Consider the following 72,089-nt stretch of genomic DNA (forward strand, 5'->3'; position numbering starts at 1 on the left):
GCCCTATAAATAGAGAGCTGAGGAATGTAATATGAACAAGAGAGACACAAGAGAAGCTCAGAGAGCAGAGAGGAGAAAGAGAGGAGGAAGAGAGGGAGAGAAAGTGTGAGAATTGTAATTTTCCAACGAATAGTGAATTTGTGGTGTGTGTTCTGTGGACGTAGATCAATTTTGACCGAACCACATTAAATTTCTGGTGTCATATCTTTCTGATTGCTCACAGGGTCCTAACACTAGCACACTCTAAATTATCTCTCAATCAAACTCTTGATTTTCCTCACAATTGTTTGTGCTTGAATGTGTGAATGTATGTCTATGTGTCCATCTCACTTTCAAAGCCTGTGCTTAAAGGCTTGAAGGATTAATTTAAATTGAATTTGATTGACCAACCAATTTTTGATTGCTCAATCGAACTTTAAAACAAATTATCAATTTAATCAATGAACTTAATTGTCAATTTATGAGGAGGAGGGGCAAGTCAAATTTCTTAATTTGGCCAACTCGACCTAGGTCAAGTCCACTATCTGCATAAGAAACTAGCAATTGTACTCGGTTGTTGCCTTCATGTAACATTTACAATTGAGACAAAATAGAATCCCACTCACAAAAGCATGAAAACGATAACCTGTACCTAATTTTAGGTATGCACAACACAACAATCTATACGTATCACGATGATGTATATCTAAACCTAAGCACGCGCAAGACATTGATTTACGTATGGACTTCTTACAAGACTTAAACATTAGGCACCAGAAGCAGCTACTCGTGCCTATTCTTTCTATAATGATGTGAAAGTGATACTTTATTCTAACTTATAAAATGAATTGCTTGCATGGTCTTTCCTCCTCGTGGACGTAAGTATGTCAATCTGTCTTTCTCCTTCGATTGCTTTTGTAAATTTGTACTTTCCTTCTCCTGTTTCTGCACATGCGGGAGTCGCCATGGAAACTCATCCAGCGAGTCTAACCAGCTAAAAAAGAGAGAGCCTACCCATTTGTTCTACATAATTAGGCAAACGCCAGACACAGCTCAACCATCCATTGAAGGAGACTTCAAAGGAGGACATCTCAGTTAGAATTCGTCATTTTTTTTTTCTTTCCCAAAAAACCTTCTTGGAAAGCTGATGGGGTTAGCAGGGACTTGGGTGATGCGTGTGTGAAGCTTCATGTATGAGTGTAACCCAGAATACATTCCTCGAGTCCTCAAGTAGACCCAGCTTCTTGGTTTTAGTCAATGGGGGGACTGAAAATCCTGATCAGGCCAGGGCTTGACGAGCCATTAGTTGGTAAGTAAACAAGCCCGCCATTGTTGAACCTGACGGCCCATCTAAGTTGAAGTTAGCCTTTTGTTGGATACTGCATACTTTCCAGCCTTATCCGAAAACCTTCATGGTGAATTCTATGGTCAGTTGTTGTCTTTATTATTTGTTTATATTTATTTTTCTTAGCACGGCACGAAGAGAAAAATCAAGGTCATCCCACAAGGCTTGATGCAGAGCCATACAATGTGTTGCAGCCTGCCGGGGAGCACAGGAAGTTCCCAAGGCTATCAGGGTGTCAGTGAACTCACTGTGAGCTGTGGTCCGACCTGCCGCATAGATGTTTGCCTCCAGACCCTGGATGGGTATATTATGGACTCTTCTGGACAGAATTCGCATCAAAATTTCAGGGAAATAGTAAAGCCAAGATGCAAAGAACTTCAGAGCACTGTTTGATGGGCAAATCTACACCATGGAACAAACTTAATGATGGAGTTTTAACTGAAAAAAATTAAAAAGCACCATGCAACAAAAAAGTTATAAAACTGAAATTCTTATATTAGCAAGAACTCCTTACATAAACGGATGGACACGAAAAAACAAAAAAAAAAAAAAAGAGAAAAAGAGACTCTAGCACTTTACAATGCCTAAAATGCCCGATTATTAGTACATCGAACAAAAGTAATTACAAAACTGAAATTCTTCCGTTAACAATAACTCCTGCACTTACAGATGCCTTATTATTTCTAGGAGAGATGTGTAAGTGCCAGCGATTACAATTGAAATACCCATTAACATAATGCCGCATATAATCATTGATTCAAGACCAAAACTTCGATAATTGCCTGAAATCTTCAAGTACCATAAGCATGGCAGTAACATTGAAGCTGTGACACTTAAAAAGGCTCCAACCAAAGACATGAGATACCCGAAAAATGGCACAGCCAAGGCAACAATAACTGTGCTGATCACCAAGGCAGTTCTGATGAAGTAGCTAAAGGACCTTTTCTTGTCAAAACGTGGAAAATATCTTTCAACTGCGTTTACAATTGGCGTGCCCATCAATGCATATTTAGATATGGGATTGACAAGGGTGGTAAATATTGCTACCTTCGAGCTAAGCTTCTCAGTTGGGAGGTTGAGAGTTACCTGTGATTCTACCTTCGACCCAAACATTAAGTAGCCTAAAACTGCCATTGATGCATAGCAAATGGTACAGAAGACAAAGCAGAAGAGCAAGACCTGCAATGAGGATCAACTAAGCAATTCAAAATCCCAGCAACCCACAAAAGAGAAGCTAATGAAACAACATATGAACCTAGCTTTGTATTTTCACCTCTTCCAATTGAGAAAAAAAATTATTTTTATTTCACTTAAAAGGAGAAACAACAATCCAGAAAGGGATTATGTCAAAGAAACAGAACGAATTCTTGTAAACACACTTGAGGAGAAAAGAGAAATAAAAACACATGCTTGCTTTACCGAGTTTAAAAACTTGGGGGGTGCAGGGACCTTTCTTTACCTTAGAGAATTGACGCTTGTTTCGCATGGAAGTGTATAGGGTGGGGAAAACAGGATGGGCACAATAGCAAAATGCATATAAGCTAGCAGCTGTAGAAATTCCATTCAAATTCAGAAGAGTTCCCTTTCCATGGAATCCAATTCCATCAAATGTACCAGCCCACAAAATTGACCCAAGGATGATAATAGAAGCCAAGACTCCACTAGCAGATATATAAGATAGAAGGCTGAGGCTATATAACCAAACTGTAGGCAAAATAATAAGGGCCACAAATATCACAAAACTTTGTCTTCCACCAATTCTTATCCCTGCAATCTCAAATCCCATGTCTGGAAATAGATTATATAAATTATCCCCTTCTAATATCAGGAAACCGGTCACAACTAAGTAGAGCTCTGTATTCATAAAGAATGATGCCACCATCCTTCCTTTCTTCCCAAATGCAAATTCACCAATATCAGGATATGTCTTGATATTTGTGTCTGCATCCATGCATCTTGTAATTAGCAAGCCTGAGTAGAAGGCCGAAACAGCAATTAACAAAAGTAGAATCAAGCTCAACCACCCTCCTGATGATAAAGCATACGGAACTGACAGTATCCCAACTCCTGAGAATCAAACAAGATGAAGTTTAGTTCTCCAGTTCTTCCACGATTCAGTAGGCGGCTAAAGAATAACATGCTTGGATTATCTCTAACGAGCAATGAAAAGAAAATGAACAAATACACACTGGCACTGCAAAATTAAAATTTCCAATCAGTGTTTTGAAACGAACTCCCTCTAAGCTTGAGTTTGTTGCCCAAACAATGATGCCCTGATTTTGGTAAAACAAAAAACTGAAGAACTTTATGACCCAACACAATGAGGGACAACTTGTTTTTTTTTTTCTTTTCTTGAAATTGTTCTTCCAAAAAGCAGGATGGCTACACAGTGAGCTATATGGAGCACACAATCATCGCCATCAGTGAGTTCAAGGTATCATGTAATGTTGTTAATACATTGCTCTCTAATTTTATTTCCTCAGATTTTACTTCAGATTCTTCTTTTCCAGGAAAGAGGCGCATCAGTGTGAAAATGTAAAGAATCTGCATTCAATTAGTGAAAAAGCACAACCCAAAAAAGCTCTCTTTTTTTTTTTTTATCTAATGGAACAGGAGATGCAACAGATATCTGATAGCATACTCCTTGCACACAATGAACCCAGACTTTTGCGCAAAACAAAAACGAAAAAGAAAAAAGAAAAACAATCACCTTCCGCAACGCATTAGATCAAATAGCAATTTGTGTTCTCCCTGAGTTCTGCTAATCTATATTTAAGAAGAACTAAACCCATCTTCTTCTTTTTTATGTAAAGTGAATAAGATGAGACAGTTTAGAGTTATTTAGGAACAAGAATCCAGAATTGCATATGCCATAAGGGTAAGCTCACGGTTCAGGCCTTTTTTGAGACAAACCCAGATTAATTTAGCCAAACTAGAACGAAAGGGCCGGGGGAAGAGAGAGAAAGGAGGCAATGAGCGAAGAAAACATCTGCCGGCAAACCCTAAATCAACAACAAAAGGGTCCGCCGGGTTCTTGCAAAGCAGATAAGAGTGAACCAAAGTACACAATATAATGAATATATTGACATATAGAAGAACATGAAACATAAGTATGGGGAACCTGACAAAGCATTGAGTCCATTGAAGCAAGTTTTAAAGAAAGAGGTGGTGCCCGTATCACGGTAATCGCCATTGGACTCCAAATCCTCGAGGCTGCGTTGCTTTTCATGGTGCACAAGAGGCGCAGCCAGGGAATACTCATGACCCAGTTTGCCTTCCATTGCAGAAATTACAGAGACAGAGAAACAAAGAGATCTTGCTAAGAGAAAATAGATCAGAATATAAGATTCGGTATAGACAGACGCTTCCAAACGAGAGAAGTGGAAGCTGAACAAGAGGCCTTGTTCGAGTCACCTTGCTGGAGGGGAACTCTATGTATATAGATAAGAGGGTGGGGGGAGAGGTTTAATAGGGGCTATATAGCTGCTATACTCTGTAGTGCACCCCAACGTGCAACTATAGATTTCATGAATTTTTTTAATGTTGTAAACGTGAAAACTGTTGACTACGGCACTTCACGGAGCCGCGGAGTCCCCGACCACTCCTCCTCCTCTCTCTGATCCGCATCTCAGCCAACCAAACCCACGCGTTGGATTTGTGGCGGCACCACGCGGTCCAGAAAGAGGAAATTTTGGGTTTTAATTTTAAGGGAATTTTGTCAAAAGAAAATATTTAATGAAAAATTTTAAAATTAGTTGAATATCATATTCAATGTGTTGTAAAGTTTCACACCATATTTTTTTCTTATTTTTAGCAATGCTATATTATTAGTATTTGTAGCCGCTATTTATTATCATCTCCACCATTAATTTAAAATATATATATATATATATCATAATTTTTAACCATATTTTTTTTGTGTTTATAGTTTTTATTAAGGAAAAATTCTTTGTTTTTTGTGTGTTGAAAATTAAATAATCGAAATAAATCTATATGGTTATTATAAAAAAATAAATATCCACTCAAAATTACATAAAACCTTTGTAAGTTTTCCAATTTTAGAGATCCAATAATGTGTAATATTGGCAAAAACACGCATAATCTATGATCACTTGTTATTTCCATTCAAAATATTGACATGTGATTGAGCACTCAATATATTTTTTAAAAAATATTAATACAAATTATGTGTAAAGATTTGTATTTCACCCTATAAGATAGTAGTCTCAACAAGGGTTTTAAAAGGAGTAAAAACTTATTTTCATTAATTTTTTTCCTTTCTAGTGCCATTTATATTTCTTTTTTGTTTTTTTTTCTTCCCTCCTATTTTATCTTTGGTAAGTACAACATTAAAGGAAACACGCCCTTAAAGCATGTTAGTGTCAGAAGAGTCTATAAGTAAACTTAACACACATAAGTTAAGTACGCAAGTACCAACTTGATCCAAAAATTTAAAACTACTGAGTCTTAAGTCCAACCATATATGTAAACACCCATCATTCACTATAATTTTTTCAATATAAAATAAACTCACGAGGTGCAATTTATTATATTACTTTACAAGTTGAGTTGTACATTGTTTCATTACCCAGTCACAAATAAGTGTCAAAATAAAGTTAAAAGTCACAATTTACTCAATCAAAATGGATTCTGAAAAAATAGATTTTGTAAAATATATATATATATAATATTTTAAATATATTTTTTATATTCTTAAAGTATATTGAGTATTTTATAATAAGATACGACTCATTTCTCACATCATATATTTTTTTTATTCTTTGTGGGATTTAAATTCAAGAGGCCTATAATAAAAGTCTCAATGAAGACACTACTTAAAGTACTAATAGTTATTCAAGTTGCTTGATAATATATATCATGCCTCAAATTTTCAACTTTGAATATGATTTTTCTCACCTTTTTTTATTAAAAAAAATTATAGTGATAAACTTGACTTGTGTCAGCTGTTGTCATTCGGACCATGGGCACAAAATGGTCAAGAAGCAAAATGATTACGCCTCACATTGTAGCTTGTATCTCTGGCTTTGTAGGGATGACTATCCTTCTATCGAGAAAAAAAGGGAAAAGAACAAAAACTAAAATAAAATAAGCGAGGGAGTAAAAAAATCAGAAAGGAGATGAATTTGACTGCCACTGGTCTCCACCTCTGCCTGACTACGGTGGACTTTTTCTATTTCAACTTGTCAAGATGCATTCTCTAGTTCACTAAAAATGGGAAATTGAATGCATTATGGAAATTAGGTGACATATTGTGGTCTTACTGGTGAATTATGTCTCCTTCGCTATGCATTGGTCTAAAATACTATTATTTTATGTTGAGTTGGTAATGGAGAGATTTTATATTTATAAGGATGAATTGGGTAGGTTTTAATATTTGTCGTGACGTCCTAAGAGTGGGGGTTTAAAAAATTTAATTTGAAGTCGCCACTAACATATTATTTACCTAGGCGTGACTAGAACACCTAATTACTACTCATTTGATTAGTCATTATAATAAATCTAGGTCAATGAACCAATAATCTCGTTCTGCTTATACCAGAGTTGAGATCAATAGTACAGTTATGCGAGGAAAAGATATTCACACCCCCTAAACACTCGTTCGATGAACAGTACCCAATTAATTATGAATTATCCTCAAATTAAATTGAATAACTTTTAATTAGTTCCTTTAAAATAATTAAATCAATCAATCAATCAATAATTGAATAAAATTAAAACGAGATTAGAATTCTTGGTACGATTTAGGAATGTCTAATATGACCTCCAAACGAAGAAATCTTGTTAGATAAACCTCTCTCAGAGCTAATACAGATGAGTTGCAAAACACCTCATTGTCCTTTTTTTAAATCATAGGGAAGCACCCCACAAAAAATCAAGAAAATCATCACAAAGTATCTTTACAAAACTCTCATATTTTTCAAAATCTTTGTAGAATTTTTCTAAACATTTTTAACATTTTTCCAAAAATTTCTAGGATTTTTTTAAAGATTTTTCCTCATTTTTTTAGTATTTTATTTTAAATTTTTTTTTTATTCCGAGTCAAAATAACTCAAAATATTTTTCCTCACTTCAAAAATTTGTTACAATTTTTTTCCTATTTTTTCTATTTTTTAATGATTTTTCTGCTATTTTTTTCTCTAATTTAAAAAGTTAAGAACTAATTAAAAATTTAAATAAAATAATAAATAGCATAAATAAAATTATATATAATAACGTAAAATCGTCCCAAACTACATCCTCAATGGTCCGACTTAGGATTGGCTTTTTGTCCAACCGATAAGATCGAATTGGTAAGAATTTTACGCCTAACCTGATCCGTGAACATCTCAAATTTAAATTCCTATTATGTCATGATTTGTTACAATGCCTCAACTACCCCTTAAAAAAATTGTTTTGATTCCACATGAAAGAGATTCAATGAATAAAAACAACCTATATGATTGTTATTCATAAAAGAAGCACACCATTTTTCACATGATAATGTATCCTTCCCATTTCTATGATGATTGTGCTTATGGTGTGATAATGAGAAAGGATTTATCCTTGAATGAACCTAAAGGAAAGAATTCTTGGCAGATATGTCATACATGCATTGGAGGACTCTCCTTCGCTAGCTATGCATCCGTCTAAAATACTATTATTTTATGCTAAGCATGTAATGGAGAGATTTTAGATTTATGAGGATGAATTGGTTAGGTTTTAATCCTTATCACGACATCCCGAGAGTGCGGCCTCGAAGAGATGAGGAAATATTGTCCTAGAATCATGTTTGTCCGATTATTGACACCTAAAAGGGAAAGTGAATTGAATATTAAATCTTTTTGTCTATTATTAAATACAGACAATTAGTGAACAAAATAAATGTGCAAAGTTTAAATTATAAAAGTTCATCAAACCAAACAACAACAAACAAACATGCGGCAAAGAAAATATGAAAAACATCATGTCTTACAACTTAAGGAAAATAACATTTGGTTAGTTGAGTTGGTTTTTTTCTATTTAGTTATGCTATTTAATTAATTTGTTATAATGTTCATAAGTTTAGAGTTGAATACTCTCCATCTCCTATCTCTCTCTTTCTCTATTTGGTCTTCTATTACTCCTCCCCTAATCTTCTTCTACTATAATTGTCCTCTTTTCTCATTGATTTTTATTTCCACAATCCTTCTTCTCTTTCATATTTTTCTTATATGAATTACATTCTTCGAGGCCGAAATATTACCCTCTAAATTGAATAATAATAATATCACGTAAACCTAGATCATACATAAAATATTAGGAAGAATGAAGCAAAAAATATAAAAGGTGAAAATTTTTTTTTGAAATGAAACTCAATGAGGGAGAGGGACAATGCATGTGACTGACTATACATCAGATATGACCAGGGCAATTAGGAAGACAACAAAAGTATAAAGCGGTGAAGAACGTGATCAGAAATAGATACATAAAGATCATGTTTATGTGGTGGGTACTTCCCGTACATACTCGTCAATAAGATCCATAGCCCACTGCCCCTACATGTATAATTTTGCATCTCTTGCCCTTCCTTTGACGCGTAAACAATCGACATTGGGAGTGATAAATATGTTGTTGGGAGAGGTATCAATAAACAACCACGACAGAATAATTCTTCTCCCTATATGCAAATAAATATGGTGTATCTCTACTCTTATACGTACTGAAAATAATAAAAAAAATAATTAATCACACCAAGTCACAAGAACATAGGTAATTTTTTACGTGGAAAACTTCTCTAGTGTGAGAAAGAAAAATCACGAGATCTAATCCAGTTGAAACCTCCACTATCAATCAAATAATGAATACACCAAGTCTTCTCTAATTTTAATTAGAGGTTACAAATATATCTCATCAAAATATTAACAATCTTGACAAATACAAAGAGAATTGAAGAGAATATGCCAAATTCGCGGTTACTGTTCACGGGCAAAAATCTCAACTCCAGAGCTCCAAATCTAATCTCCACCGTTCATATTATAGCTCCTTGAGTCGTGAACCTCTCCTCCGAATTTCAGGTCGATTGAACCACAGATGAAGTGGGATCGAAGTTTTGATGAAATTTGGGCAGCATGAGAAAAATTACGTTTTTTCTCTTTCTTTTGAGAAGTGACCACTCCTCCCTTCTCCCCTCTCTTTTTATAACTTTCTTTAGGTTTTCATACTAAAAAATTAAATTTTGGATTTTTAATAAAGCCCACTTGGACTTTTCTCCACATGAAAGGAAATAACCCAGCATATGTTTGGTCTTCATATTCCCCATATGCCTTATTTATCTAGGGACCTGTCCTACCCAAACCTCAATTGATCCCTCCTATAAAAACTCTTCTACCTCGCTGGGTAGGGTTAATTATTCCCTGGCAACCCCAATAAGGCGCATGCCTTCTCAAAAGCTAAATTTTAAAGAGAGAAAAAAAACTTGTACTTAGGATAAATTCAATTAATTTGAATACTAAAATATAGAAGGTAGAGGGATAAACCGGTTATATGTAGTGGATATAACAAGTTCACTCAATGCCTATATACCATGAAAAAAATATATAGGAAACTAATTTTTTTCATTTTGATTTTGAATGAGTTTGTTGTTTACATAGAGACATCCAACAAATGAGTCACAATCCTTATATGTATTGAACTTGAAATTGATCACATGTTTAAAATATAAGTATAGACACGTGAAGAAGTACGATCTTTGTATAATTTTTTAATACATACATGCATACACATATATTAATTAATGGCGGGAAGATGAAATAATTAAAAAGATGATGGTCATCATTAAATTTCCTACAGCGAGCAAGTTAGGGCTTGATTAATTATAAAGTTAAACCAAGGCCATAGGTGGTTTTTTGTTGTATTTTTTCTTACTAGATTAATATTAATTTGGCAAGGGTTAGGGAAATCTCTTTCTTTATGTTCATCATTATTCTTTTTTTCAATCCTTCTAATTTTCTTCCCATTATATAATAATTCCAATTGTGGTTAATTATGAATGAATTATAGAAACCAAAAAAAAAATTTTATGAAAAGCATAAAGGCGAGATACTATACATTAGTCGTTGAAATGATTTATAAAAATATTAATAAGTCATGCTTGCTTAGCTCAAAATGTATCTTATTAAGTGTATATGAGATGCATACTTGGGTTGGGTCAGGACATGCTACCTATTATTGCGTAATTTTTCAAATTCAATGTAAGCCTCCAACATATGGAGGAAGAAGAAGGAGAAGATGATGATGAAGAAGAAGAAGAAGAAGAATTAGAGTATAATGGGATTTGAGAAATGAGATAAGAATTTAAGTAGAGAAAATGAAAGCGTTACGCATATTTATATATAAAATTTTAAATTCTTCAATTATAAAAAATCAAGTTAGCGCTTAGATCGGTATATATGGTTGTGTTGCATTCTTTTGTGGTATGATTAAGAGGAATGTGATGTGTTTGTCGTGACCTTAATTATCTCTGGAAGGATAAAAGAATGCGTGGGCGTGATTCTTTACAAATAATTCACCACAAATCAATAATAATAGTACTCGAGAAAAATGAGTGAACTACAGGCCACACAATCCTTGTTTGTACTCTGGAGGCCCCCGCAGTGCAACAAGCACCTCCACCCACCCCTATACCCTAAAAAATTATTATTATTATTATTATAATAAAGCCAAAAATATTTAAAAGAATAAAACTACTCTCTCCCTTCTCCTTAATTAAGCTATAAAGGCCTTCGGTCGAGCTGCCCATATTGCTTTCAGTGATTTTGCAAAGGATACAGACCAGGAATTAAGTAACTCTATCAGATCCAGAAGTATACATCTGTAGATTAATGGCCACAACTACTGCCAACACGAACCAGGATGAGATGGAATACTCATCAGAATTCCCAGATGAACTGAAGCCATCTGCTTATCATTACGCTTTGAGGTTTATTCAACAAAACTACCCCCCCGACTTTTTCAAAAAGGTATGCGCGCGCACACATATATATATATACACATACATACATCGTTCTATATGCATCTTATCAAAGCCAGCTCTCTCTTCCTCCGTTCTTCTTCTTCTAGCTGATTTTCTTTTTGTTTCTCGGGAATTGAATCGACTAGTTTCCTTCCATGGGCGTACTAGCCATGCAATCAATCATTCATATAACCAGCACGGTGAAGTTGTGGCGTACGAACGTGGAGGAGCATGTATACATCATTGATTACGTTCTTATATAATTAATTACTTGGTTAATAGGTCGACTAATGACGAGATGATGACTAATGTTTCTACGTGGTATGTATAATAAACGTATAACTAATGCATGAGTACTGTGTGTACGAATGTAGGTGGGTGCGGAAATGATAGCGACGTATCTGCTTGTGTTTGTGACATGTGGCTCGGCAGCTTTAAGCAATGGGGGTGATGAAGAGCAAAGAGTGTCTAAACTTGGAGCCTCAATTGCGGGTGGCCTTATTGTCACCGTCATGATCTACGCCGTCGGACACATCTCCGGCGCCCACATGAACCCGGCCGTCACCCTTGCCTTCTCCGCCGTTCGACACTTCCCCTGGAAACAGGTACATGCCTCCGCCTAATTATCTGCTTTTGTGAGTGTATGAATTGAAATTTATATTTCAGTTTCACATAAATTTAAAGTAATATTCAAAATTTTATATTTTCAAACACAACTTGACTTAATAATTCTACCATAACTCTCCAAAGACTACTTGATTTTAATTAATAATCTCATTATTTTTAATTTTTGCGTCAGTTAAAAAAGCCCACACTATAAATAAGAAATGTAGTTCAAGGTCGTGTAAATTTTGTTGGGACATGGGAGGGGACACACGAGTATTGAGGGGCGCATGCAGTGATTACAAAACCCCTAGAGATATATAGCATTAGTGGTTCCCGCAAAGCACAATTTCACCTTTATCCATATATAGGACGGAATTACATATTTGTGATTCCAAGGCACCCATTGGATTTCTTTTGAGAGTTTACCTCGTTGAATTATTAGGAATGTGTCAATGGGTGAGCGGCTTCACCCCTGAATTTAGTGTCGCATCATAGTATCCAAAGTAGCGCGATAATAATTGGAGTCCCTGAGTTATCAAAAAAAAAAAGAAAAATAAAACTACTACAAATTTGTTTTTTTCTTTTTTTAATACTCCGAGGTACATGTGATACAATAGAATTAACATTTCAACCAAGAAGAAAAACAAAAAAGGAAAATAACTACGAAGACCTTGTTCGCCTTTACTTCCATTTTTTCAAATCATTCATGTTGTTAGTTTGGCGTATTATATATTTGTGCTATTCTTACACTCTGTTTATGCCCAAATGTTGAATTTCTACTTGGTGCAAATAAGATATGATTTCAAACTCAAAAATTTTATTGACAAACACAACATATACAAATATTCACTTTATGAGAATTGTGAAAGCGTAATTTTTTTATACTTATGTGTTCATATTTTTCTGAGCAAAAATTTAGGAATGATGTAAATTAACTAATGTAAAAATTCACATGTTTGGGGCGGTAGAAAAATTATTGGGACAATTTTTCAAATAAAAAATTAAAATCAATGGTATATATATATATATATATATATATATATATATATATATATTTTAGGCTTCAAAGCAGATGTCTATCATTTTACAAATGTTGTGGAATCCAATATTGAATGTTGTTTGAGAGAAGGGCCTTCATCGCGGTGGGTGTCTTGAAGGAAGGAGAAAAGCAATTTATTATTCTATATTTTTATTTTTTGAGTATTTCCATAGGATATATATAATAGAAATCACTAGTCAATACAATCATGTGATGGAGAGCCAAAGTATGAAATTTTTCATTAAAAATAAATAAAGTTACATAGAAATGTGTGAAGTCTGGAGGAGGGGCTCACAAGTGTAGGTTCTGGGTAGCAACCTAACTAATCAAAGTATACTTCTTCTTTATAATTGGAAGTTTGGGGATCCATCTTTTAGGGAGAATCAAAATATAATGCACAAGTATATACTATTAAATTTTATATTTATATAAAATATAATATTAAATTCAATCTAAATTCAAAGCAGAAATTCAAAATTCATGCCCCAAAAGCAACTTGAGGTTTAGCTGGATATAATCTCAACCTTAAAAATCTATATATGCCAAAGAAAGCATTAGTATGCCCTTTATGAGTTTGTATGGATGGTGCAGGTTCCGTTGTATGGAGCAGCTCAATTAACAGGAAGCATACTGGCTGCATTTACACTGCGGTTTCTACTGCATCCCATCACGAATAATGTCGGGACGACTTCACCCTCCGGCTCTCACCTTCAAGCTTTGGTCATGGAGGCCCTCGTTACCTTCTCCATGATGTTCATCACTTCCGCTGTCGCCACCGATACCAAAGCTGTACCATCTTTAAATTCTCTTTTAAATTTTCAACCCAACCCCAACCCCACCAATTGCATATATTCAAACACATTAATTAAAGTTGATGCTTTGCAGATAGGGGAGCTTGCAGGTATAGCAGTAGGTTCCGCTGTCTGCATTACTTCCATTTTGGCCGGGTAAGCCGACATATGAAACTAATAAAACATATATTCTTATTATACATATGGGTTTATCGTTTGCTTAGGTGAACATTATTACTATACCTAACAATGGGGAGGTAGCTAGGAGAGCACACTGACTAGGTGCATAGTTATGACTGATGAGCATGCAGACCGATATCAGGAGGATCGATGAACCCGGCGAGGAGTATAGGGCCAGCCGTAGCCAGCGGGTACTATAATGGGTTATGGGTGTATGTGGCTGGTCCCCTGCTGGGCGCACTGCTAGGGGCTTGGACCTACTCCCTCATTAGGGTTATGGACAAGGGCAATCCCGCACTCCATTCACATTCATCCTCCTTCAAACTCCGCCGACTCACCACTCAGACCGACGCTTTCGATGCCGTCTAGCTATCATTCCACATTCATATTCTTTTTCATGGATTATTGCAACAAGCAGCCTAGCTCCGCCTGCCTTAATTTGTTGGTGTTCGGTCGAGCTTCTGTACGCACCCTTGTCTGCTAGTATATGCTCTACTAGCTGTGTAAACTGCATGCTTTGTACTATGGCTGGGACAGTGATGCCACTTATATTTGCCATCCAAAATCTAATTCCAGCTTATATAAATGCCTAGGGCTAGAATTAGAATGAGTTTCTTCTGAATGCTTTATTTTCTCTTTTTTAATTTTTTTTTTCAGTGAAATGAGCAGTAGATGTTGGGCTATGGTCAAGCCAAAACAAAAAAAAAAAACTAAAACAAAAAAAAAAGTTAAAAAAAAAAAAAAAAAACTAAAATAAGGGGCCAGCCGAAAATGAGAAATTCACTGCCATAAGATATTTGCAAGCAGGTTGCACAGCAGTCGCAAGTTCACTAGAAAAACATAAAACATTAAAAAATAAGACAAATAAAATGGCTATCATTTTTGAGCTTGAAAAAATATAAAATAAAGATAGCCCTGTGTTTTTTAGCACAGATTTCAAGTTATGGATTCGAACTTGTGTGGAATTAGACAAAATGTAATACAAAATTGTATCCAACTTCATCCAAACCTACAAATTCAAATCCAAATATCAAAACCCATGCTCCCAATCATTACCTAAGGAATTGAGCAATAGTTACACATCACTATATACATGTTACCCATCCCTCCTCCAGACTACATAAGCTTATGCATATCAACTTCAACTCACATGTGTACAAAAGAACACAGGCACGATACAGGAACCAACTTGAGCTCGTATCAGAAAATCCAACAGGTGCCTCAAGCTGCCTTTTCACAAATAACAAAACTCGCCGGGTTAATGGTAATGCTCTTGGTGCAATTATCTGTTTTATAAATCCCAACAAGTCTATCTGCTAACTCAAACATGTTATTCCGCAGGCTGCATGGTTGTACAAAGCAAATAGCATCTTTAGTAAAATGAATAAATCCCATCAAAATTCATTTTGACATCAAATCTACCTTATGATAATAAATTGTGCATCCTTTGTACGATCTTTCACATAATGTCCAACAATTGAAACATTCTTGAAATCTGTTACAGTATACGTGACAGGGAACAATATGAAAACCATAAGTTAAATAAATAAACAAATCCATTTAGAAGAATTAAGCTCATTAAGCAGCGAAAGTACCCAAAGCAGCATCAATCTCATCCATTACATAAAGTGGAGTAGGTTTGTAGTGATGAAGAGCAAAAACAAGAGCCAAGGAGCTCAGAGTCTGCAAGCAATTCAAAAATCAACCACATATAAAACCTAGAATAAGACTTAAAAAAAAATGGAAGTACTAAAATTTAAGACAGGAAGGCAAGTCACAAGCAGTATTGAGATGACCTTTTCACCACCCGACAAGTTTGCAATATTTTTCCAGCTCTTCTTTGGTGGCCTAACACTGAAAACAACACCTTCAGAAAAAGGATCCAAAGAATCCACTAGTTCAAGTTCTGCATCGCCTCCAAGCGTGATCATCTGTAATAATATCATCAAAGAAAACTACAATTATTACAAAAAGAATTATTAAAAGGAACATGAGAAAACAGAAACGGCATGAGCACCATCAACTATTAAAGGTTCCAACCTCAAGCAGTTCCATGCACGAATTAATAAAAGAAAATAGAAGTTTTCCAATGAAAAGTGGGCAAATTACAAGGGGCAATGCAAAAGAAAGGGTTTTAAATGACAATAAGACCATTCCAGGCCAGCATACCAAGTGGTAGCCACAGTTCAGGCAATTTTTCACTATTCTAACAAAAATTCAAATACAGCATAAATACCACAATCCATTCAAATGCAATTCAAAGTTCAATACAAGGTGTCTACAGGCAGAGGTTCAGAATGAGGACACGAGTAAAGGAAGTGGAGAGTTTTAACACCTGATACATTTCCTTCAATTTCAATGAAATGGTGTTGAATCCTGCCATGAACTCATCCAACCTAAATAGATAACCAATTTTTAGCAACATTATAATTATCTATAGAGGAAAAAATATCCAAAAGACAAGAAATAAGATTATAAACATCAAGAGAAAATAATATAATTATTGAGTTATGGCTGATATTCAGAAGGGTTATGCACTTGAGCCAGTAGGATCATTGTATTGTTTCATGAGGGCATTTTAGGGTTATCACATGCGAGCTATATATGCATGCCTGTAGCCTAGAGTTGAAAGCCTGGGGCAGTTTTTGATTGACGATATAGTGGGAAATTGCACATGGGGGTCCATAGCCCTGGGGCATGTTTCACAACATTTACCTTTTCTTTCTCCATTCATCATACTGCTTCTTTACATCATCACGCTGTTGAGTAACATTGTTAAGTTCTTCTACTCGTTCACTGTACAAAGATACTTTTCTCCGATATCTGCAATAGTGAATACAAGAAGAAATTTGCAGAATAAAACCCACTTTCCTACTTTATAAAGCAAGACACATTAACTACAAAAAGGGGGAAAAATCATACTCTGAGATTGAATCAAGATTTGGATTCATATCTTTCAATTGTGCTTCAAGTAATGTCACCATTTCAAGGGCCCTTTGTAGGTCACAAGCCTCAGTAAGAGTTTCATTTGTCTGGGTTTCTTGAAGCTTCTCAAGATCTACTAAATCCTTCTGAATTCTGCACCATATTTATAAATTCAAACATGCTTTGAAGCCATAAAAAACCATCAATTGAAAAAATGGTTTTAAATTGCAATAGCGGTCAGCGTAATGTAATGGTAACGGGTGTAATAGGAAACAAGAGTGGCGGATGTTAAATAACAAGAAACAGGTGTAATGGCCGAAAATTTTTTTCAAGCACGCACAACTTTGTGCAGTTTTAAGCTTTTAACGCTTCTTAAAAAGAGTTTTACTGTATTTTGAATCCTTTAGTTCAACTAAGTTGTTTGGAAAGGGCAAGAAATTTACATTATTTTTAAACCACCATCAACAGAAAAATTATGCGTGTATTTATACTTTCTCATTATTCTTATGCATGATAAATTCTTATGTGTGATAAATTAATTAATAAAACAAAATACAATATACACTCCATCAATCTATTAGACACATAAGACATATTATCATACGAATAATACAAATATACAATAACGACAAAAGAAAAGAAGGTTGAAATTGAAAAACTATAGAACATAAATATCAAATTGCTAATTTTATCAAAATAAAATATTTTACTAAGAAGTTAGTATTTTCAAATTGTTAATTAATGCATTGAAAACTATAGAACATAAATATCAAATTGCTAATTTTATCAAAATAAAATATTTTCCTAACAAGTTAGTATTTCCAATTTGTTAGTTAATGCATCTCTTGTGAGTTTAAAATAGTAAATTTTGTATCATTATCCTCATTATAATCCCCCCCCCCCCCCCCTCTTCTCGCCACAGTATATTGAGAATGTTTTATGAAAGGATGGAAAAAACAAAAGTGAGAAGAAAAAGTAAAAATAAAATATCCTATAGCAGTTACGTAACAGCCGTAGCGGCCTTTACGTAGCAGTTGTAGTCTGTAACAGCCGCTATGGATGTGATTTTTCTCTTCACCGATTTCGCAGTGTGTAACGATATCGGGAACCCAAAAAACCATTACGTAACAGTCACAGTGTTATTTAAAACCATGATTCAACAATATGTTCCACAGGTCAAGCCATACTGTTCCATCTGTTCTGTAAGAGCAATTTGCAAGTCATCAAGCTTTTTCTTGAAACCCTTCCCCTTCATTTCCAATTCCTTGTAAAGCTTTTTCAGGTCTTTCAATTTGTAGTCAGCATCAACCTGTGCCATCACCAAATCATTGGCATCATGATATTTACACATGTATGCATGCGCGCACAGACAATATGGAGCAGAAAACACAAAAGATATATTTATTGGCGTCAAACCTCAGATGCTCGCAACTCATCCACAGTTCTTTTTAGTTCATTGTAGTCGGATTTTGCATTATCCAACACCTCTTTATGCTGATCAATTAGCTAGATGAAACAAAGAAAGCAAATCATACATTAAATATAAAAGCAACTCCCAAATGCAATTAATAGTGAAAAAAATTAAATTTAAAATAATAATTATCTTTTAAAAAAAAAAACCTCCTGTGTTTTCTTATAGTTCTCCTGAACCACAAAAGCCTTCTGTTCAATCTCTTTAAATCTGGAAAGTAGTTTCTCCTTCTCCTGAAGCATTCGCTCTTTCTCCTTCTTAGAATCTTCAATCCCCTTTGTCAACTTCTTTATCATTTTTTGACCCGTCTCTATTTGAACGTTGTGACGATTTATGTCAGTGTTTTTTTTATCAATATCCTAGCAAAAACGAAGAACGTATTAGTCCAAATCTTGTTTTGTATGTCTCTTCTTGCTACAAATGACACATCTACTTACTGATTGAATCTTATTGACTTTTGACTTTTGCAATTTCAATCTTTCACCACCTGCATTTTCTATTCTATTCTGAAGCTCCAAAGCCTAGGAAACAAAGGAAAATGAACAAAGGCAGATCAAATTTTGTCATCAGACCAGGTGTAAAATTCTTAATATTCTGAATTTCTCAAATGCAAATAAACCACAACCCACGCACTTGGCATAGAGAACAAGACACAAGCTCCTAGTTAGGCATAAAGCTGCATATTTGTTTTTGTAGTTTTGAGAGGGTAATGAAAGATAATCAACATATTCACACCTTCTCCTTCAGATGTTTAGACCCCTGTATAAGCCTCTCAATCTCTTTTTCTTCTGTTGAAATAATTTTCTTGAGCTCCCCCAACCTAAAAAGCTCATCCTTCCTTGGCTGTGATTCGGTCTTCAGTGAATCAAGTTGTTTTTCAAGGTAACTATGTTGTTTATTCAAACTTTCAATCTGTTTAGAAGTCAATAATATACAATAAATAAGAAAAATTTTGTGTAATATCAACTAAAGGAAGATGCAGGCAAGGTATGCACTAGGGTATTACCTCTTTCTGACTTTTAGCCAATTCCATCTCCAAATGCGCAACTGCTTTCTCTGCAGTCTGATAATGCCTCACTACTTCAGTGATTCTCTGGCGTATACTTCTCAATTTATCTTCCATTGTAGAAAGCTCCCTTTCAGCAGTTGCAACAGCTTCTGGCGAAACACTGGTGGCTCGGATAGATGTGCCCATCTTGCCACCACGTGGCTTACTTCCTCCACCACTCATGGTACCAGACCTTTCAAAAAGTGCACCATCAACTGTTACGACACGCCGAAAATCTTGGTTTCCACCATATGCAATACGAGTTGCCTGTGAAAAAAGGGGAAGCATCAGTATGTTCAGACCGCAAATAAGGTGGGCAATGGAGAAAAAAAATGAACCAAAAAAATGATAACCATTAGCACTTCCAATCTAGAAGTAATTATCAAAAGAACAAACTCTAATCACAATAACTGATTCCAGATGACTATGCTTGTGAAATTAGTACTAATTACTTCTGTTTAGAGAAAAGATTGACTGCCTCCACAAGACAGCAGACCTACATAACACCATGACAACAGAAATCTTCCCAAATCTTCTACACTCAGTCAAGCTGCTATGATCCAAATTCCAGATATTGGAGCAGGGAGGGGGAAAGAAAGGGAGAGAGTGAGAGTGGGAACTACTATGTACTCATAATAAATTCTGCATCTACAATACAAGAAAGAACAAAATATAGGGGAACTTTTATGAACTAATAATATGGCCATTAACTTAAATATCCACCAAAAAAAATTTTAAATGAAGAAAAATGCAAACACATAAGAGTAAATTACCTGATCAAGATCTTTAGCTACAACAGTATTTCCCAATGCAGCAAAGAATGCAAGTTTCATTCTTTCATCTTTAACCTTTACCAAATCAAAAAGGCGAGGAACTCCCTCTGGAGTGCTTACTTTCTCCCTCAACTTTGGTAAATGATCAACTTGCTTCTCCTGCATATAGGGGTAAAATGATCAAGATTGCAGAGATCTGTCATAAACAGTTCATAAACAAGATTTTCTGCATTGTTACAGCATACAACAACTTGTCATAAACCAGACGTCATTATGCTGAAATAATACAACTCTTAAATGCTTTAACCAACAATTGTTTTGTAGTTTTTAATGCAATCTAGAACTTCAAGCATTTAGCTGCAAAAATCTCAAATAAAAGTCCAAACTTGTGTTGCATGAACCCAAGAACCTACTTAGTATGTAAACTCTAGGTTGGGTTTCTACAATTGGCTAGTTAGAGTAGTGACAGGCTTGGTTGGTATTGTTCTATAGTAGCAGTATTTTTGTCATCAGAAATATGTTTAGGATAGGCTATCTCAAGAGGGGGTAAAAAACTATCGACTACTGCACTCTGCTTGCTGACTTTACAATTCTTCTTCCTCTCTCTTCCATTTCTTTTATCCTAACCCTTGCTCTATTATTTCTAGACTAACTAAATCACATTTGCTAGGTTTACAACATGGCCTCCTTAGGATTCTCAAGGTAAAGGGCTGTTGTACAAGTGTGATAGGATCTTTGATATTGTAGGTAAACCTGATTCTAATTGGGCAAGTACAAATCCACTACTGGATAATTACCTTTATGGGTGATGGTCATGTTCTTAGGCAGAGCAAAAAACAAACTACCTACCGTAGCAAGATCAGCTGAGTACAAGCTAATAAGACAGCAAGAGAGTTCTAAATGGGCTTTCTGGTGACCAAGCCCACGAATGTGTTTATTGGTAATCAGGCTGCAACTATATTGCAAGCATGAATTTCATGAGTACAAAATATCAAAATTGAGAGGGCATTGTGAGAAATGATGTAATGAAGAAGATTCTAGCAACCCTGTTTTTCAAGCCCAATAACCAATTAGGAGATTTTAGACCAACTTTTTGTGCATGCTGTCCCAAGCTGGGATTAGGTATTATCAATACACCTCCAACTTCAGGGGGAGAGTTAGCAGGAGGAGGTTTGCATTCTCAACATTCTCTCTATATTTTACTGAGGACCGACCAGCTACATCATTTAAGCCACCTATTTGGCGTCCCTCCCTCCCTCATTTCTTCTTCTTTTCTTTAATTCCCTCTCTCTATTTCTGTTTCTGTCCTGCATAGTTGTTAGAATCTTGTGATTCACGGTTCGATTCGTATGATTCATATCAATTCCACTCAAATCGATTTGAATCTTACTAGCAAATCTAAAATCAATTGAATCACTATCGACTCTATCAATTCACCTCATAAATCTAGCAATTCGATCCAAATCTATTGATTCACACAATTCTAGACCTATCATATCCAGACAGACCTGACCTGTTTAAAACCCAACTTTTTAAATTGCTATATTTTTTTACACAATTACTCCATTCCTCATCTATGTCAGTTTTTTGTGCCAGAAAGGAGAAAATGGAACCTTGGGTCCTGTGCTGCCTTTGAAAAAACATTCTTCACTCCTGGAGTATAGTGCTCTCCATTGAGAAGAAGAGGCAGAACACACATTGGCTTTAAAATTTTTTTTTTAGCATTTTCTTCAATTATGATCATTTTAAAGTAAATTGTTTTTTTTCTTTTTAATTCAAGAAATAATATGCATGAAATGTTTTTTTTACTCGTTGATAAACACCAAAAGTTCAGTTTTTTTTTATTATTTTTTCTTGATTACTTCCCTTAAGCAGCATAATGTTCATTTTTATAATAACATTCCTTGACTCATTCCCTTTTCATTTTTTTAGGGGAAGCATACACATGAAATATGATTTTTTTATTGCCAAAATGTAAATGTATTGTACTATCTTGCTTGTTATTTATATTTCAATATATACATGTCATTTAGAATTGATTTTGGAAATTTGTACCGAATCTTACAATTCAATTTGATTCTCAATTCACAATTCCCAAAATTGAAATTTCAATTCACAATTCGAATCTTGATTTGACAACTATGCTGTCCAGGCATCAGTTTCTTGGTGCTCTTCCCTTCTTTCTTCTTCTTCTCTTCACTCCCCTAATTCTCCCTGTCTGCTTCTATTTCTATTCGTCCTACATCACTGTATCCCCCCCCCCCAACTCACCCTCACCCTTCTTTTATTGTTTTTAGACTAACCAATATTACAGCAGACTTTTATAACCTAATCCTTCAAAAATGAGCTAAGAGACCCAACTGGCAGGGGAGAATCAAGAAAATGATTAAAAGGGTATAACAGAGTTGCAGATATCAAATAACAGGGTAGGCAGAGCTGTATGAAGGTGATCTTGGTACATTTTGCTAGTTCTTTTCAAAACCTTGAGGGACTGATTCAGTCAAATCCCAACTCAGCAAGCTTATCACTCTCTATCTCTATCTCTCTTCTTTCTTCTTCTTCTTCTTCCCTTTCACTCCCTTATTTCTCCCCCTCTGGTTCTATTTCTATTCCTGTCCTACATCACTCCCCCACCCCACTCAGCCTCACCCTTCTTTTATTGCTTTTAGACTAACCAAACAGATTTACCAATTTCATAACAAACTTTTTATAACCTAATCCTTCAATAATGAGTTAAGAGACTCATCTGCCCGGGGAGAATCAAGAAAATTATTAAAAGGGTACAACAGAGTCGCAGATATCAACTAATGGGGGAGGCAGAGCTGTATCAAGGTGATGTTGGTACATCTTGACTAGTTTCTTTCAAAACCTTGAGGAACTGATTCAATCAAATCCCAACTCAGCAAGCTTATTCTGCTATTCAAAATAACCTCTAGATATGTGCTTTAAAAAAATCCCTAGATGCATGTTGCAACAACAGTGCACAAATCTCCCATCTGATAGTGGGGGACTGGGAAGCCTAATGTATGCAGCCTTACCCCCACAATTGGAGAGACTATTTCCATTGACTTGAACCCAATGACCACCTTGTTTTACCTTGGTCCAGGCTTGCCCTCTCAAAATAACTTATTATCAACACAGATGGAGATACAGAAAGACATTTTAACACACAGTAAATACCAGTATCATGAAAGTTGCAACACCAAGATTCTTCCTTCGAAGTAGCTCAACGCATGATTGTGCAGCGCCAGTTGTTTCTACTACTATATAATCAAGTCCAGGGCATGCTGTTGATACGGCAACATCATATTTTGCTGCAAAAACTAGCCAAGTTAAGAAACTAAATATAAAAGATTATACTAAAGAAACAGAATGTACAAAACAGTTGAAAGACAAACTAATAAAATGTAGCTGGGATGTACTCAAGATCTAAGGTGTGGTCCTTTGAAGCACAAAATAAATGCAATTAACTAGCTACAAGAGTGCATTACAGGATTAACAACAGGTAACCTTAACAAACAACTATGAAAATGGATGAAAAAATCTCAGAAAAGAGTACAAATACTATATGCAATGCCACATATTAAGCCAAAGAATTCTTGACACATGCTATGCTATAATCAATAAAATTGCAATATTTGTTCACGATGAGATACTAGCCATGATACACAATCTGCTCACCATCAATAGCACCTAGATCACCCATTCGACCATAAATTCCCTCAATTTGGTTTGATTCTTTTGCTTGCAAAATTGCTTTCAAGACAGATCCTTGACTTTTCTCAGATTCCATAACAGATAAGAGCTCTGCAACCTTCTGTCTTGCTGCTTGTTCAAAAGGAATCAGTGCTTCTTGTTCTTTAATGCATTCCTACAAAGAACAGTATTTTGACCCTATCAAAATTGCTGCAAGGAACAAAAGAAGATGAAAGTTTAACAATTACAAAAACACAAACCTGCTCCAATTTACGAGCTTCCAATGCTTCACACTTGTTTTTCTCTAAATCACTTTCAATATTTGCTATGCTTGCTCTTTTTGTTTCTATTTTACTCATTATATCATTCATTTGCTTATGTGCATCCTCAAAAGCTGCACGACCAGCTTCATGCTGAAACAGCCAAGAATCACATTCAGTAAAGCACATGAAATCCCACACTACAAATCCAATAATAAAGTGATTACCGCCCTTTTTGCAAATGGTAGAGCATGGGTATCTTCCATATCAATTAAACTAATGATAATTGATCATAAAAAATTAGTATCATTGATTTTGTCAAGTGATAATATATATATATATATATAGCCATAGTTGATACATATATTAGCATAGTTACTGCAGAAGACATTAATGGCTTTTCATTTGGAAAGACGTTTTCAAAAAATTTAGACAATGTGGCAATATGGTGAGAAAAAATTTTAACACGAGGCTGTGGAGCCACCCATGACACTTGAACCTTTGAACACAATGCACATTCTTATTACTATTGATGACTACCAAAAGCTGAAAAGCACGTGCATTGTGCGTGCCTATAGCTAGTCTATATTACTAAGAAAGAGGATTCCCTAAATTTGACCTTTTTTATTTTCCAAAACACCCTCACAATTGTTACCCAAAACTAACTAATGGACTATTTTTCTTTATTAAAATGAACTACCGATATCTTTTAAACTAATTTAAAGATGTAATATTAAAATCAATAATGCAGCTATTTATTTAATTTTAAAAAAATAAATAAATCATGGAGCATGGACACATTGTGTGTCCATAACTAGTTTTAAAATATTTTTAAAAAATTATAAATTTGAGAAATCTACTATTAATGAAACAAACCTCAAGAATATCATATCATCATTTTTTTCTCATACTTTAAAATACCCTCAAAGTTAAATATCATAATGGTAATATAATTCTTGATTTATGATATCATTTTTTCATATCAAATTACATAAGTTTTGATACTGTGAAGTAGTGTAATTGACAAATTAGATGAATTCTAATTCTTTTGTCTGCATATTACCAAATATGTCAATATGATTTTGATTCAAATTCTATGTTGAAACTATGCTATTAATTAAAGACAGCATAGTTTTTAATCTGTGTGTTTCGTCCTTTATGTTCCCAAAATGTTCTATTTTTACAAAATTTATATTGAAAATAAAATATTTACTTTACAGCTATGGATAATTTAGTAAATATAAATCCTACCTACATCTACTCATGAATATACCAATAATCACCCATGACTAAATTTTGTCCACACAATACATATTCTTATTACTATTCATGACTACCAAAAGCCAAGATGCATGTTCATTGCATGTCCCATGGCTAGTGGCAAATGAAATAATGGACTAAGATACGCAACCCAAATATTATGGGAGCAATTTTTTTGCTTCAAAAGTTATGGCTCATTCAAAAATTCATGCTCAATCATGCCCACAATAAGCAATGCCCTCTGACCATTAAATATGTTTTTATTGGTAATGCAAGTATTGTACTAACTGGTCGCCGAAGGGGTGCCAAGCTCATATACACTAAAAGAAATCCAAAAATTAAAAAATCCAGCCACCCAGTAAGTTTTGGAGGAAAATTCTTGGTGCTTCAAAAGAACAGAGTACACTCAATCATCTTATTTTATCTCTACACAAACAGTTCTCTGTCTTCGAATGCCCTATTATCCCTTTCCCTGAAAATGTTCCAAAACAAACAATGAGGAATCTTCATCCAGATTTCCTTTCCTCTGCAATGGATACCCCACTCTTTTCAACAACAGAAAAAAGGATGACACAGACTTAGGCATCACCCACGCAATGTTACAGGTTGAATGAAGATGGGTGATGTTTAATCATTACCTTGAGAATGATTTGAATAAAAGGTTTTCTACTAATAGGAGGTGTCCAATACTAGGAACAGGATAATAACTAGACTCTTGACTCTCTGTACGTAGATAGCCATAGGATGACTAATCATTGAAAAAAATAAAAATAAAAGAATTCAGACAAGTCCTTTAACACTTAATTTTCCAGCTCCTATTTCTACTAGCCTTACCAAAGTGACATTTTCTTGCTGTATAACTTACTTCAAAAACTCATAATCAAAATTTTCCGATAAAATTTTCATGTATACCAACAGCAGGAAAAAAAGGGGCAAAAAAAAAAACACCAGAAGACACCACAAAAACATTTCAAGTTAATCGACCACTAAGCAGGTGGTTGTCCATTGGTTTGGGCTTCAGCCAAATATGTCCAAGTAATTTTTATTGATCACATTCTCACCTGGGCTTTTATGAATAAATTTTGTCCAATGGAACTTGTACTTCTGCTGTGAAATGTGCTTCACTGGGTACACTTGGATATAGAAACTCCAAATTTGTGAAAAATGTAAATATTTATCAGATCTCTTAACTTTCAATTCGATACACAGCAACCCATTCTTTAATATGTTGACAAGCAGTTTTCATACATGACTCGAAGGAAAATAACAGCATTTTATTTAAGAGCCTCAACCATATACTGTTCAATCAAATCACATTTTTCAGCAGAAAAAGAGATAAATTTTTATTCGATTGCACTGCATTTCACATCATTGCAACACCAGTAATTCATGAATGTTCATTGTTATAGTTTCTCCTGCTAAATAATTTGTGGGCAACTTCCAACAACACTTTATAGAAAATGGCAGAAGTGGGGATATTTCATCTTCCATAACACCAACCCAAAAAAATTTTCTCTGCACTATAAGTTAATTCTAAGAGATGACATGTTTCTCTTTATTTTTTTTCTTCTCTTTTTTTTTTTTTTTTTTCTTTGGTTTGGCTTCATAAGACATGATACAATTTCATTAATAAGACATGGTTTCAATTCCATTTGGAAGAAAAGGAAAAGTACAGCTTTGAAAATTGGTGCTATGTAAAACCGATTTGCAAATTAAACTTAATACCAACCTCACCTTCTCTTTCAAAAGCTTGCTCTCAGTACATGCAACTTCAAGCTTTCCCTTGTGCTCAATCAATTGTTTCTCCCATGGTTCTAGTTCAACTCGAACATTTGCAAGCTCAGAGCGGTAGTTCTCAGTTTCAGCTGTTTATTAATAGATAAAATACCAGTGTCACTGTTTGTCAACAAATTAACAGTCAATAACAATTAAGAACTTGGATATACATCCACTCAAAAAATGACATCAATAATTTAGAAAGGGAGTGAATGCATAATTCCTCAATCAATTCATGATCCAATAAAGCAAAGGTAACAAGAGCGTAAAAACTAGGGGGGATAGCATGGATGTCAGGTTGTCAAGGCAATATATTCAGGTTAGACTATGTCATACTTGTAGTAGAATTATCACTGGAAAAAAAGAACAACCTGCAAATCAGCAGAATATATTGTGCATGGTACTAAAACGCACACAACTAAAAGAGACAAAGCAGGCTTAAACAATGTCCCAGGCTGTATCTTATCTATCATTTCTAGTTTTCTATATAATCCATTGATGATTGAGAGAAGGGGAGTCTTGGATCTATGTTTTTAAATAATGCGCGTTACAGAGTGCTTCTAGTCAAGCACGAGGCTATGGAGTTATTCTGTAACTACCAACATTCATCAACTCCATTGGCCCCAATTGAATTTCACCTGGGTTTATCCTGCATCACAATAAGTTCTAACAGGTCCAATTTCACCTCGATAGCTGCTATTTTAGAAAAATAAATAATAAACTATCTCTTATATGAGAAAAAAAAACTAAAAATATATATATTAAATTAGCAAACTAAACAATTTAACAAAAAACCCAATTGCTTTAAATAGGACTATAATTACTGGCTCCTTCGTAATATATGTCTCCAAAAGACACAACTATATTCAGTAATTTTAGTGGAATACTACAAGAAAGTACAAAATGGATTTCCAGCCTTTTAGGAATTTCACTGAGAAAATAATACATCACCTTTAGAATTCTCCTTAATTTCTTCAAGGAATTTTTCCTCCTCTAACAAGAGTTTTTGCAGTCTAGGAATATCTTCTTCCAACTTTGGTATCAGATTTGTCGAGTCTTCACACTCCTTTGAGAGGTCATTGATCTTTGATGAATCCTACAATAGAAGACAAGATTATTATAATAAGCATATTCTTAGGTCGAATAGAGATTGCACGTTCCCATACCTTTTCAATTTTCTCTTCAAGTTTCTTTATTTTTTGTTTCATGTGCTTTAAATCTTCCCGGTATTTAACATCCTGCCTTTCAAACTCCTTAAACTCATCCTTACAAGTTCGTAGTCCATTATCAAGTTCCTAAAAAAACAAGCAAAAACTAAAAAGCTCATCGCATGAACAATATTGAAAACAAGCTAGGGTGATAGCTGTGTAATCATGTCACAGAATATGATGCAAAGGTTGATGTACTCAAAATTTCCTATTTATGAATGATACGATAGGGAATGCATATGGTTCTCCTAACAATGACAACATCTAAGGATACAAACCTCTTGTCTTTTTATGTACTTCTTGTGCAAAGCTTCAAGCTCCTTCAATGTAACACTATTTTCCTGAATCTTTTCCCTGAAACACGATGACTTCAATTGTATACTATTTCATAATTAACCACACAACAACCATAATATCTGAATCCTTGTTATGATCAAAATTACCTTTCATGCTTCAGGTTTTCTTCCATGGTAGAAAGATTGGCTTGAACTTCAGCTGTACGAGCACTAGTATCCTCAAAAGCCAATTTTGTGGCTTTCTCTTGCCATTTTAAGTGTAACAAGTCTTTTAGCATGTAGGCTTCGGCTTCATTCTTTACATCCTGATATCAATAAATAATTAAAAATATTATATTATATGTGCTTGTGCATGAAAATGCTGGGTAATGTTGGATAATTAATTAAAGAATAAATTTGAGAAATAGGGGCCAATGTGGTACAAGTTAGTCATACCTCCAAGCTATCTCTTTCCTTCTCTGCTAACTTAACCAGTTGCACCACACCAGATCTTTTTTCATTAAGGGATTCAAGCCTGACAGGCCAACAAGAAAAACATAAATAATGGCACACATCTATATCAGATTAGGTGTTGTAGTGTTGGAAGTATTTTATCCAACAAAAGGAAGTCTTGAAACAGTAGAGACATCATCTGTGATTCTTCTACCAAGGGTGTGTAAAAACAGCTAAAATCAATTTGTAAAGACTAATTACCTAAAAACACTGCCTGCTTTGGCTGGTTATCATTTTGTAAGTGTTCATAAGGTTTTTCAGTGATTTACTTCAGTCTATGGTTCTCATTTGTCGTTCATGATTTGTTTATCCTCATTGTTTAATACATACACCCTTCTCTGGAGAAAGTATGCTTTACCTTTGATAACTTCAATTTAATAATTCAAGTGATTGGTGCCTGGAGTTGCTGGCCATTAGCAAATCCTTTTAAATGTTTCACTTCCTATTCTGAACTTTTTATTATAACTGCTTGAGCTAAATAAAACTCACTCTGTACAAATAAGCAGGTGATCACTTTGATTTCCATAATTAATATAACTGCATGAAGGGGAAACCAGAAGATGCAAACTTTCTACAAAATTAAAGAAGGCATAGAACTCACAGCTTAAATGACTCATCAATCTTCTCAACATATTTGTTAGTTCCAATAATGTCCTCAAGATATTCTAGAAAACCTTCATCATGAGGCCCTTGGGCCTTTGGCTTCATCAATGAAATCTGCTCAACTTCACCCTGATAACAAACAGCGTGCACAAGTCCAAATATCAAATCCAAACTTCATATATACAGAAATACAGTCATCGAGTGATGAATACTGAACCTGAAGAATCAAAAATCGGTTATTGTCCAAGTCCACTCCTTTCCCTTTTAATTTCTTAGTCACTTCTGTGAAATTACTTGCACGATCATTAATGTAGTACTTAGAGGAATTGTCTCTAAATGCAACACGAGTAATTACAAAGTCACTTCCTGGAACAGCTTCATAGGTCCCATCCTCCTGTAACCGAAGAGAGAAAATAACCACAAGGCAAAGACCGGAACCAAAAACACAATTAAAAGATATACAAGGAAAACTTACCAGATCAATGATCTCCTGAAAGTAAACAGAAACACCAGCACTGTCTAGATTCTGGTGATTTGTGGAGTTGTGGATGAGCTCTGAAACTTTGTTGAGCCGCATCTGTGCAGTTGAACAGGGTTCAGGATAAATTACGATATAGAAGCCCAATAGGGTCTAGCCTATTTCTATCCCCACGCCCCTCCCCCTTTGGTTATTGCACAAGTAGAGGAAGTGAAACTAAAAATGAATAAATAAACTCGGACAAGCATGCTCGCTTTTGTTTTTCGTTCCTAAATTCCATCACTAAATGGACGCATTGAATTCACCAAAAAAATTCACTGTTCGTAAGCGATTGATTCTCTTGGTTAGCTAATTTGTAAACACATCTCTAGCTTTAAGGCCATAATTGCTTGAATTTTGTTCTTGGACTAAAAAAACAAAAAATTGATTCTAAGATTTAAAAAAAGTTTGACCCAAAATAAATAAATAAATAAAGAGGAGCACCTGCTTGGCTCGTTTTCCAAATACAAAGAGCATGGCGTCTATCACGTTGCTCTTCCCACTCCCGTTCGGACCAACCACCGCCGAAAAGCTCTGCCTCCCAAAATCCCAACATCATGCCGAACCAACAAATCATGAGTGGTTCTTGAAGACAGAGTGATTATTCATACAAATTTACGCACGCGCACACATAAACAAAGAGAGAGGGAGAGAGGGGGAAAGGGAGAGAAAGAAAGAGCCCTAACCTTGTGGAAAGGGCCAACGCGCTGTTCACCGGCGTAAGATTTGAAGTTCTTCATGACCATTTCCCTAATGAAGAGCCTCGGAGCTCTACACCTTCCGGGAACTGAGTCAGACTCGCCGGCGGCGAAGTCGTCGGGCGATTCCATCGGATTCCCCACTTCCGGCTCCATCTCCAAATCTCCCCAACGAGCCTTTTGAACTGCCACACAGACACTCTTTCGTCTCCCAGATTGAGAAATCTAAAAACTTGCGATAATTTGACATATAAGTAATTGTAAAAATACAAAAAAGCATATAAATAATAAAGCCCTCAGAGATGTGGCGGGAAACCAAAAGCGATTTTATTGTTTCAAAAACAAAGCTGAGGGAAGAGAGCACTCATGTGGCCCTCCTCCAATTTTTATTTTTTTTTATTACATATGAATTACAGCAACCAACGAGCCCTTCGGACCTCCTGATACAGCACCAAATCTACGAATCGGCGTTTTTCGCCTCCAGATCTCGCTAATTATGGCAAAATCCGAATGTGGACACGGTTTCCGTGCATCAGTTGGACATTCGGCCCACCTGACCCCCGGGACACATCTTCATTACAGTCCACGGTCCCTACTAACTCACATAAAACTCTCACCATCCACGGTCTCCACTGGCTCACATAACGAACTTTCACCATCTACGGTCTTCGCTGACTCACAGAATAAACTCTCACCATTCATAGGCACCGCTGGCTCCAAGAGTGTATCTACCTAGAACTCAACCTCCGATATTCCTTCTTAATGTCTTTCCATCGCGTCATATATATTCTTAAGTTAGTCCACGAATAATTATTTTTATGAATGAAGAGATGTGACATGCCAAATAAAATTCGACTTTCATGAAAAATTTTAGGAGCTTTTGAAACTTGAAAAATATAACTAAAAAATTTCAAAATTTTCCTTTTTATGGTACATTTGACCAAAAAATTGTTTGCAGAAAGAAATATATATATATATATATATATATACATATATTATTTTTTCCCCACTAAAAAAATAAAAATGTATTTTTTCTAATATGGTTAAAAACTATGAAAAACGAAATATTAATTATGTACAAAATTAAAATATTATTCATTAATTTGTTATATATTTTATTATTTATCACTTTTCTTAATAACAAAACATAAAAAAGTGAATTCTTTCAAATTTTCTTTTCTATTCCTTAAATTTTTCAAGTTCCAAATAAATCCTAAAATATCGTCTAGATTAAGGATTTTGTTTGAGCAAAAAATAAATTTTTTGTTACATTTTCTTTTACATCAAATCCATTAAAATGTAAATTTGTTATAATTTGATTAAAAAATTTTAAAATATCAAATGTTAATCATGTAAAAAAACTCATAATTTTATTTATTAACTTGATACACATTTTATTTTTCTTCTTACTATCCTCTATAAGAATGAAATAAAGCATGTATCAAATCAATGAATAATTTTTTAAAAATTTTACATATGATTAACATTTGATTTACAACTTAAGTTTTTTTATCTACTTTTGAGGAGTTGCAGGCATTTAAAATTATCAATGCCTAAAAGGAAATTGATAATACTAAATTAATAGTAAAATTTAAAAAAAAAATACAGTTGACTCATTATTTTAATGAGTCAAGTTAATTAAAGATGTGTATTGGGCCTAAATAAAAAAATTAATTAATTGGGGTCTAATGAAGATGATTGGGTCTGCTTTTAATCCATTATATATGATTAGTTATTTTATGGTTCATGTTTCATATGCATAGACACATGTTAAGAGATAAAGGGTTTGAGGGTTTTATCCAACCCTAATTTGTGCCTACAAAAAATTTTACATTAACTTATCTAAAAGGAGAGAAGAGATGAGGACATAGCTTGGGAGAAAAAAATGAGGCAAACACATAAATCACGGATCAAAGTTTCATTTTTTGGCAATATTGGTAATTGAAGAATACTTGTCGATACTGAATTTTATCTAAGAGGTACCAACGAATGGAAGTTGCATGACGGTCCCCAAATTAAAAAAAAAACCAAAAAAAATTAAAGACTCTAAGAATATGATACAAATGATTGAAAAAGTGAAGTCCCTACTTCTTTAAAAAGGGAAAATGAAGGGCAAACCATAATAGATCCAAAAGATAGAGTAATTGGCTCGAGAGTAAACTTATGCGTAGAAAAGATGGTTGATCGACCATCCTAAAAGAGATTAGTCAATCAACACCCCTATCAATATTCTTTCTAAGAACAGTTACCGCTGAGTATGCATGTGTGTGCATGTGTGTGTGTGCTTGCGTTTTTAATAATTGAAAAAAAAAATGATTTCTATTTTTAATCGTCTCTTAACAACATAGCTAGAAAACCTCCAATCTGCTATTGTTTGAAAAGGGGTTAGCCTAAGGAAACCCTAAAGTTTGACCTTTCCTAAAAATCATTTTTTTAACTTAAAAGGGGGGGGGGGGGGGGAGCATTTTGTAAGTCTTACATTTTATATTTTTAATCCCTCATTTATTGGTTTTGATAATGTCATAGGGGGAGAAGAATGAAAATAGGAACTTGTATAAGTGTGTATATTTGAAAAACTTATTTAAACCATGCTTCTTTGATTATTTCTAGTTAACTTTACAAGTTTATTTATATTTTTTTGAAAACAGTATGTCGTCATAAAAAAAATGGGAGATTGTTAGCCCCAATGTTTCATTAACCGTATCTTGATGATAACAAACTATTTTGATTTAATGACTTTACTTTTAAAGATGTGATTACGCAAAGTAACTATTTAGAGTTGAAAGTGTTGAAAATTTGAGATTAACTTTTAAAGACTAACATTGTAATGCCCCCAAACCCGCCAGGTGGGGCTCGGGGTGTGATAAGACCAATCACACGTTTCTGATACCATTCACGCAGCAGAACTAATTAAACAGTCTCAAATAAAATACTAGAGTACTATATACATATTACATAGCCAGAAAAAAAAAATTAAAGGAGTATAACCAAATTATTCATACATAGTCAAAAAAAAAAAAAAATTAAACATAGAACTTTACATATATCTGTTCTTTTAACCACTCACAAAACTGAACCCCGCCCCAGAGCTTTCTAAGCTTGATCACTTGAAGGACATAAAAAAAATAATAAATCACAAGGGTGAGACACCCCTCAATAATGAAGAAATAAGCTATAACAGTGTGTAATAGAAGAGTTTTAATAAAATGTAAAACAATGTCATTTAATAATCAACAACAACCAATAAAATGCATACATACTATAGTCACACAAACAAACCAATATTTATAGCAAAAGTTTCCAAGGATTGGGGTGATTACCCGCCCATACAAGTAGCACTCTTCTACTCTGATACCATTTGTAACCTTAGCCTTTTATTTGAGTGTAGCCACAACTGATACTGATCAAGGCACTCACTTCTCAATAAGCCCTCGGACGGAGAGTATTATTTTGCCATAAATATTCATACAATTAAATTTACACATATTCAATGCTAATCATTTCACAGAGATCCACGTATACACGCATACCACAACTCATCCACACAGGATGCACACACACTTCATTCACACCCACACTTCATTCACACCCACACAGGCTCCATATCCACATAGGAAACATAGTCCACACAGGAATACCGTCTACACATGACTCACAACCACACAAGTTACTACACAAGCTTCCCGACCACATAGGTTACAAATCCACACACACAACCCCGTTCATAGTAAATCGATAAAACAAATTCCTCATTTCGTTGCCAATGTTTTACCCCCTTAATATAAATGCTCATATAATGACCTCCTCATACCACTGCCAACGTTATATGACGATTTATATCAAGTACGATATAACGACCTCCTCATACTACTGTCAACGCTATATCACAATTTACATGAACCATAGAACAATACACATCCAATTCATGTAAACACATCAATGCATTCAAGTTCACAGTATTTATTTATCCAAACCGCATCACAACCAATCAGAATTTGCAACCCAAATAGTAACCACAAGCAAACAATAATCGTAATCAAGCAGTACTCGCAACCATTTAATTATGAAAGTTATTTTCATGTCACACGATTTTTCCCAAATATGATATATAATCAAAATCATTTTTTATCCAAATGCCTAAACCATTCAAAAAATTATACATAAGTATATAGAATTGTATACTCGAATTTAACCAGTTTAAAATTAATAAAAAACTGTTATAATGTATTCCCCTTACCTACTCATCAAGATTCTGCCTAAACCAAACGGAAAATGAGACCCTGTATTCCAAAAATCCTAATTAAATCAGTTCAACTCCATAATACCTAACATTCTAATATTTCCAAGTCCAGGCCGTCACATGGCTAATAAACCTTAAAATAACATCCTTACCCTAAAACTCTTAAAAAAAATAATTAACTATCAAATCCCCAGTTCAATCAACTCATTCCCAGATAAATAATCTCATGCACATTTCCAAGGTCCATAAACTCTAAATAAATAATTAAACTCCCAAAAATAATGAATTCACCTAATTCCCAAAACCTTACCTAAGCCTTAGAGCGATGCCTATGACGATCCTATGAAAAATCCGCTCTACTAGACTTGTAAAGAATCATCCCTAGATCCTTGTGGTGATGTCCGATCATCGATTTGGCTTAAGGAAGAAAGAGAAATCAAGAGAGAGAGTGGGAGAGCATAAGGAGAGAGAAAGAGATGGCATAGCATGGAGCTCTCTCGACTCCCTAATTGAAATGAAGCTTTGGATTGAAAAGTATATATATACATATATAGACATATATATATATATATATATATATATATATATATATATATACTTTAACAATTAAAAGAATATTATATTTCATCCACTAACTTAATCATAATAATATATATTCCATCCACTAACTTAACAAAATAATATTATATTTGTGTGTGTGTGTGTGTCCATTTAAGTCTATAGAAAGGATGCCAAACACTTTAAACCAATTTATCAAGTGCTAAAACTCTCTATCTCAAAAATTATATTTGTACTTAAACTTTTTCATCCTTAAGAGAAATTTCAGGAAACTCAAAATGTCATCTCTTCATCTATTCTTTCAGAGTTTTTTTTTTTTTTTTTTGTATATTAAACTTGTAAACCATTTCTTGTAAGAAAAATATCAAGTATATTCAGTCTCATTTTGTAAATTGGTGACCTTGCCCCCATGAACGTAAGGTGATTGTAAGATATGTAATTGCTGCGTTAAAATAAGGGGTGTAGTTAAACCTCAAGGCAGTTGCCCCCATGAACGTATGCGAGACTATCAAACTATTATAAACATGTTTGTAGTCTCTCTTCTCTGCTCTCATTTATTTAAGTTGCCTTTTATTAGCATATTTTCTTAGATTGAATAATTAGTTTTAAATTTTGAAATTAAACATTTTTAATTTTTATTAAACCTATTTCACCACCTTTTTAGGTTGCCTTTTCAGAGGTGACGTCACTCGAGAATTGTGACAGGATGATGAAGGAGACCAAAATGATGTCACTTTGGGCCTTAAAACCTTTATTTTATTTATTTATTTTTTTATTAAACTTAGTAAGTGGAATGGAGCCATGCACACACTTACACATGCATCCACAGGACCACATTTTTTACAACTTTAACCGTAAAATGATGTCGTTTCGATCTCACACGTGCAGTAATGCGCCAATTAAATATTAATATTTTTATTATTTTTAGTTAAAAATTAGCATTATAAAATGAAGAAAAATGCAAGTGGAGCCCAATAAAAATACTCAAAAATTCTAAAAAACATAGAGATACTAAAAATATTAGGAAAAAAGAAGATAAACCCTAAAAGATATGGACTTTCTCTATTTTCATGTAAAAGCCCAAAGCTTCACCAAGTTGCTCCCAATCATTTTGGATGATTCAGAATGATAAAAAAAAGGGGTCAAAAGTAAGTAAAAATTATCAAATTAGCAAAAATAGGCGAAGGGAAGGGGAGAATCAGGGTTTAACTTGTACCGAGTGGAGTTTTGTATGTTAGGTCTTGATTGTTCATGAAAAATGACCATCAACATTGAGAGTATGCAATATGAACACTTCCTACAGAGATCACGAATCAACAAAAAAAATTTGTTCCATAATAAGAGAGTATGGTATAAAAATGCGTGCCAAAATTTTCAAATTTTAAAGAGATAATTTCAAGGAAAATTTGAAAATTATGCTATATATTTCAAAAAAAATATTCCAAAAAATCAAAAGAAGTTAGAAAATCCTGAAAATAAGGGAAAAAAAAAAATTTGTGGTAAGGCCCACGAGTGAGCCCTACATGCTCGCACACACTAGGCCTGCACTATGCGCTGATATTATTCATCTTCCTCAATTGTTTCTTGGTTTTAGGTCATGCTCAACCTAGATTCTTGCAATCTGTTATGTTTTGCACTGGGTTCTCCACCATTTTTTATAACCTCCGCATTTTTAATGATTCTCTCACACCCAATTTCAAAACCCCTTATTAATTTTGCAAAAGAAAATGTGGAAACCCAATATTTTTTCTTCCAACCTTCAATAATACACAGTCCTTCCCTTCGAGCCTATATGTATGCATATATATTGTATTGGATTGTTCAAACCAACAAACCAAATCGTATTTCAAGAAAAAAAAAAACTACTTTATTTGATCAACCAAGAACATCCAAGAATGATCCCACCTACAAGAACAAAAATTTCTTGCATCCTTCATAATTAAACACAAACATACATACATGTTGGAATTGATGTATTCCCAAGAGAGGGGTGAATTGAAATTTTAAATCTTATTCTTAGGTTAAACCAGATATTAATAATACCCAACCTAGGGTGTAAGAACCTTAACTGTGATAAGTGGGTTTAAATATTTAAAGAGAGTGGCATTTTGCTAAAAGATCAGGCCTCGTCGACGAAGTCAGATTTTGTCGACAAAGTCTTTGTCCTTCTTGTTGACGAAATTCAGAGACTCATCGACGAGGAGAAGCCAAGGAGTTTTGAAAATCGGGAATATCAGGATTTGTCGACGAATCCCCCGTCTCGTCGACGAGAAGACTATAGGGCCTCGTTGACGAGGGCACCATTTCGTCGACGAGTTTGCAGGGGTCAAAGGGTTACAAATAGAAATTTCCTTTACTTCTCCACTAAGAAACTTCAAATATCTCTCTCTCTCTCTCTCTCTCTCTCTCTCTCTCTCTCTCTCTATAACTCTTCCTACTCTCTCTCTCTCTCTCTAGATTTCTTTGCCGATTGTCATTGGAATCGTGAATCTAAAGTTACCACGAGAATCGTGGAAGGATTCTCTACAAGTTTCATGGATCGGAATCCCATTTCGAAGATTTTCGGGTTTCAACGTAAAATCGAGGTAAGGCTCGGTTTTCAATTCTGATCAGGTAGTTTTGCAGGTAACACTCTTGTGAGTATATTCTGTACTGTGACTTGTAGGTTTTGGAACTCGGTTAGCTGTTTAGGGGCCTTGGAGTTCAGGATTGGCTATTCGGGGAAAAGGTAAGGGGAACTGTGTTTATATTGATTATTTTTTAAATCAGACTCGGTTCAACTGTGGTTCACAGTCCTGTATGTGTTTTTGGCTACTCATTTGGGGGGATCTAATGGGGAAACTATGAGTTTTTCATTATTACAATTTTGGGAAAAAGGGGGCGATGGGCTACATCCCTGGTTTTGTTGAAAACCGTGGGTATATGTTGATTTATACTGTGATATTGGGATGGTCGTGCCTTGACTTTGTTTAAATTGTATTTGTTTGAAAAACCATGATTTAGATTACCAAATGGGTGTGGTTTGTTTGGTTATATGAGCATGCATGTGTGTGTGACTGTTGAGATGCTAGTAGAAACTGGGTTCTGAATTGTTCCAAGTACTGAGACTGTGTGGCTCTATATTCGAGGGCATGAGCCAATACCGAAAGATCAGGCCGAAGGGTGTGGATCCATCAGTTAGCGCCAGTACGATGCCATGGGAGTCGGGGAATAGTCATGTGCCGGTGGCACTGTGCTTCGCGAGTTGGCCGAGCCAACGCCGGATTGTCACGGACCGGCTTTGGGCCGAAAGGTGTGACGACACCGGGGTTTCTGATCATGTGTTGTGTGTGTGTGTATGCATGGTGTAAATTAGTACTGGATTGCATTCAACTGCGTGTATGTTACATTATGATAACACTCAAATGTCACACACCGATATAACTTGTGTTCTTCCTTACTGAGAGGTGTCTCACCCCTACTGTACGTACATTTTTAAAGGTCCTTCGAATAACCGGAACTAGCGTCCTGGTGTAGGGAGAGTAGTGGCTAGTGTACTGCGTTTAGCGCTTAGGTAAGTGCTAGGATTGTATTTTTGGTGGGTTGCCATTTTGAGACGTATATGGGCACCCATTTGTACGTTTTGATAGAGCCATGTTCTGCTCTTGTATAGACTCTGGTATGGTACTACATATGTATATATAGATTGACCTTTTTCCACTGCGTATATGAATGTGATTGGATGTGTTTAGGGTGCTTGGAAATCCCATGGGGTCGGACCCTCATCCTTTGTACTGTATCTTTGGACGTTTTTATCGGATACAGGGACAGGTTAGATTATATTTTCACCCTTGGGTCCCATTTTGGGGTTCGAGGCGTGACAGCTTGGTATCAGAGCTAATTAGGTTACTAGATCTTGTAGACTTAGTTAAGCTTAGTTGTGAGTACATACTAGAGTATAGGATATGGATATGGGTATAGTTGGTTGAGGGTTGATCGGTTTCTAGACCGGGATTTGTCAATGGTATTCCGTGTTTTTCTTGGGATGACGATTCCAGTAAAAGCAGGGTAGATCATTGATGACTTTTGTGTCGGTGCGATAGGGCAGACCTAGACCTGGCAGGGAGTAGTTAATACGATTAGTGTAGATCATTGTGTTAATTGTATGTGTTGTAGAGATACTGATAGATTCCTATTGTGTTGCAGAATGGAGCCCAAGGATAATAACCTGAGAAGTGGCTCCGAGGAGACTGTGAGTGATGAGTCTCCTTCTGTGCCTCGAGCTTTGACGAGAAAGGTGTTACGGGAGATTGGGCGGAGTGTGAGGAGTCGCGAGCGCTCTCTTACCGCTACGGGGTGCACCATTGAGAGGTTCACACGCATGCATCCTCCGACGTTCTCTGGAGGACCTGACCTGACGATAGCAGAGGACTTGGTGGAAAAGACTGAGAGGATCTTGGAGGTCCTGCACTGCACGGATTGAAACGCCCCGAACCCTTAAACCCGAGTCCGGTGCGTTATACCTGATCACATCCTCATAAATCATATTCCAAAACATACGCAGCGGAAAAACATGATCATAACCTTCATATAACATAATACCAGAGTTTACTGATTCTAACTATAATCTATAAAAATCATCCAACACCTGCATTTCCATAATTACATATATCTCCAAAACATTTCAGTATGTTCACAACTTTCTTTTCTCCACAGACTTAAAATATAAGGACGTAAAACATATATATATATTTGCATCCCATAATTAAAATAAAAATATACCATTTTCTTTTACTATTTCCCAATGATGTTATTGAACCTCGAGCTCTTTAAGCTCGATCTCGATGAAATCCTGAAAAAAAGATAAATTTATATTCGGGTGAGATACATCTCAGTAAGGGAAGAAACCATATATTAAAGCAGTGTGTGGCCAACATGAGTTTATATATAACATAATATTTAACATTTGAAAATCCTTAACATAATTTCCGAAATCATTTCCTGATCCTAATCAAACACATGCACATATTTAACCCACGAGATTACCCGAGGATAAGGGTGATTACCCGCCTATACAAGTAGCATCCCTCTGCTCTAATACTTAGGCAACCCAAAGGTCACAATTTAAGCATACCAGGGCACTCACCTTACTCAGTAAGCCCTCAAGTGTTAAATTGATCTCGTACTCACACAGTTCATATAAAAGTTTACCGGAAAAGGCCCTTAGGATAGGGAAATCTACCCGCCCATACAAGTAGGTTCCCTCTGCCATAGTACGTTATACGGCTACTACCACATCTGTTGCTATTAGTGCACTTGCCTTACTCAGCAAGCCCTCAAGCAAAAGGTACGCCTTGCCCAATTATAACATGTTCTACGTACATAAATACTTCTAATATCATAATACATCATTCTTTTCTATCATTATTCAAGCATACACATATGTTCATATTCATGGCTTAACATTGCATTGCATTTCACTTTAAGTGACTCTTTCCCATTTTACATTGTTCACATTTCACATTTCATTTCTATTCCATTCATTTCCCTTTTCATTTCATACTCATTTTTATTTTAATTCATAAATACTTGGCATCTTTCCAGCCGTGGTTGGTTAGCTTCGGCATCCTTTTAGCCATGGTTGGCATCTTTTCAGCCGTGATTGGTTAGCTTCGGCATCCTTTCAGCTGTGGTCGGCATCTTTTCAGCCGTGATTGATTAGCTTCGGCATCCTTTCAGCAGTGGTTTGTTAGCTTCGGCATCCTTTTAGTTGTGGTCGGCATCTTTTCAGCCGTGATTGGTTCCATAATTGCATTAACACTCACATGCAGCAATTTCATATATCATTTTCATGCTCATTTCATTTTCTGTATATCTTGCATCTCGTATATATATATATATATTATAATTCCACACAAAATTCTATTTTACTCATGCCACACAATTTAACAATAAAATTCACAATGCCTATAAAATAAGCCAACCAACATTTAATGTTTATATGCTGAAAATACCTTTCATTTCTTACTTAATTATCTTGAAAATATTTCCCACTTTCATCAGTTCATTTTCGTATATACATATCTAATAAACAACCCTAAACTCGAAAAAAATATAATTTAAATGGCTGACATTTTACCCATACCGAAACATATACACGTACATATAACACAATTTATTTTTCCATTAAATTTAGAAAAATTTTGATTTAATATATTTTTTTCCCTTTACCTGGTTTCTTGAACTACGATAACAGGGACTCCGAAAAATACCTGCGGCGCTCACCCGGACCCTGAAATTAAATTTCTAATTCCAATAAATTATTCATGAATAAAATATTAATTTAATACTTCCTAGGGCCATAATTCCTAAATAAATAATAATATCCTTAAATTTAGCTAAATTCTCAAATTCCACTCTCACTTTGAAGTAGGGTCTAGAAAACCCCAATTGACAAATTACCTACGTCAAAATGACGATAACGATGATTAGGACCCTATGGTGGCATCCGTTCGTCGATTTAACCACATATTAACTGTGAAATTGAGAAAATGGAGAAAAATTACCTTTCCCCAGGAGCAGTGCCTAAGTTGTTCCCATGAAAAATCTGCTCCAGTAGAAATGTCGGCAACGGAACCAGGAATCCAACGGCACCTTCCTTTTTTCGATTTGCTACCAATTTGCCGAGTAATTAAGAGAAGAAGATAGACGGAGACAGAGCGGCCGCACGCAGGAAAAAAAACATTCAGGGTGGGGGTGGCCGCTGATTCTTCTTCTTCCTTCTTCTTTCTTCTTCTTTTACTTTTCTTCTGTCAGTAACTTTATATATATATATATATATATATATATATATATATATATATATTAACTTACTTATACACACACACACACACACACACACACATATATATATATATATATATATATATCTTATTTTAATTATTTTTTTTTATAAATCCAATACAATAATATTTAATTTAACAACTAGTTATTTAATTATTTAATTTATCTTAATTTAATTTAATTTCTTTATTTTTATTTTTTTTCTCTTTTCCCACGTCATTCCTTTTATTTATTTATCTGTTATTTTATTTATTTATTTTTTTCTAAATTATTTTAATCCTTTTAAATTTTCGGGTCTTTACGCGGATAGGCAGCGAGTCCTTTACACCACCTTCTAGCTGTCTGGGGAGGTGGGTCGATGGTGGACTGCAGTGAGTCTGCTGGAGAAGCAGAGAGCCGGTCCTAAGGAGATGACGAGGAGCCGTTTCAAGGAGGTGTTCTTTGACAGATACTTCCCGGCTTCCGTACGTGATCCGAAGGCAGATGAGTTTTCTGCTATGACTCAGGAGAGTATGACGGTGCAGGGGTATACGGCTCGGTAGATAGAGTTATCCCTCTTTGCACCATGTTTGATCTCGAGCGAGTATGAGAAGACTCGAAGGTTCGAGAAGGGCCTGAGGAAGGATATCCGTAGACTGATGGGTATGCTTCAAATCCGGGAGTTCTCGGTGTTAGTGGATAAAGCCACCGTGATTGAGACTGGTATCTGAGAGGATGAGGTAGATTAGGAATCGAGGAAGAGGACGATACCTTCTGGGTCTCAGACAAGATCTCGTTAGGGATCGTGGAAAAAGAGGAACAAGGGCTCGGGTTATCGCCAAAATACCAAGCGCCAGGATTCTTAGGGGATCCAGACTAGTGGTTGTTGTGCTAGATGCCACAGACGACACGAGGGTGAGTGTCGGTCTTTTGAAGGTAACTCCTTTAACTGTGGTAGCCTGGTCATATGGCTCGTGATTGTCATGTACCGAGGCGAGACGTGCATTGAAATTAGGATAGCTTTCCAAGAGGGAGGTGAATTGGGAATTTAAAAACTTTCTTTTTAATTCCTTTTCAGAATACTTAACTTCTTTTATTGTTTAACCAATTCTTTTACTTGTTTGTTTAATTTGTCAAACACGCAATAACTTGGTTTCTTTTATATAATCAACAACACAAGCACTTAAACAACTAAATCACCAAATAACCTTTCAATCAACCACACTATCCAAACTAATCAAACACAATTTGAAAGCAAACAACCAAACCAAAATTAAGATATACAGTAGTAAGAAATTAGGACGATGGTTTGTTTATGTATGCTTTATAAATATGAATCAAGCCCTGTACTTGAATGTTATGCTTGTTAAAATAAATTTGCTTCTTTTATATGATTTACAACCACACATCCACACTTTTCCCAAAATTCAGAATTCAAGTAAACTATTAGTTAATTTTCTTTGGATGATTTAACCAATTAACGTACTCTTGTATGGTTTCCGCAAAGTATGGTTTAACCAATGTACTCCCTTTCGATTTTCGCAACCCAAATCAAAATTAAACTTTAAGCTTGTTTGATTTCCAAATACACGTAGTGTATATGATTTCAAATTTAAGCCATCCACGCAATATAAATATGCTGAAAATAAAGAGTAAGGGAAAGAGAGAGTGAGACACAGGATTTTACGAGATTTGGCTTCAACACAGCCTACGTCCTCGCCTTTGGAAAAACTACCAAAGGATTCACTAAACCTGTTCCTTTACCAGGTGGAATAATACCTTTACACACTCCTTCAGAAGGTTAGAGCAGCACCTCTCTAAGCGACAATCCCTCGCCTAGCCAACGAGCCAGAAAACCTGGAATCGTCACAATTTACAAGAATATAATATAAATTCTGCATACAAAAAATACTCTCAAAATTTAGAGCAGGTTGTACAAATTGAGATGTAAATTGTACTTCAAAAAATCAAAGCAAATTAGAATATATGAAGCTCTAAAGTTTTTAGAAGTCACTAATGGTTCGTTTAAAAGAGAAATGGAATTGCAACCCGGAACTGAACTTTTCAATCTACCAAAATTGTAGAATTCCTTTCGAGCAAAAGATGTGAGCAAAAAAGAACTTCAGGAGAATTTCCGCACAAGATGAATTTCAAATTTTATCTGATTTCTCTCTTTTCTTGTATTTTCTATATCATCTTTTTTCATTACCTAAAGAGGTATTTATAGGTTTTTTCAAAGAATAATGTCCTCATTAAATTAGGTAGCATTAAATTATTGAAATAATTTTGAAATTCAAAATTTTTCAAAAAACAATTTTCTCATTTAATTAGGTAGCAACAAATTATTGAATTAATTTTGAAATTAAAAATTTCTCCAAAGAACAATTTCCTCATTTAATTAAATTATTGAATTATTTTTGAAATTCGAAATTTGTCTAAGGAACAATTTCCTCATTTAATTAGGTAGCATTAAATTATTGAATTAACTTTGAAATTCAAAATTTTTCCAAAAAACAATTTCCTCATTTAATTAAATTATTGAACTAATTTTGAAATTCAAAATTTTTCCAAAGAACAATTTCTTCATTTAATTAAATTGTTGAATTAAGCTCTTCTTTGCTTAATTAATCTTGGAATATTAACTTGTTTAACCTTGAAAAATGGGTTCCAAGACTTAAACTAAAGTCTCTAAGTCTCTTTGCCTAATGAACTTCAAAATGAAAAAAAAGAAAAAACATATTTTAAGCTCTTTTAACAAGGTGTTTCTTAGTTTCTTTTGACTTATGAGAGCTTCACATATCTAACTAGCATTTGACTTTGAAATACTTACAATAGTTCTTCTAATTATGGTCTTCTTAAATTCTTTAGCCTCCTTCAGCCTTTTGAGGTTCACTTTTGACTCTGGGTTTGCTTGCCCTTAAACTTCTTCATTTGTCATTCATTGCCCTCAACATTTTGAGGAGCTTTCACTAGATTAACATTGAGCTTCAACCTATCAACCTTGAGAGTTCTTTTACCTAAAATACATCACTTAATATCATATGTTAAAGCATCCTTCATTTTGCTATCATCAAAACAGGATTGAAAAGCCTAGTTAGGTCAACAATCTCCCCTTTTTTGATGATGACAAACGAGGAGCAAAAAATATGAATAAGCATAAAAAATCTCCCCCTTACAACTAGCATTATTCTACTCCCCCTTACAATAAGCATTATGTTAACAATTTGTAGATTCAAGATCAAACATGCTCATTGCCCAATTTTTCATTCTTATCGTGCTTGCTCAAATATGATTTTTCACTATCATGCTATCATGCTCAAATACTATCATGTTCAATATGCTCAACATTCAATATCATGCTCTTAATCAAGCCGAAATTTTTGCTCCAAATACTACTCCCCCTTTTGACATCAATCAAAAAGGGTAAACATTTAAAAGAACATATGATCACACACTTCTCAATCATGCCAAAATTCAATATCATATTTCATATTAGGCATTCTTATTTCATGTGTTGTGACATCTTGGAATTTTCAATCATGCATACGGTGCTCAACATTCATATTTGTGAAAAAAAAAACTTAAAAAAAATTGTCATGCATAATGCATTATTCAAATACCAAGATCATGACAATATTACCAATGCTCATAATCATATTGTATTGGTTAAAGATCAAGTGATATATTCATGGATACCAATATACATCTTAGTTATTCATATTGAAATTTTATCATGCACTTCTCATAGATTCTAATTTTTCATTCTTTCATGTGATCATAAGCATACATGGTCAAGATATTTAAAAAATAACTTTATGCTTAGATTTTCAAAATACCAATTTCAAGATGCCAATTTTTCAAACATCCACATGTAGCATGCTGCATATCACATATCATGAGTCTATTTTACAAGCAACAAGGAAAGCAATTCAAACTCAGTGTTGAATTATACAACACATCAAAGTACATGCCAAAACAAATTTTGATCACTTAAAAGAGACAAACCCTAGGTGATCCTAGAGATTGTAGATGTTTCTTTAAGTCTGGTTCCTTTTATTTTACTTCTCTACTATGTAGTAGACCAAGTTCTCTTCTTATGGTTATAAATCTATCTTCTGAAAGTGGTTTAATAAAGATATCAGCCCATTGGTCATTTGTATTGATGAATTCCAGATTTATGTCTTCTTTTTGAACATGATCTCTTAGGAAGTGGTGTCTTATGTCAAAGTGCTTTGTTCTTGAGTGTGAAATAAGATTTTTAGATATGTTAATCGCACTCGTGTTATCACACTTAATTGGTACAGTTGTGTAGTTTAAATTGAAATCTCTTAATTGTTGTTTCATGTAAAGAGTTTGTGCACAACAACTACTAGCTGCTACATATTCGATCTCAGCAGTTAACAAAGCCACGAAATTTTGTTTCTTAGAAAACCAAGAAACTAAAATCTTCCTAAGAAGTGGCATGTGTCACTTGTACTTTTTCTATCTATCTTACAACCGGCATAGTCCGCATCTGAATAACTAATCATTTCAAAACCAGTTTCTTTAGGATACCATAGTCCTAAGTCCATTGTGCCTATTAAGTATCTTAGGATTCTTTTAATGGCAATTTGGTGTGATTCCTTAGGTGCTGATTGAAAACGTGCATACATACACACAGTAAACATTATATCGGGTCTATTGGCTGTTAGATATAATATACTTCCAATCATGCCTCTATAGTGCTTTGTGTCTATGGATTTTCCCTTTTCATCTTTGTCTAGGCTAATGGAGGTACTCATAGGTGTGCCTATGGGTTTACTATTTTCCATACCAAATTTTTGTATCATATCTTTTATATATTTTGTTTGACTTATAAAAGTCTCATTTTTTGTTTGTTTAATTTGCAATCCAAGAAAATATTTTAATTCCCCTATCAAGCTTATTTCGAATTCTTCTTGCATACATTTTGCAATTTCTTTACATAAATGTTCATTTGTAGCACCAAATATTATATCATCTACGTAGATTTGAACTAAAAGTATATTATTTTCCTTATTTTTAATGAACAAGGTGCTATCAAATTTTCCTCTTAAAAATCCCTTCTCAATTAGAAATCCACTAAGTCTTTCATACCAAGCCCTAGGAGTCTGTTTAAGTCCATACAAAGCCTTAGTTAGTCTAAATACATGGTTACGATTTTCAATATTCTAAAAACCAGGGGGTTGTTCAACATATACCTTTTCATTGATATATCCATTCAAGAATGCACTTTTGACATCCATTTGGTATAACTTAAACTCTTTGTAGGAAGCATAGGCTAACAACATTCTAATAGCTTCCATTCTAGCTATAGGGGCAAAAATTTCATCATAGTCTATTCCTTCTTCTTGATTGTACCCCTTTGCTACAAGTCTAGCTTTGTTTCTAGTGATTATATCATTTTCATCCTTTTTATTTCTAAATACCCATTTAGTTCCTATGATCGAATGATTTTCTGGTTTGGGTACTAATTTCCATACTTGACTTCTTTCAAATTGGTTTAATTCTTATTGCATTGCAACTATCTAGGATTCATCCTTAAGGGCTTCTTCAATATTTTTAGGTTCATTTTATGATAGGAATGCATAATGATTGCAAAGGTTCTTTAGTGAAGATCTAGTAGTCACACCTCTAGATGGTTCACCTATAATTTGTTCTTGAGGGTGATCTTTCTTATATTTCCATTCTTTTGGAAGTTCCATATTTTCTATGAGTTCATCTTTTGACTTTTATTTGATTATTTCATTTTCCTCCTTGATTTCTATCTCATCCTCCATTTTGAATACATCATCTTTTTCTTCATTTTTAACATCTCTTGAAAGAGGGTTAGATTCATCAAATTCTATGTGAATTGATTCAATTATGGTTAGAGTTCTTTTGTTGTAGACTCTATAGGCTTTACTATTTGTGGAGTATCCTAGGAAAATGGCTTCATTCAATTTAGCATCAAATTTTCCTAAGTTGTTTTTGTAATTTAGGACGAAACACTTACATCCAAAAGCATGAAAGTACTTTATGTTAGACCTTCTTCCTTTCCACAATTCATAGGGTGTTTTGTTTAGGTTTGATCTAATGGAGACCCTATTAATTATATAACTAGCTGTATTTACAGCTTCGCCCCAAAAATATTTGGGTAGGTCATTTTCATTAAGCATGGTCCTTGCCATTTCTTGGAGGGTTCTATTTTTTCTTTCCACAACTCCATTTTGTTGTGGGGTTCTAGGTGCCGAAAAGTTGTGATTTATGCCATATTCATTACAAAAATTTCAACATTTTGATTCTTAAATTCTCTTCCTTGGTCACTTCTAATATTTGAGACATAATACCCTTTCTCATTTTGAAGCTTCTTACATAAAGTGATTAATGAGTTGCAAGCTTCTTCTTTGTTAGCTAGGAACAACACCCATGTGTATCTTGAGTAATCATCAATAATTACAAAGGCGTATTGTTTTCTTCCTAAACTTTGGGTTCTAGTAGGACCAAACAAGTCTAAGTGTATGAGTTCTAGGGGTCTACTAGTTAATATATGTTTATTCTTTTTGAAACTTTTCTTGGTTTGTTTTCCTAATTGACAAGCATCACACACTTTATCTTTGACAAATTTTGTTTTAGGCAAGCCTTTAACTAAATTCTTTTTGAAGAGTTTGGATATAAGATCCATGCTAGCATGTCCTAACCTCTTATGCCAAAGCCAACTATTTTCACTCATGGCTGCTAGGCAAGTTATGTCTTGAGAGATTAAACTATCAAAATTTATGCAATAAACATTGTTCATTCTAAGTGCAGTGAATAACGTTTTTTGATTCTTAGAATCTCGTATTATGCATTTGTCTCTCTTAAACATTATTTCACATCCTTTGTCGCTAAGTTGACTAATACTTAGTAAATTATGCTTTAGACCATCTACTAACAAGACATCATATATAGAAAATGAAGAGTTTTTACCTATTTTACCTATTACGATGATCTTGCCTTTTGCATTGTCACCGAAGGTTTCAAATCCTCCATCCTTTGGAGTGAGAGAGGTAAACTTAGATTTATCTCCCGTCATATGCCTTGAACATCCGCTGTCCAAGTACCATTTATCCTTAGATGGAGTGGTCCTAAACCAAACCTACAAGAAATGATTTAAGTTGTTACTTTTGGAACCCAAACCTTCTTAATTTTCTTTAAATTTTGTCTATTTTTAGTATTTATCTTCCACTCATCTTTTACTTTAGTATACTTTTTCTTAAGTAGACAATTAAACATTATGTGTCCTTTCTTTTTGCACATGTGGCAAGTGGTGTGCTCATGAATATTTGTTGATGAAGTACTTGCATAATATTTAGATTGATTTACAAAATATCCCATATACAAGTTTTTCTTTCTTTTGTTTGAGGCTCCATTATATTCAATTCCTTCTTTGTTGTTTGTCATCCTTTGTTGTCCTACCATCTTTTCAAAATTATCATTTCCTCTGGTAAAGTTGTAGATGACATTTTCTTTCTCTAGAATTTGGTTTTTGAGATCATTCATTTCTTGCATTTTCTTGCTCTTTTCATTCTCTTGAGACTTAGCTAGTTTTTGAGATAAATTATCTATTTTCTTCTCAAGTTCTTCAATTTTTAAGTCTTTTGCTTTTTCAACATGTTTTGTAGATTCAAGTTGATTTTTAAGTGCCTTGTTTTTTTGTTTCAAGCTAATGTTCCTTTTTGAGACTTTAATAAACTTGTTATGTAGAAAGAGTAATTCATTTTGAAGTTCTTTGTAAGAGGACATACTTTCACACGAATTACTACAAGATTCATTACACGAATCTTCAAAGAGGGAATAATAAGAGTTTACCTCGTCATTATGTGCCATGAAGCACATGTTTGCTATTTCTCGATCACTTGGTTCACTTTCCAATTCACTCGAACTAGTGTCATCCCAAGTTTCCTTCATTGCAGGCTTCTTCTTCTTTTTCTTCTTCTTCTTGTCCTTCTTCAGTTGTGGGCATTCCGGTTTGATATGCCCGACCTTTTTACAATGATAGCAAGTGGGAGGATCATTTTTATTTTTGTATTCATTTTTATTGCTTTCTCCTTTTTCAGCTTTTGATCCATTAAATTTTCTAGTGATTTTTTTGTTTCTTCTTAAGAATTTTCCAAGCCTTTTAGTTATTAGAGCTAAGTCATCGTCTTCTAATTCACTAGATTCATTATCTTCCTCACTTGAATATTCTTTTAAAGCTTTTAGAGCTATAGACTTCATATTTTTGTTTTCAGTGCTTCTTTCTTTCAACATCATTTCATAGGTTAGAAGAGATCCTATAAAGTTCATCTAAGGAAGTTGTTTTAAGTTTTCTTCCTTCCGTAATGGCTGTGGCTTTTGGTTCCTAAATATGTGGAAGTGCTCTTAGAATTTTACGAATCATCTCATGGGTGGAATAAGTTTTTCCTAAGGCACTTAATGAGTTTATGATATGGGTGAACCTAGTGTACATGCTTGTTATACTTTCATCGGAGTTCATCCTAAAAGCTTCATATTCACTGGTTAACATATCGATTCTCCTTTCCCTAACATCTACCGTGCCTTCATAAGTTACTTTCAATTTATCCCAAATCTCTTTGGCTGTTTTACATGTCATTACTCTGTTGAATTCATTTGCATCAAGTGCACAATATAATGCGTTTATTGCACTTGAGTTAATTTGCAACATTTTATAATCTGAATCGTTTAGTTCTTTATCTTCTTTAGGTACCTCTTTTCCATCAACTAGTTTAGTGGGATTAGATTCCATTTTTTACAACGTTCCATGCCTTCCAGTCCATAGTTTGAAGGTATATTCTCATTCGTTGCTTTTAGAAGGTATAATTTAATCCACAAAAAATAGGTGGCCTAGTTGAGTATTGACCCTCACCAAAGGGAGCTACTCTTATCTGTGCCATTTAGATATTTATATAGCTACTTATTGGGTTTTGCTATAACTGGGCTTTGATACCAATTGAAATTAGAATAGCTTCCCAATAGGGGGGTGAGTTGGGAATTTAAAAACTTTCTTTTTAATTCCTTTTAAGAATACTTAACTTCTTTTATTGTTTAACCAATTCTTTAACTTGTTTGTTTAATTTGTCAAACATACAATAACTTGGTTTCTTTTATACAATCAACAACACAAGCACTTAAACAACTAAATCACCAAACAACCTTTCAATCAACCACACTATCCAAACTAATCAAACATAATTTGAAAGCAAACAACCAAACCAAAATTAAGATATACATTAGTAAGAAATTAGGACGGTTGTTTGTTTATGTATGCCTTATAAATATGAATCAAGCCCTGTAGTTGAATGATATGTTTGTTAAAATAAATTTGCTTCTTTTATATGATTTACAACCACACATCCACACTTTTCCCAAAATTCAGAATTCAAGTAAACTATTAGTTAATTTTCTTTGGATGTTTTAATCAAGTAACGTACTCCCGTATGGTTTCGCAAAGTATGGTTTAACCAATGTACTCCCTTTCGGTTTCCGCAACCCAAATAAAAATTAAACTTTAAGTTTGTTTGATTTCCAAATATACGTAGTGTATATGATTTCAAATTTAAGCCATCCACGTAATATAAATATGTTGAAAATAAAGAGTAAGGGAAAAAGAGAGTGAGACATAGGATTTTGCGAGGTTCGACTTCAACACAGCCTACGTCCTTGCCTTTGGAAAAACCACCAAAGGATTCACTAAACCTGTTCCTTTACCGGGCGGAATAATACCTTTACACACTCCTTCAGAAAGTTAGAGGAGCACCTCTCTAAGCGATAATCCCTCGCCTAGCCAACGATCCAGAAAACCTGGAATCGTCACAATCTACAAGAATATAATATAAATTCTACGTAAAAAAATACTCTTAAAATTTAGAACAGGTTGTACAAATTGAGATGTAAATTGTACTTCAAAAAAACAAAACAAATTAGAATATATGAAACTCTAAAGTTTTTAGAAGTCACCAATGGTTCTTTTAAAAGAGAAATGAAATTGCAACCCGAAACCAAGCTTTTCAATCTACCAAAATTGTAGAATTCCTCTCGAGCAAAAGATGTGAGCAAAAAAGAACTTCCGGAGAATTTTTGCACAAGATGAATTTTAAATTTTATCTAATTTCTCTCTTTTCTTGTGTTTTCTCTATCATCTTTTTTCATTACCCAAAGAGGTATTTATAGGCTTTTTCAAAGAATAATGTCCTCATTAAATTATGTAGCATTAAATTATTAAAATAATTTTGAAATTCAAAATTTTTCAAAAAATAATTTTCTCATTTAATTAGGTAGCAATAAATTATTGAATTAATTTTGAAATTTAAAATTTCTCCAAAGAACAATTTCTTCATTTAATTAAATTATTGAATTAATTTTGAAATTCGAAATTTTTCCAAGGAACAATTTCCTCATTTAATTAGGTAGCATTAAATTATTGAATTAACTTTGAAATTCAAAATTTTTTCAAAGAACAATTTCCTCATTTAATTAAATTGTTGAATTAAACTCTTCTTTGCTTAATTAATCTTGGAATATTAACTTGTTTAACCTTGAAAAAAGTGTTCCAAGACTTAAACTAAAGTCTCTAAGTCTCTTTGCCTAATGAGCTTCAAAATGAAAAAAAGAAAAAACATATTTTAAGCTCTTTTAACAAGGTGTTTCTTAGTTTCTTTTGACTTATGAGAGCGTCACATATCTAACTAGCATTTGGCTTTGATGTACTTATAACAGTTCTTCTAATTATGGTCTTCTTAAATTCTTTAGCCTCCTTCAGCCTTTTGAGGTTCACTTTTGACTCTGGGTTTGCTTGCCCTTAAACTTCTTCATTTGTCATTCATTGCCTTCAACATTTCTGAGGAGCTTTCACTAGATTAACATTGAGCTTCAATCAATCAACCTTGAGAGTTCTTTTACCTAAAACGCATCACGTAATATCATATGTTAAAGCATCATTCATTTTGTTATCATCAAAACAGGATTGAAAAGCCTAGTTAGGTCAACATGCATGCATTTAGTGTGAACCGATGGAGCAATCAGATACCTCGAGGAACCGTTCAGACAAATGCAGCTCCAGCTAGAGTATACTCTCTTACTCCAGCAGATGCTGAGCATGCAGGGAACGTGGTGACAGGTACCTTATTATTGCTTTCAAATAAAGCTTTTGTTTTAATTAATTCGGGTGCAACCCATTCCTTTGTGTCTGTGAATTTTGTGAGACGGTGTGGGGTTGAGACCCGAGACATGAATGAGGTGTTATCTGTTACTACGCAATTTGGGAGTGTATCTTTCTGCAAGAAGATGTTGGTAGACTGCCCAGTGGAAATTCAAGGAAAGCTGCTACCAGTAAATCTTGTTGTATATGACATATCGGGGTTTGATGTCATTCTAGGATGGATTGGTTGTTTTCCACTTATGCTGTGATCAACTTTTGTAGGAAGGTGGTATTTTTCAGACCTCCTGGGGAGCAAGAATACGAATTCGTGGGGTCATGTGTGCGTCCAGCATCACAGATTCTATCAAAACTACAGGCAAGGAAGCTACTCTTGGACGGATGTTAGGGGTACTTAGCTTGTATGAAGGAACTGCTGTGGGATGAGTTGAGACTCGAGGACATTCGGGTAGTCAGCGAGTTCCCGGATGTGTTTCCAGATGATTTACTGGGTTTACCTCCAAATTGTGAGGTGGAGTTTGCGATAGAGTTGCTGTCTGGTAAGGCACCGATCTCTAAAGCTCCGTACCAAATGGCTCCAGTGGAACTTCGAGAGCTGAAGGAGCAATTGCAGGAATTACGGGATAGGGGTTTCATTCAACCTAATGTTTCGCCTTGGGTAGCTCCAGTATTGTTTGTAAAGAAGTAGGACAGGTATGCGGATGTGCATTGATTACCGTGAGATTAACAAGGTAACTGTGAAGAATCGTTATCCACTACTGCGCATTGATGATCTCTTTGAGCAGTTGCAGGGAACGCGAGTCTTTTCAAAGATCGACTTGCGGTTAGGATATCATCAGGTGAGGGTTAAAGTGGAGGATGTAGCGAAGACGGCTTTCCGAACCAGATATGGCCACTATGAGTTTTTGGTCATGCCTTTTGGGTTAACGAATGCTCTGACGGTGTTCATAGATCTGATGAACATGGTTTTTCATGAGTACTTCGATCAGTTCGTAGTGGTATTCATTGACAACATTCTGGTATACTCGAGTAGTACGGAAGAACACGTGGAACATTTGAGGTTAGTGTTATAGATTCTGCGGGAGAAGAAGTTGTATGCTAATTTGAAGAAGTGTGAATTTTGGTTGAGTCAGATTGCGTTCTTAGGCCATGTGGTTACTGGGGATGGTATATCAGTTAATCCTAGCAAGATTGAAGTTGTGGTCGACTGGGTAAGGCCAAAGAATGTGCAGGAGATTCGAAGTTTTCTATGACTGGCAGGTTATTATCGTCAGTTCGTAGAGGGTTTCTCTAAACTATCTGGGTCTATGACTCAATTGACCAGGAAAGGAGTACAGTTTGACTGGACTAGTAATTGCGAGCAATGTTTCCAGGAATTAAAGCACAAGCTAGTTACTGCTCCAGTGTTGACCATTCCTTCGGGGGATGGTGGATTTATGATTTATAGCGACGCGTCTCTGAAAGGTTTGGGATGTGTGCTTATGCAGCAAGGTAAGGTAGTGGCGTATTCTTCTCAGCAACTGAAAGAGTATGAGAAGAATTACCCTACGCATGATCTGGAATTGACTGCTGTGGTATATGCACTGAAGATCTGGCGACACTATCTGTACGGGGTGCAGTGTGAGATCTTCACTGACCATAAGAGCCTCAGGTATTTCTTCGCACAGAAGGAGTTGAATATGAGGCAGATACGGTGGCTAGAGTTGATTAAAGACTACGATTGCACGATCAGTTATCACTTAGGGAAGGTTAATGTAGTGGCTGATGCGTTGAGTAAGAAGTCAGGGCCTACGACTGTATCTGCAGTTGTAACTCAGTGTCACATTGGACGGGATTTGAAGAGCTCAGATATAGAGTTGGTGGTTGGTGATCATCAAACTTATTTTGCTGGTTTGGTGGTCCCATCGACCTTGTTTGAGCGTATAAAAGTCGCGTAGGCTAGTGATGCAGAGTTGGCCAAGGTTAGGGAAAAGGTACAGCAGGGACTAGCTACAGAGTTTAACATCTCTGAGGGAGGTGTGTTGAGGTTTGGGACCAGACTGTGTGTTCCGAACGATGATGAGATCAGAAGGACAATTCTAGAAGAGGCGCATGATTCTTTGTATATAGTACATCCTGGTAGTACAAAGATGTATCGGGACTTGTGCGAGACCTTCTGGTGGTCTGTTATGAAGAGATAGATTGCTCAATTCGTGAAGTAGTGTCTGACGTGTTAGCAAGTGAAAGTTAAACATCAGAGGCCGGCAGGGCCATTGCAGCCTTTGCCTATTCTAGTGTGGAAATGGGAGCATATTTTCATGGATTTTGTGACTGGTTTGCCACCAACGCTTCACGGGCAGAATGCTATTTGGGTGATCGTGGATAGATTGACGAAATCTGCTCATTTCATACCAATGAAAGTTGGCTATCCTTTGAGTAGGCTAGCAGATTTGTATGTGCATGAGATTGTGAGAATGCACGGAGTATCGGTGTCCATTGTGTCAGATCGAAATCTGAGGTTTACTTATCGATTCTAGATGAGTTTGTAGGAGGCATTAGGGACAAAGCTTACTTTCAGTACAGCGTTCCACCCCCAGACTGATGCACAGTCGGAGAGAACGATACAAATATTGGAAGATATGTTGCGAACTTGTGTGTTAGACTTCGGTGGTAGCTAGATACAGTTTATGCCACTTGTAGTATTCGCTTATAATAACAGCTTCCAGTCTAGTATTGGGATGGCACCGTTCGAGGCTTTGTATGGTTGGAGGTGTCGATCTCCTTTGTGTTGGGATGAGGTTAGTGAACGTCAGGTGTTAGGACCTGAACTCGTGCAGAAGGCGTTTGAGAAGGTGGGTTTGATCCGGGAGAGGATTAGATTAGCTCAGATTCGACAGAAGAGTTATGCAGATGTTCGCCATCGTGAGTTAGATTTCGAAGTGGGAGGTAAGGTATTTTTGCGTATCGCTCCGATGAAAGGAGTGATGAGATTTGGGAGGAATGGCAAACTGAGCTCGAGGTATATCGGACCATTAGAGGTATGTGAGCGAGTGAGTTCGGTAGCCTACAGAGTTGCATTACCTCCACCACTTTCGAGGGTTCATGATGTGTTTCATGTATCCATGTTGAGGAGGTACATGTTGGATCCTTCACATGTTATCAGTTACGATGATTTGGAAATTGGGGATACTTTAGCGTATAAGGAGACACCTATTCAGGTTCTGGACTGTAAAGTTCGGAAGCTTCATACCAAAGAGATACCATTAGCGAAGGTATTGTGGCAGAACCACGAGGCTGAGGATGGTTCTTCGGAACTGGAAACGAAAATATGCCAGAAATATCCACAGTTGTTTTGAGCACTTGTACATGATCCTACTATGGGTTAGGATAGGTGGTTAGTCGTCGGGAGTGGGTGTATTTTGAACTCTTGAGACAGTTGTATATGTAACCACGGTATTCCACCGCCATAAGTGAGGGTATGTATGTGTACGTGTATGATGGGGCTAAGCTATAGTGGTCGCCAGTTTTTCTCTAGAGTGGTATGTATGTGTTCGATTGTATGTATGAGTCTGTGAATGAGAGATGGCAAATTTCGAGGACAAAATTTTTGTAAGGAGGGGAGATTGTAAGAACCCGAACCATGATAAGTGGGTTTAAATATTTAAAGGGAGGGGCATTTTGGTAAAAGATCAGGCCTCGTCAACGAAGCCAGATTTTGTCGACAAAGTCTTTGTTCTTCTCGTCGACGAGGAGAAGCCTAGGAGTTTCGAAAATCGGGAATTTCAGGATTCGTCGAAGAATTCCCCATCTCGTTGACGAGAAGACTATAGGGCCTCGTCGACGAGGGCACCATTTCATCGACGAGTTTGCCCGGGTCAAAGGGTTATAAATAGAAATTTCCTTTACTTCTCCACTAAGAAACTTCAAATCTCTCTCTCTCTCTCTCTCTAGAACTCTTCCTACTCTCTCTTTCTCTAGATTTCTTCGTCGATCATCGTTGGAATCGTGAATCTGAAGTTACCATGAGGATCGTGGAAGGATTCTCTACAAGTTCTACGGATCGGAATCCCGTTTCAGAGATTTTTGGGTTTCGGCGTAAAATTGAGGTAAGACTCGGTTTTCAATTCTGATTTGGTAGTTTTGTAGGTAACAGTCTTGTGAGTATATTCTGTACTGTGACTTGTAGGTTTTGGAACTCGATTTGCTGTTTAGGGGCCTTGGAGTTCGGGATTGGCTATTCGGGGAAAAGGTAAGGGGAACTGTGTTTATATTGGTTGTTTTTGAAATCAGACTTGGTAGAACTATGGTTCACGATCATGTATGTGTTTTGACTACTCATTTGGGGGGATCTACTGGGGAAAACTATGGGTTTTTAATTATTTCAGTTTTGGGAAAAATGGGGCGACGGGCTGCATCCCTGGTTTTGTTGAAAACCATGGGTATATGTTGATTTATACTGTGATATTGGGATGCCCATGCCTTGACTTTGTTTAAACTGTATTTGTTTGGAAAATCATGATTTAGATTACTAAATGGGTGTGGTTTGTTTGGTTATATGAGCATGCATGAGTGTGTGGCTGTTGAGATGCTAGTAGGAATTGGGTTCCGAATTGTTCCAAGTACTAAGAGTGTCCAGCTTTACGAACCTGTTCAAGATGCTCAGTGCGCAAGTGAGAAACATCGGTTTGGTCATAATCAAAACGGGATCAAACTCTTATTTGTAAAAATCATCTTTGATGAGTGTTTATTGCATTATCTTCATTTGCATTATTATTGCAACTTGAAGAGTGAATATATTTGTGTGCTTCATACATTATCTTAGAGCTAGTATACTCTCTCATTCATTATTGGTGAAATTATTTTTTAGAGAGTTAGCTTGAGTTGATCCAAGTTTATTTCATTGATAAATATTATCTTCGGATAACTCTTTGCAGCTTGAGGATCTTTGCATCTTTGTTGTAAGATTCAAAAACTAGATTTTGTGCTTATTGCAAAATATTTTTGAGAAGCTAATCTTGACTATCTCTTGATTTTATTGCTGAAAATATTTTGTGGAGATAAAGTTATTAGAAGTATAGATCTTTGAAATACCATTATTGTCTTACACCTTTTTGATTCAAAGATCAATCTTAATATCATATCTTATATTAATTGATTGACCAAATCTCACTTGAGCATTAATTCCTTATCACACTTGAGTGCATTGATCATACTATGCTTATTGCTAGTACAAATTTGCTTAGTTGATAAGCATTTGAATTGTACGCAAGTTTTATATTCATTGTTGTATTCCAGGCGTGACCTGAGGTCGGTCTTCTTAGCCCCTTTAAGGAGAGGTTGTAAAGGTTAAGGTCAACCCAAGGTAATATGACCTGGTGTTGTAAACGTGTTGATCCATCCGGTAAGCGAGCATTAATAAAATCCTCAAACTTGCAAGCGGAGGCAAGAACGTAGGCAGTATTGGCCGAACCCCGATAACATATCGTGTGTCTACTTTTAATTTCCAGCACTTTATATTTCTGCACATGTATGTTATATTTGATATATTGTGAATGCTGCACATGATTTAATTTCTACATATTATTTTTATCTACGCAATTGGTATATGCTTAGAAAGACCCTAGGTTATATATTACTGATATCTAGTTTAATGTAAGAAGTTTTAAAATTCTAATTCACCCCTCTCTTGGGAATACACAAATTTCAACAATTGGTATTAGATCCTTGTTGCACAGACTTAAACATTTTTGTAAAAGATCGCAATGGCTTAAATTGGTGTATCTTCATTCAACGAGGGACAGTCACCTTCTAGGTCTCCTGTATTTTGTAGTGTAAATTACACCCACTGGAAAATAAGAATGAACATATTTATAAAATCAATGGACTAAAGGGCCTGACAAATGATTGTTATAGGAAGTTGCATGCAAATGAATGAAAATGATTATAATGCAGTTAGTTTAAATGCCACGAATATGTTATGTTGTGCCTTTAGTTCTAATGTCCTTCTTGAGATTATGGCATGTAAGCTTGCGAGGAATATATGGGAGGAGTTGGATAGGAGATATGGAGAAACCCAAGTAAAAAAGGTCGCCACTCTGGAAGCTCCAATCTCAAATGATCAGGTAGTGACAAATCATGGACAAATAGTATATGATTCTCATGCTATATTTATGGATGATACGTATATTGAAATACTGCTGTTTATATAAATTACCCTAGGAAAGTTTAAATTTCCAATTTACCGTCTTCTTTAGAATACACCAAATCCAATAGTACATATATACACATATATACATATGTGTGTGTATATATATAATGATCCAAGAATCAAAAGGAATTGAAAAACAAGTTCGAATACACAAATTTATGTACATAGCCATGAAAGATTTAGTTCCAACTATATTTCCAATTGATAAAATAATTTTGAAACAACAAGAACAATTTTCAAAACAATAATAACGATATCCCCAATCAATCGCAAGCACATGAGCATTAATCAATTAAATAAAATATCGAGATGCGATATTTGCACCATTGATTCTATTAATTGAGATCCGAAATAGTTTTATATCATCTGTGGAGAGTTTACTACCATCGTCACTTCTCAAAAGGCGATACTAAATGGACAACCACATTAAATTAGGTTAAGGGCAAGACCTATCCTCATTTCCTAAATACTAGCATAAGGAAACTCTATCTATCTATCGACTCTTTGGGTAAATAACACCCAAATAACACCCATACATGATCAAAATCTCATAAATCGGTGTTTTTGACCCATAGCCAAGAAGGTGGGACTCAATGGGCAACCACTTTAAATTAGGGTGAGGGCACGACTTGTCCTTGTTTCCTAAGTACTTAAATAAGGAGACCTTGTCTATCACTAAATGACACCCACACATTACCAAAATCCCATAAATTCAGTGTTTTAGACCCATAACCAAGAATATGATAATTACCGAACATAAAAGTATTTTTTAGTTGTACACTTCCAAAATGTCCGACATTCTTTTAGTGTATTTTTTTTATTTATAAAATTAGTAATGTCTAGAAAATTATATCACATAAATTACTATTTTAAAAATTTGTCCTTATTTTAGTGAAAATGTAATAGGTTATAAGGTGTTAATTTTCAATACAAATCATTCTCCAAAACTATAAAACCCATTTGCCAATTAAAGTAGAGTGAGAACAGACCCCTTAGCCCATTTTAGTTATTTAGTTGAAAATATAGGGTGAGAATAGAAACATCATGCGTCTTAAGGTTTATTTGGCATCATTATTATTTTCTATTTTCTATTTTTACGGTGGAAAAACAAATCATAAAAACACACATTTGTTTCTCTTGTTAATTTTTTGTTTCTAGTGTTGATTTTCAGTTGTTTGTCAATCAATTGGTCCGATAATGTTAAAAATTTTAATTGATATCCAACAAAAAAAAAATTTAGATTAAATAATTCATTTTATACACTTTTAAATTAAAATAAAAATTAAATGATCATAAGTTTAAATATAATTAAGAGAAAAATATACATAACCTTAAAAAAATAATAATAAAGTCAATTACAAGATACTTTCAGAAATTTTCAATTGTCATGTTCAATCATATTTTTATTGTAAAGTAAATTTTGAATTTATAATTTTATTATTTTAATAATATATAATATCTTGATTTGAAGATGAAAATGAGTATTTTTAATTTATATAAGCGGATTTTTAATCTTTTGCTTCTGTTTCTAATTTTTAACTTTTTTTTTTCTAATTTTTGACAATAATATTAAATTCTCTCTTAACTAATGAGGCAAAGAGCTTACAACTAAAATGAGCAGGGCACGCCTTCTAGTAGATAGCAATCATATGGTAATTAAAGACATCAAACTGGTTGCGGGCGACCCAACCTCTACTTTTGGGTGCATGTTCACCACCTAAAGCCTTTTATCATCATGCACATTACGTAACTCATTATAAAGTTCTTAAGCAAAAACACACTTTGTTAAATTGGGAGCAAAATTTTTCTATATTGAATGATACAAGGATTACAAGGGTATATATACATGAGAGAATTGGAAAAAATAGAAAGTAAAATAATGGAAAGTATATATCGCTAATACTCCCCTTCAAGTTGGAGCATGGAGATCCGTAATGCCCAACTTTCGTGATAAGTTTTGGAAATGTTCGTGACCCAAAGCTTTGGTGAAGATATCGACAAGCTGACTGTGGGTAGGAATATGTTTAGTGAATAAGAGACCAACCCGTAACTTTTCACGAACAATATGATAATCGATTTCATTATGTTTGGTACGTTCGTGGAAAACCGGATTCTGGGCAATGTGAAGAGCCACTTGGTTGTCACAATATAAGAGCATAGGCTGGGAATGTGGTATGCCAAGATCATTTAAAAGAGTGTTGAGCCATGTAAGTTCACAGGTAGTGGAAGCAAGTGCCCGGTACTTCGCTTCGGCGGAGGAGCGAGAGACTGTAGTTTGTTTCTTAGTGCACCAGGAAATGGGACTAGTGCCAAACTGAATGAAAAAATCAGTGGTGGAGTGGCAAGTGAGGGGCAACTAGCCCAATCTGAATCAAAATAAGCGGAGACTTGAAAAGTGTTGGTAGTAGGGAAAAATAAGCCTTGACCTGGAGAAGCCTTAATGTATCGAAGAACACGAACAGCAGCATTATAATGCGGTTGTCTGGGCTGGTGCATAAATTGACTGGAAATACAATGTCGGGACGAGTGATGGTGAGAGGTAGGCGGCTAGAGGTAGGTGTGGAGGAAAGGAGTATATCAGGAATAGGGAGGGGAAGGACGAGAGAAGATGTAGGAGCGGGAGGTAAGAGATGATAGGGAAAGATATGCTCTTGAAAAGTGACATCACGGGAGATGAGAATTTTTTTGTTTTCAAGATCATATACACGATAAGCCTTATGATGAGCAGAATAACCCAAGAAAACACATCATAGAGCACGAGGAGAGAATTTATTGCGATGTTGGCGAGTGGTTTGGGCATAGCACAAGCACCCAAACACTCGCAAGTGCATATACAATGGTGGTTTCTGAAAAGGGAGTTCATAAGGGGTCTTATGATTGAGGTTGGGTGAAGGAATGCGATTAATTAAATAGGTGGCTGTTAGAATGCATTCGCCCCAAAAGGAGATGGGAAGGTTGGCTTGAAAACGTAAACACCGAGCCACATTAAGAAGATGACGATGTTTACGCTCGGCAACACCATTTTGCTAAGGTGTATCCACACACATGCACTCGTGAAAAATGCCTTGATCATGGAAAAAAGTTTGAAGCGGGGTGGATAGAAATTCGCGACCATTATCAGTGCGTACATGCTTAATAGTGCAATTGAAATGATTTTTGACCATGACACAAAAATTTTTAAGGCAAGTGAAAATATCAGATTTCATGCGCATAAGATAGACACATGTAGCACGTGAGTAGTCATCCACGATTGTTAAAAAATAATGTGCACTGGAGAGTGAATGTCACGCCCCGAACCCCGAAATGGGACCCAAGGGTGAAAATGTAATCTAATCTGTCCCCGTATCTGATAAAACATTCAAAAATACAGTACAAAGGATGAGGGTCCGACCCCGTGGGGTTCCCAGGCACCTTAGACACATCCAAACACAATCATATACGCAGCGGGAAAAAGATAATTCTATATATATACATATGCAGTACCATACCAGAATCTATACAAGAGCAGAACATGGCTCTATGTATAAACGGATGCCTAAATACATCTTAAAATGGCAACCCACCAAAAATATAGTCCTAGCACTTACCCAAGAGCTAAACGCAGTACACCGGCCACTACGCTCCCTACATCAAAACATTAGTTCCGATTACTCGAATGACTTGTAAAAATGAACGTACAGTAGGGGTGAGACACCTCTCAATAAAGAAGAACACATGTTATATCGGTGTGTGGCATTTGAGTGTTATCATGATACAACATAAACACAGTTAAATGTATTCCAGTACTAATTTTCCACAGTGCATACACACACATATACACATGATCAGCAACCCTGGTGTCGTCACGCCCTTCGACCCGAAGCCGGTGCAACAATCCGGCGTTGGCCAGTAGCCAACCCGCGAATCACGGCACCACCAGCACATGGCTAGTCCTCGACTCCCATGGCATCATACCGGCGCATAGCTGGTGGATTCACACCCTTTGGCTTGATCTACCGGAATAGGCTCACGCCCTCAGATATAGAGCCGGACACTCTTGCCTACATGGCAGACGATAAACACACGCCGCGGATATAGAGTCGGACACTCTCAGTACCTGGAACAATTTCGGAACCGCGTTCCTACTAGAATTTCAACATATCACATACACATGCATGCTTATATAACCAAACAAACCACACCTATTTGGTAATCTAAATCATGGTTTTCAAACAAATACAGTTTAAACAAGTCAAGGCACGACCATCCCAATATTACAGTATAAATCAACATATACCTACAGTTTTCAACAAAACTAGGGATGCAACCCGTCGCCCCTCTTTTCCCAAAACTGTAAAAATGAAAAACCCATAGTTTTCCCCATTAGATCCCTTTAAATGAGTAACCAAAACACATACAGGACCGTGAACCACAGTTCTACTGAGTTCGATTTAAAAAATAACCAATATAAATATAGTTCTCCTTACATTTTCCCCGAAAACAAATCCCGAACTCCAAGGCCCCTAAATAGTGAACCGAATTCCAAAACCTACAGTCAACAGTACAAAATATACTCACAACACAATTTCCTACAAAACTACCGGATCAAAATTGAAAACCGAGCCTTACCTCGATTTTTTACCAAAACCTGAAAATCTCCGAAACGAGATTCCAATCCATAGAAATTGTAGAGAATCCTTCCACGATCCTTGTGGTAACTTCAGATTTTTGATTCCAGCAACGATCGGCGAAGAAATCTAGAGAGAGAGAGAGTAGGGAGAGTTCTAGAGAGAGAGAGAGAGAGAGATTTGAAGTTACTTAGTGAGGAAGTAAAGGAAATTCCTATTTATATGCCCTTGACCCGATCCAATTTGTCGACAAAATGGTGCCTTCGTTGACGAATCTTCCACTACCTTCGCCGACGAATCAGTGGCCTCGTCGACGAATCTGAGATCACCGATTTTTCGAGACTCCTCAGCTTCTCCTTGTTGACGAGTCTTTGAATTTCGTCGACGAGAAGAACAAAGGCTTTGTCAACGAAATCTGGCTTCGTCGACGAGACTTGCTCTTTTACCAAAATATCCCTCTCTTTAAATATTTAACCCATTTATCACAGTTCGGGTTCTTACAGTGAAGCGGTAGGATAACCACCCCATATATCACAATAAATTCAATTAAAACAAAATGTGCTCTTATGTGTATTCAAGGAAAAAGGTAAACGAGTATGCTTTGCTCTAGCACAAACATCGCAAAGCAAATGAGAAGAAGAATATGTAAGGTTTTCGGAATACATGAAGTGGAAGGGTGACCAAGACATTGATGCCAAAGAGTAGTGTCGTAAACACGTTGAGAGTGGAAAACTGAGGCGGAGCGAGGTTTAAAATGGTAAAGCTCATCCCGTACTTCACATGTTCCAATCAACTTCCTCATGGATAGGTCCTAAAAGACACAAAAGGTAGAAAAAAATATTACCACACAATTGAGATCAGCGGTAAGTTTGTGGATGGATAATAAGTTAAATTTAAAAGCAGACACATAAAGAACATTAGGAAGAGAGAAAGTAGGAAAAAATCGCATAGTGCCTGTATGAGTTATAGAAACAATGTTATCATTTGGAAGCTTAATGGGGCATGACTGATTGAGAAACTGAATATTATCAAAAAAAAGACAAATTGGAAGTCATGTGATCTGAGGCACTAAATCAACAATCCATTCAATATTAAAAAGAGAAGCAGAATGACAAGAGGCAAGATTATCAGCAAAATTGGGAGTTGGTGTTCAACGGTGATAAAAGATTCAAGAGTTGACGACATTGTTCGTTGGTGAGATCAGAGATACTAATCTCAGAAGAGGTTGAAGAACCGGTGACAGTATTTGTAGCGTTAGATAGTTTAGATAAATAAAATTGCCAAATTGGGTTAAAGCCGATCTTTGCGACAACCAAAAATTGAACCGTCGATTAATAATTGCGCCGTAAGAATTGTAATTGAAAAAAGAGAGAAAACCAGAGTCCGGAGAGATAGAGTGAACGACGACGACGCGGAACACGGAGATGCAGCAGCAAATTCTGGAGTACAGAGAGTGTAGAGGCGTGACAGAGAGAGATGGTAACACGCCGGAGAAGGCAAGAGACCTCTGTGACCAAGACGGCCGGAGTACTGGAGAGAATCACCAGAGAACTAGAGAGCACCGAGAGCTAAGACGTGGCCGGGACGGGTCTGCAGGCCTACAAGGTTGCTGGTGTTGACATTCCCTTAAGCAGCCGAGACCAACGGAGAAGATGACACCGATGTGCTGGAGAAGACCAAACTACAGCTGTAGCTAAGTGAGGCGCAACAGAGCTATTAAATTATCCGTTAATCTATCAGCAAACCGAACTGCAAGAGGAAAAAAAAATTCTGGACACAGAGAGAGAGATAGACAATGTCCGAGCAATTTTACACAATGAGCGAACGAAAAACTCTCGAAGTCGCTGCTCTGAAATCGTAAACCAGTATCTACTTCCTCCAATTAGTCGCTCAGATAAATGCAAGGGGCCCAGGCCTGCAATCTCTGCAACTAAAAACCAAGAAAGCAGAGGTATCGAGCTCCGTTAATGAACCGGTTTTGAAACGGGACCGGAATAAGAACACCGGAGCAGGAGAAGTAGCCGGAAAGTGCGGGGTCGCCGGAAGGCCTGCAGAGTCGGAATCTGAGAAGTTGAAGAGACAAGAGAACGGAGAGGGCTGAGAGCTGAGGGAGACGAGACTGCGAGCCAAGAGACGAGCCGCGACAGAGAGGCGGCAGGACGAACTGAGGGAGCGCTGAACGAAACGCCGGGGAAGAAGAGATGAACAAGTACGAGCTGCCGGAGATGGAGAAACGACTTGCAGGAAACGGACAGCAGAACGACGGAGAACCTGCGGCCGAGTGGAACGGAGAAGACGGAGAACCTGCGACCCCGGAATGGAGAAGAGAAGCCGGATGGGTGTGCGGCGGCAAGGAAGGAGAAAAGAAAAAGTAGGTTAAAATGTATTCTCTGATACCACGTTAAATTGAGAGAAAAATTTTTCTATATTGATTTTTCACACATAATACAAAAATTATAAGGGTATATATAGAAAAAATGGAAAACTAAATAATGGAAAGTATATATGGCAAATACACTTGCTCCCAATATCATCCTTGGGTGCAATTTGAAGTGATGCATTTCAAAAATATCAGTGACCCATTGCTTGCTCAATGACCATTTTTTATTTTCATTTTAGCATAGGTGTTAAGCAATCAAACAAGAGTCCTCACTCCTCCATCAGCCCAGCCCCGCCCCTCCACTCTGTTCTATTATAAAAATGTCAACTGATTCTGAAAAATATAAAGCAAAAAATGAACTCCCTCCTGTTATACCAGAGAATGAAGAGAAGAAAATATTGAGCGTATGAGGGAGTTCAAACAATTAATCGATTCGGAATTGGAGAAGAGACAGCATGCCGCCATTCCATAAATATATCACGAATAGTGCCAATATATAAAATATAAATACTATTGAAGGCAGCAGACAGATGCCACAGTAGTTAATTACTTGGGTGGGTGATCAGCCACTCTCATTCAGGGGAAAAAGGAAAGCACTGCAGTGCTATATATATAATTAAGATATGGTACTAGCCTAGCTAGCTCAAGGACATTTGGGTCCTCCTCGCTTGGTCTTCCAGTTGTCGTAGCAAGGGCATACAGCTTTGTTCCCATAATACCCCGGGGGCACGCACAGGCACTTCCTGCAGCACTTCTCACAGAAGAACATGCATGGCTTATGGTACTGCGTCTGGCTGCACCTCCTCGTGCATTGTGATGGGCATTCTGGTCATTATAAGCAGGCACATTACTTCTTTAATTATTGCGTCCTCTGAAAAATAGTGAAAAGTAATAAAGCACTTCTAACTACTTTTGAGTGATGTGAGTGGCAGATCTCACACGCTGCAAGGGCATTAAGGGGGTTCGACGACAAACTTAACTAGGCCTGATCTAGGGTCGACTTTTTCTTGCAGATCTTGGGCTGCTATGAGGAGGAAAAAAAAGTGACGGAGAAGAGTTTTTTCCCGTTTTATCTTTTTTTTTTTTTTAAATATTAAATAATATTTTTTTTAAAAAAATATTTTTCAGAATAACCATGACGTAATATATTATTTAATATATATTTTTAAAAATAATAGATTGGGAAATAAAATTTTAATATATATTTTTTAAAAATAATAATTTAGAAAATAAATTTTTCTGCATAATAAATTTAACATTTATTATTAGTTTGGAGTAATTAGCCTTTATAAATTGGGAATGTTTTGAGAAACTTTCTATATCTGTCTTGCAATTGTAAAATTTACATATATAATAATTATTTGAAACTAGTTATTGACCGCGGGCAAGACAGTATTTATAACGATCCAAAATAAATTTTATTTTAAGAAAATACTCACGTCTCTTTCCTTTTTATATTTATTATTTTTTACAGGAGATAATAAAAATTATTTTTACGTTTAAAATTTTCTTATTTTAAGAAATAATAATAAAATGTTATGAAGATTTATTCAAATTTTAAAATACAAAATTATTTATAAAATTATTATATACTATATATACACTATTTTAAAATTCTCTAAAATATCCATATAATTATTTATAATTCTTACCTTGCTTTGGTTCTTTAATTTTTTTAAAAAAAAATTCCAAAAATTGATAATTTAATTGAATTAAAACATCCTCTAATTTTTTTATTTTTTTTATTTTTTATTACTCATAACTTTAATATGTATGAGTCTTTTGGAACATTTCAAGTGACGCCAAACCGCCTAATTAATCTCAATAATTAGAATTTAAACTATGGTATCATTTTTATTTTTTTATATTTATTTTTGTACAGTGAAGGAACAGTTTATCACAAAAGAATCTAGTATTGAATAAATATTGAAATTAGTGCTCGAAGCTTTGAAGTATTAATAATAAGTATTTTTCTTAATTAATATTGATATTGATAAAAAATCTTATATTGAATAAATATTAAAGTAATTTTTGTTGTTGTGTCAATATATATATATATATATATATATATATTAATTTCAGGTACAATTAAAATTAGTAATTTAAATAAAGTTCAAAATTTTAATTTATTATGCAATAAATTCTTTTAATATATTTTTTAAAAAATGATAAATTAAAAAATAAATTATTCTGCATAATAAATTCTTCTGCATAATAAATCGGGAAATAAATTATTTTAATATATTTTTAAAAAAATAATAAATTGAAAAATAAATTATTTTACGTAATAAATCAAAAAATAAAATCTTCTGTGTAATTAATTTATCATTTATTATTATAATAATGATAAATTGATTTATTACGTAGAAGAATTTATTTTTTGATTTATTATTTTTTTTAAAATATATATTAAAAGAATTTATTTTCTGATTTATTATGCATAAAAATTTATTACGCAGAATAATTTATTTCTCGATTTATCATTTTTTTAAAAATATATTAAATAATATTTTTTTATAGGAATGACATGTGGCAAATCTCGCTACTCCAAGTTTACGTCAGGGTGATTACTGGAAATATTTTTCCAAAAAAAATATTATTTAATATATTAAAAAAAAAAAAGGATAAAATGAGGAAAAACTCGACCGAAAATGAGAGAAAACGCTCACTACTTACGAGAACTCTTCACACTCCCCGGACCATACTTGTTCTGCAAAAGCAAAAATATTTAGTATGCGAACTAATATTTTTCCCGAGAAAACTGCTACACTGGGGGCTGAAAAGGAGGAAGAGTGAGTGATTTAGTTACCATGTTATAGTGGTGACTGCCATGACCATGTGCTGCCAAATCCTGCAAGACAAGAGATGAAAACTTAGGGACATTGCAATGTCAAAGAAATCCATTGTGCCTCTCATTTTTCCAGCCATTATTGCGGGAACGTGGGAGAGAAAATGCAGACCGTTGATTGGAGGATGGAGAATGAGAGGGGAGTTAAAAGCATGACAGCGACGAACTTGGCCATGGACATTGCTACAGAGCAGGGCCCCCCCAAGAGACGTGAGGAATGGCAGAAAGAAGGAGAGAGAGAAAGGGAAATGCAGATGGAGATGGAGAGGGGTCTGGTTCGTCGCTGCTGGGCTTCGGGGCAATAAATAGGGAGGAAAACACGAGGACATATCCGTCTTTGCAATTTGCATGGCTCCATCTGAAAAATTGGATGACAGAGGGACAATTGTTGAGTAGGCGAGGTTTGCTCGCGGCACATTCTTTGGTTGGTTGGTTTTTCATTAATTAAAAGACTCTTTTGGCAGAAAAGAACTAAAAAGGATGTGTGGTTTACAGAGTGGAATGATTTTAAAAAAAACATAAAATAAAATTTTGAATGAACAAGATAATAAAATTACGTAATCAATTTTTTTCCCAATCAGTACCCTACAATTTAAGGGTAAGCAAATGGTCGGTTCGGCCAAATTCGGGTAATTAACCGAATTAACCGAAAAATTTGGTTAAATAATGCTGTTAACCGAACCAACCGAACTATTGAAACATACCGAACCGAACCCGACTGAATTAGCAATTCGGGTAATTCAGTTAACCGATTTTAACCGAATTTATTCAATTATACATTAAATAAAAATTTCATAACTAATTTATTTTAATAATTGTGTTAATGCATTTACTCTATCACATAGGCTTATTTATTTTGAGGTGCAATAACTTTTATTTATTTATTTATTCTAGGTCTTCGCAAATCAAGTGGAAATAAAAAAAAGGCAAGGTTTTTGTTATCATTGAAACGTTGAAAATAAAAAAGATGAAAAAAATTTCGCTGAAAATATTTATTGTCGGCGTCGTCATCCCCTTCAACGACAACATTAATTTCCACAAGGTATATCCATGTTCATAATAAAAAACAATTATATTCATAATTTATACTTAAAATTTAATTAATTAATAATTCGGTTAATCGGTTAACCGAATTATTTTTTGTTGTTAACTGAACCGAAACCGATTAACTGAATTTTTATAAAATTCCAACCGAACCAAGTTTTTTACCCGAACCGAACCGACCAATTTCAATCGGTTAATTCGGTTTTCACCGAATTATGCTCACCCCTACCCTACATTTAGATTCTAGGTTATAAATTTGAATTTGAATAAAATATAATATAAAATAATATTAAAACTTATTTAAATCTATTCAAAAGTAAATTTAAAATTTAAGTTTATACTTCCAAATACAATTTAGCATTATGGTGTATTATGTTTTTTTTTTTCCCATTAAAATCATATTATGTATGTTTGTACGGAGTCAATTATTTATGCGTCACAAATTTAGTGAAAGAAGTGCAATATCTTGTGTTGTCTCCTATGATGTACCTCAAATATCACTAGAAAACTAACCCCTACCATAAATCAAGAGAAGACTAACATTGCATTGATGAGGGCAATCACCATCCAAGTCAATTGCTCGGTTAGAGCAACTGGCGCCAACACTATAATGATTATAAAGAATGAAGTGTTTCATGTTAAGCGCCATAAACGCACTCATAAATGACATATCACCCTGTGTCAATTTCGCCAGTACAAAAGGGGGATGCCATAAAGAGGTAAAAAAAATTAAACATAGAACTTTACATATATCTGTTCTTTTAACCACTCACAAAACTAAACCCTGCCCCAAAGCTTTCTAAGCTCGATCACCTGAAGGACTTGAAAAGAATAATAAATCACAAGGGTGAGACACCCCTTAGTAATGAAAAAATAAGTTATAACAGTGTGTGGCAGAAGAGTTTTAATAAAATGTAAAATAATGTCATTTAATAATAAAAAACAACCAATAAAATGCATACATACTATAGTCACACAAACAAGCCAATATTTATAGAAAAAGTTCCCGAGGATTGGAGTGATTGCCCGCCCATATAAGTAGCACTCTTCTACTCTGATATCATTTGTAACCTTAGCCTTTTATTTTAGTGTTACCACAACTGATACTGATCAAGACACTCACTTCTCAATAAGCCCTCGGGCGGAGAGTGTTATTTTGCCATAAATATTTACGCAATTAAATTTACACACATTCAATGCTAATCATTTCACAGAGATCCATGTATACACGCATATCACAACTCATCCACACAGGATACACACGCACACTTCATTC

The 72,089-nt window shown here is 35.2% G+C and overlaps 4 protein-coding genes across 8 annotated transcripts; 1 reads left to right on the plus strand and 3 right to left on the minus strand.

The window, feature by feature from the left end:
• Positions 1 to 1,798: 1,798 nt before the first annotated feature.
• LOC131150430 (amino acid transporter AVT1I) lies at positions 1,799 to 4,949 on the minus strand. Of its 2 annotated transcripts, XM_058101148.1 has the most exons (4): positions 4,446 to 4,836; positions 2,784 to 3,391; positions 2,411 to 2,503; positions 1,799 to 2,298 (listed from the first exon to the last, which is right to left on the minus strand). In XM_058101148.1, exons 1-4 carry the CDS (start codon positions 4,603 to 4,605, stop codon positions 2,230 to 2,232), a joined length of 930 nt encoding a protein of 309 aa, XP_057957131.1. In that variant the 5' UTR covers positions 4,606 to 4,836; the 3' UTR covers positions 1,799 to 2,229. The 2 variants fall into 2 exon arrangements, with proteins under 2 accessions (XP_057957131.1, XP_057957123.1); XM_058101140.1 differs by having other exon boundaries at positions 1,799 to 2,503; positions 4,446 to 4,949.
• Positions 4,950 to 11,066: 6,117 nt separating this feature from the next.
• LOC131150441 (aquaporin NIP2-1-like) lies at positions 11,067 to 14,553 on the plus strand. Of its 2 annotated transcripts, none has more exons than XM_058101157.1 (5): positions 11,067 to 11,322; positions 11,690 to 11,920; positions 13,552 to 13,749; positions 13,846 to 13,907; positions 14,063 to 14,553. In XM_058101157.1, the coding sequence occupies exons 1-5, from the start codon at positions 11,185 to 11,187 to the stop codon at positions 14,298 to 14,300; spliced, it is 867 nt and encodes a 288-aa protein (XP_057957140.1). In that variant the 5' UTR covers positions 11,067 to 11,184; the 3' UTR covers positions 14,301 to 14,553. The 2 variants fall into 2 exon arrangements, with proteins under 2 accessions (XP_057957140.1, XP_057957145.1); XM_058101162.1 differs by lacking the exon at positions 11,067 to 11,322 and adding an exon at positions 11,453 to 11,548.
• Positions 14,554 to 14,703: 150 nt separating this feature from the next.
• Positions 14,704 to 31,213, minus strand: LOC131150449 (structural maintenance of chromosomes protein 4). Of its 2 annotated transcripts, XM_058101173.1 has the most exons (28): positions 30,943 to 31,213; positions 30,701 to 30,790; positions 30,215 to 30,316; positions 29,957 to 30,133; positions 29,738 to 29,868; positions 29,080 to 29,158; positions 28,792 to 28,949; positions 28,627 to 28,702; positions 28,307 to 28,435; positions 28,092 to 28,236; positions 27,099 to 27,229; positions 24,105 to 24,257; positions 23,830 to 24,019; positions 23,329 to 23,462; positions 20,149 to 20,307; positions 19,334 to 19,642; positions 19,063 to 19,239; positions 18,765 to 18,848; positions 18,477 to 18,686; positions 18,273 to 18,362; positions 18,044 to 18,165; positions 16,854 to 17,009; positions 16,647 to 16,754; positions 16,267 to 16,327; positions 15,728 to 15,862; positions 15,527 to 15,614; positions 15,354 to 15,426; positions 14,704 to 15,273 (listed from the first exon to the last, which is right to left on the minus strand). In XM_058101173.1, the coding sequence occupies exons 1-28, from the start codon at positions 31,108 to 31,110 to the stop codon at positions 15,153 to 15,155; spliced, it is 3,756 nt and encodes a 1,251-aa protein (XP_057957156.1). In that variant the 5' UTR covers positions 31,111 to 31,213; the 3' UTR covers positions 14,704 to 15,152. The 2 variants fall into 2 exon arrangements, with proteins under 2 accessions (XP_057957156.1, XP_057957164.1); XM_058101181.1 differs by lacking the exon at positions 30,701 to 30,790 and having other exon boundaries at positions 30,943 to 31,210.
• Positions 31,214 to 67,411: 36,198 nt separating this feature from the next.
• Positions 67,412 to 70,033, minus strand: LOC131160057 (gibberellin-regulated protein 6-like). 2 transcript variants are annotated; one of them, XM_058115378.1, is made up of 4 exons: positions 69,882 to 69,975; positions 69,731 to 69,772; positions 69,598 to 69,631; positions 67,412 to 67,746 (listed from the first exon to the last, which is right to left on the minus strand). In XM_058115378.1, the coding sequence occupies exons 1-4, from the start codon at positions 69,948 to 69,950 to the stop codon at positions 67,565 to 67,567; spliced, it is 327 nt and encodes a 108-aa protein (XP_057971361.1). In that variant the 5' UTR covers positions 69,951 to 69,975; the 3' UTR covers positions 67,412 to 67,564. The 2 variants fall into 2 exon arrangements, with proteins under 2 accessions (XP_057971361.1, XP_057971355.1); XM_058115372.1 differs by lacking the exon at positions 69,598 to 69,631 and having other exon boundaries at positions 69,882 to 70,033.
• Between the last annotated feature and the right edge of the window lie 2,056 nt (positions 70,034 to 72,089).

Source organism: Malania oleifera, chromosome 1, assembly GCF_029873635.1.
Source record: "Malania oleifera isolate guangnan ecotype guangnan chromosome 1, ASM2987363v1, whole genome shotgun sequence".
NCBI classification, from domain to species: domain Eukaryota; kingdom Viridiplantae; phylum Streptophyta; class Magnoliopsida; order Santalales; family Ximeniaceae; genus Malania; species Malania oleifera.

What these genes read in the sequence shown, in the direction of transcription:
- LOC131150430 (XM_058101140.1), bottom strand. Translation starts at nt 4,605, where the DNA reads ATGGAAGGCAAACTGGGTCATGAGTATTCCCTGGCTGCGCCTCTTGTG. An exon ending in TGGACTCAATGCTTTGTCAG is followed by an intron (nt 3,392 to 4,445) that starts GTTCCCCATACT and finishes TTTGATTCTCAG; the next exon opens with GAGTTGGGATACTGTCAGTT. An exon ending in ACAAGCGTCAATTCTCTAAG is followed by an intron (nt 2,504 to 2,783) that starts GTAAAGAAAGGT and finishes TCCTCATTGCAG; the next exon opens with GTCTTGCTCTTCTGCTTTGT.
- LOC131150441 (XM_058101157.1), top strand. Translation starts at nt 11,185, where the DNA reads ATGGCCACAACTACTGCCAACACGAACCAGGATGAGATGGAATACTCA. An exon ending in GACACTTCCCCTGGAAACAG is followed by an intron (nt 11,921 to 13,551) that starts GTACATGCCTCC and finishes TGGATGGTGCAG; the next exon opens with GTTCCGTTGTATGGAGCAGC. An exon ending in ATTACTTCCATTTTGGCCGG is followed by an intron (nt 13,908 to 14,062) that starts GTAAGCCGACAT and finishes ATGAGCATGCAG; the next exon opens with ACCGATATCAGGAGGATCGA.
- LOC131150449 (XM_058101173.1), bottom strand. Translation starts at nt 31,110, where the DNA reads ATGGAGCCGGAAGTGGGGAATCCGATGGAATCGCCCGACGACTTCGCC. An exon ending in ATTGATGAGTCATTTAAGCT is followed by an intron (nt 29,159 to 29,737) that starts GTGAGTTCTATG and finishes TTGGCCTGTCAG; the next exon opens with GCTTGAATCCCTTAATGAAA. An exon ending in GCAAGCTTTTGAAAGAGAAG is followed by an intron (nt 24,258 to 27,098) that starts GTGAGGTTGGTA and finishes TGGCTGTTTCAG; the next exon opens with CATGAAGCTGGTCGTGCAGC.
- LOC131160057 (XM_058115372.1), bottom strand. Translation starts at nt 69,950, where the DNA reads ATGTCCATGGCCAAGTTCGTCGCTGTCATGCTTTTAACTCCCCTCTCA. An exon ending in TCTCCATCCTCCAATCAACG is followed by an intron (nt 69,773 to 69,881) that starts GTCTGCATTTTC and finishes CTTGTCTTGCAG; the next exon opens with GATTTGGCAGCACATGGTCA. An exon ending in GCAGTCACCACTATAACATG is followed by an intron (nt 67,747 to 69,730) that starts GTAACTAAATCA and finishes TATAATGACCAG; the next exon opens with AATGCCCATCACAATGCACG.